The 72,089-nt window shown below is 36.0% G+C and overlaps 2 protein-coding genes across 2 annotated transcripts; one reads left to right on the top strand and one right to left on the bottom strand.

The window, feature by feature from the left end:
- Positions 1-41,532: 41,532 nt before the first annotated feature.
- LOC141673525 (uncharacterized) lies at positions 41,533-43,419 on the top strand. Its single transcript, XM_074480276.1, has 2 exons — positions 41,533-42,089; positions 42,321-43,419. The coding sequence occupies exons 1-2, from the start codon at positions 41,533-41,535 to the stop codon at positions 43,417-43,419; spliced, it is 1,656 nt and encodes a 551-aa protein (XP_074336377.1).
- Positions 43,420-58,272: 14,853 nt separating this feature from the next.
- LOC141673688 (vesicle-associated protein 4-2-like) lies at positions 58,273-65,814 on the bottom strand. The gene is made up of 7 exons (XM_074480432.1): positions 65,380-65,814; positions 59,703-59,773; positions 59,458-59,539; positions 59,198-59,316; positions 58,981-59,058; positions 58,638-58,757; positions 58,273-58,544 (listed from the first exon to the last, which is right to left on the bottom strand). The coding sequence occupies exons 1-7, from the start codon at positions 65,630-65,632 to the stop codon at positions 58,485-58,487; spliced, it is 783 nt and encodes a 260-aa protein (XP_074336533.1). The 5' UTR covers positions 65,633-65,814; the 3' UTR covers positions 58,273-58,484.
- Positions 65,815-72,089: the final 6,275 nt, after the last annotated feature.

Genomic DNA, 72,089 nt, shown 5'->3' with positions numbered 1-72,089 from the left:
AATATGCTCAATGGAAATCATATCCTCAACAAGGAGGTGTTGCTCCACCTTATAGTACTGATTTCGAGGAGCTAAAGCTGTTGTGCAAAAGTCAGGTTGTTTCTATCAAGACCTTGGAAAATCAAATCGGTCAAATAGCCAATGCTATGCTCAATCGTCAACCTGGCACACTTCCCAGCGATACTGAAGTGCCAGGAAGGAAGGAAGCTAAAGAGCAAGTCAAAGTTATTACCTTAAGGTCTGGAAAAGTTGCTGATGCTGAAAAAGCAAAAGATGAGGGATCTGAAGTTGAAGATGAAGAAGAGAAGCAAAAGGAAAAAGAGGTGGAACCAAGGAAGACTATTGTTGAATAGACTCTTCCTGAGGGTAATATATGGGAGAAACAGCTCTATCCTCCACCACCTTTTCCTAAGAGATTGCAAAAACAAAAGTTGGATAAGCAATTTGGTAAGTTTCTGGAGGTGTTCAAGAAACTTCACATCAACATACCTTTCGCTGAGGCTCTGGAGCAAATGCCTAGTTATGCGAAATTCATGAAAAATATTCTTTCAAGGAAGGTGAAACTGGATGACCTTGATACCATTGCTCTAACGAAAGAGTGCAGTGCTGTGCTGCAACAAAAATTACCTCCAAAGCTTAAAGATCCAGGTAGTTTCACCATTCATTGCACCATTGGTAAGTTGTCTTTTGACAAGTGCCTTTGCGATTTGAGAGCAAGCATCAATCTGATGCTGTTGTCTCTCTTCAAAAAGCTGAATTTGCCTGATCCAAAGCCCACCTACATGTCTCTACAATTGGCTGATCGTTCTATTACATACCCACGAGGTATCGTGGAAGACGTGTTCGTAAAGGTGGATAAGCTCTTCTTCCCTGCAGACTTTGTCATTCTTGATTTTGAGGAAGATAAGAAGATTCCCATAATCTTGGGAAGACCTTTCTTGGCTACAGGTCGTACCTTGATAGATGTGCAGTGAACTTACTATGAGGGTGCAGGATCAGGATGTGACATTCAATGTATTCAAGGCGATAAAATTCCCTACAGAAGACGAGGAGTGCTTAAAGGTGGATTTGATTGATTCTACGGTAACCTCAAAACTTGATCATGTGCTAATGTCTGATGCCTTAAAGAAAGCCTTAATGGTGGAATTTGACAGTAAAGATGAGGAAGGCAATGAGCAACTACAATATCTAAATGTTTCTCCTTGGAGGTGAAAGTTAGACATGCCATTTGAATCTCTTGGTAATACCGATATCAAGAATGCTGAGGGAAAGCTCAAACCATCTATTGAGGAAGCACCTACTTTGGAGCTTAAACCATTGCCTGAACACTTGAGGTATGCTTTTTTAGGTGATGCATCTACTTTGCCTGTTATTATTGCATCTGACCTTTCAGGTAGTGAGGAGGACAAGCTCTTGAGGATCTTGAGAGAATTCAAATCGACCATCGGATGGACTATAGCAGATATAAAAGGGATCAGCCCTTCGTACTATATGCATAAAATTCTGCTAGAAGAAGGTAGTAAGCCGACTATTGAGCAACATCGAAGACTTAATCCTATCATGAAAGAAGTGGTGAAGAAAGAAATTCTAAAGTGGCTGGATGTAGAAATTATATATCCTATTTCTTACAGTTCTTGGGTGAGCCCCGTGCAATGTGTACCTAAGAAATGAGGTATTACTGTGGTAGCAAATGAGAAGAATGAGCTCAACCCCACTCGAACAGTCACAGGATGGAGGGAATGCATGGATTACATAAAATTGAACAAAGCCACAAGAAAGGATCACTTCCCTCTTCCATTTATTGATCAGATGCTTGACAGGTTGGCTGTTCATGAGTATTATTATCTTCTGGATGGCTATTCGGGTTACAATCAGACTTGTATTGCACCAGAAGATCAAGAAAAGACTACTTTCACTTATCCATTTGGCACATTTGCTTTTCGCAGAGTTTCGTTTGGCTTATGTGGTGCACCTGCCACTTTTCAGAGATGCATGATGGTTATATTCTCTGATATGATTGGAAATGATGTCGAAGTGTTCATGTTAGGTCACACACACTGTAGAGGGGGTGAATACAGTGTATAATACAATCAAATCGAACTTTAATATCTTAAGTAACAGAAAATAAACTTTATTGAAATAATAAACTCTGTTACAGTATGGAACTGTTACCTCTCAGTGATGAACAAATATCACGAGAGCTACTAGGGTTACAATGAATAATCTTCTCGAATATGATAACACTTATAGTGTAAACCCTATGTCTGTGTTTATATACTACACAGTTACAAGATAATCGCTAATTGATATGGAATATAATTCTACTTCCTAAAATATATCAATCAGATATCTTTTCTTCCAAGTATTCCATTCTTCACGGAACTCCTTCTTCATGCATATCTCTTCTTATGTTTATCTTGATCTTCTTTCCTTTAATCAGCTATTGTCCTTATCTGATCGTCCTTCAGCACTTAAGTTCTGATATCTAACTTATGATGATTATCTCCTGATAATATAAGTACTGATATCCTTAAGTCCTGACTTCCAGTATAAGTACTGATCAACGGTTAAGTACTGATTTGTCCTGTTAAGTAAGATCTGAAATCTAAACATAAATTATATTAGCCATGACATTATCAAATATATCTAACAATCTCCCCCAACTTGTAAATTAGCATAATATACAAGTTTAACAGATATTTGATGATGTCAAAAACATTAAGTACAAATGCATGAGAATTAGACTAGATAACTACAACTTACAGTCCTTAAAAATTTACCAATATTCAACTTCTGATATCAACTTCAGTCTGTACAAATATCAGAATTTAAGCAGTTGTAGATCTTCGACTTGGCTTCATCATCTGATCTCTCTGATGTCAGGAGTTGTTCTGAGATAGTTCTTCAACAAACATTTCTCAGCATATCTGAGTTCATCAATCATTCTCTTTTTGGCATCTTTAAGCTCTGCAGTATCTTCACCAATTTGAAAGATTGCAGCTCTGAGATCATTGATCTTTGCTTTTCTTATATCCTGATCCAGTCTGATCAAATAAGCTTTATCAGACTCAAGATTGAATTCAACAGCCCTGTACCCCAGAAAGGTAGTTATAATCTTAGCAGTGTTGGGCTTCATTTCAACTATATCACCATTGTGATCTCTGTACTTTGGAACGTATGTGCTGTCAGACTTAACAGAATAAAGCCTTTTCTGTCTTTGAATTTGTTCTTTCAAATAGTTTGCAGCAGTTCCTGTTATTCTGTCATCCACTTGAAGTAAGAATAGTACATGCTCCAATTCTTCAAAATACTTCAATGGAATGGCATTTTGTCTTATATGATAAACCCTACCATCTGTCATGAAATACAACAAGATGTATTCTTTCAAGTAGGTATGGTAAACCATCTGTACAGATTCCAGTTGATTCAATCTCTCAGGAGTTGCTCCAATACCTGGTTCACTCAAGGAAGTTGGATCATTGGTAGTGTTATGTATTCTTCTTTCATCAGCACTTCCCAATCCAGTTTTATCTCTTGCTTCCTTTCCAGTAACTACTCTAGCTTCAAAACCACTTGCAGTAGTCTTCAAAGGTTGAGTCTGTTTTGCTTTAGTGAATCCTGGTAGGAGTGTCTTTGGTCTATCTTCTGATATCAAGTTAACTTGAGCTATGTCAGAGGTTACTTGCTTCTTCTGAATATCAGAACTTACAATTTCTTGACTCTGAACAACTTGAGCCATGTCAGAGGTTGTTTTAAGAATTTTTCTTGAAGTCAGAGCAAGATTATCCTTTTCATCAGTAATTTCTTCATCCTCTGGAGGCACATAAATCTTGATAGGTTCACCAACCTTTTCTTTACCCTTGGATCTTGGATCTATCTACGGTTGTGATATAGCAAATGTTGCTTCAGTATATGTCCTTTCTTTGATCACAATGCCTTTGAGTTTTCGAAGTGGCTTTTTACCAGAAGCTTCAGATTTAGATGTGACTTTCTCTGATTTAAGTCTGGCTTCTTCTTCCATTAAACTTTCCAAGTCCATTCCTGGATTTTCCTGAAGAAATAACTGTCTTGACATTTCCTCATCAAGATCTAAAAGTTCATCAGAACTTATCCTTTTACCAGCAGCAGAACTTATTCTTTTCCCAGTATCAGAACTTGTCCTGTGACTTGTGATTTCAGCTTTTCTTGATGTGAATCTTCTACCTTGACTATGACCTCTACCCATTCCAGGGTTTCCTCGATCATCTTTTTCATCATCCTTCCCTGTCAGTATCTTGTCAGTCTTGCATTTGGATTTAATTACTTTCTCCCCCTTTTTGGCATCAGCAGGTAGTAAAAGAGAGATAAGCAATTCCACTGAGGATTGGATTTCAGTCAGTTGTGATTGCTGAGAAGCTTGATTTTTCAGAATATCATCAATCTGAGCTTGTTGATGATCTTGAGTCTTCTCAATATAAGCAATCCTGTCAAAGGTAGGTTGGAAGAACTTTTTCTTATCAATTTTCCAAACTTGTTCCTGTTTGATAAATTCTTCCTGAATCTTGTGTAGCTCTGCATGAGTAGTTGAGTCAAGACCTTGTAGATGTTTAGTACTCAATGCAGTGACTCTAAGCTGGGTTTTGAAATCATCAGAATTTAACATTTCATCAGCTTTAGTCAAGTGCTTAGCAAGATGCTTTTCAGTTGGAACACATGAAACTGAGTTTCATTCCTTAGTCCACTCCTGTCCTGCAGGAGTTTCACTCCAAGGTACTGGTGCTTCTCCGGTAACAAACTTCTTAACCAGTTCAGACTTTAGAATAGTCTGTTGAGGAGCATGTCCTGAAGGACCTGCTGCATCAGCATCTGCAGTTGGAGAAGCATCACCAGTATCTCCAGCATTTGCAGCATCAGAACTTAAAGAATCAGTATCTTCTGATAAGACAACAATGTGAGTAGCAATGGAGGTTTCAGCATCCTCTAATTGCTGATCTGGTTCTAAGTTCTGATCAACAGCCAAATCCTGATGCTCACCTAAAGTCTGATCATTAGCATCATGATGCAGAGAAGGTGTTATTGATAACTCTGGAGTTTGAACAACATCAGTAACAGGTGTTGTTGAAGGATTAGTTGCAGGTGGAGCTTCTAAGAGAATTACTTCAGGCACAACCAAGTATTGAACATCAATATCAGCACTTGTGCCTGGATCAACAGGAGACACAGATGGTGTGTTAGCCTTTTCAGAAACAGCTTCCTGAGTGGAGTTGATGGAGAAGAAATGACTGGAGCAAATTCCTTGTCTTGTGAGATCAGAGATTCCTGATCCCCTTCCTTAGCTACTTCCTCTTCATCATCTGAAACTGGCCTGTGTGCCCTCTGTTTCTTGTATCTCTTTGTTGATTTGGATTCCTTTGGAGTGTCAGGAACTGTCATTCTTCTAAGCCTCTTGAGAAGCCTAGCTCCCCCAATTCCAGAATCCCTCTGAGAAGTCTCTTTCTCAGCTTCACTTATAACAGGTTCTGAAGAAGGAACCTGTTCCTCAGTATCAGATTCATCTCTCAAGGCAATCCTCCTTCTCTTTTGAGGTGTTTGAGGAACAGTCTTTGTCCTCTTTGGCTTGGAGGATGAAGGCTTCACAGTAGGTGCTGAGGATGAGGGTTGAACAATCTGTGAAGTGGAGAGATAGGATTTGAGATATGTCCTGAGGGTAGGTTGAGTAGAATGAATGGTAGGTGCTGAGGATGATGGTTTTTGGGTGTTTGTTGTTGGTTGGACATCAGAGTAAACAGATCTATAAGTATCAGGATCAGCATTTACTAGGATCTGTTTTACAGACTGAGGAATCTGTAATGGTCTAACCACTGATTTCTTAGTGTCAGCATTTACCAGGTCATTAAAGTAGCGTTTTGCAACTTTAAAAGGTGTGGTTGAGGAACTGACTAATTGAGGTTCATCAGTACAAAAAGTATAAATAAGTTGACAGAATCTAGCAAAATAGACAACATTCCTATCCTCTGTCATCCTATCCCCAATAAAACCAATTATACCAGTTGCAAAATCAAAATGAGTTTGATTGATAATAGCATACCCGATGTGCTGACTCAGAATTGGGATAGCATCAAAATTCGAACATTTGTTCCCAAAAGCTTTGGTGATGCAGTCAAAGAAGAAGCTCCATTCTCTTCTGATATGAGCCCGTTTCAACTGCCCAAGTTTTTCCAAACTCTTTTCATATCCCAAATTAGCCATTAACTCCTGAAGAGCTGATTCCTCTGGAATTGAAAAAGTACACTCTTCTGGGAGATGTAGAGCCCTGCGTATTGTACCAGGAGTAACTGCATAAGATGAATCACCCACTTCGAAAACAATACTGGGAGTGCCATGTTTACCACCATCATCAAAGTGCCCAGTCCGCCAAAATGTCAGAACTTGTTGGCTCGAAAAGAATGAAGGCTGGGTTAATGCATACCCAATCTCACTGTGTGCAAGAAGATCTTGCACAAAATGCAATTCAGATGGAGCTTCAGCATGATCAAGAATTACAGCATAGTTGTTTGGAACAAACTTAGCTCCATCAATGATTAAATCCTTAGGTGCCATGTGAAAAATTTAGATGAAAAAGTGTCTGTTAGGTGTTTGATAAAATGTCTGTATGAAAAACCAACGTGAGAAGATGAGAGAAAGTGAGAGTAAAAGCAAGTAGAGAGAAAAAAATATGAAGGAAATAAAAGATTAAAGAAATCCTCTCTCTGTCGTACTTATACTCTGAAAAAAATGTTACCGTTGGACACCTGTCAGACATGCAGTAATAACGGATAGTTACTGGGCTCGAGAAAACAGTAATTATTACTTACCCACTCGCCTGTTTTCAAGGAAAAAACCATTCCACTTACCCAGATATGCCATTAATTAAGGTGAAACAGTTTTAATTCAAAATTAAAGCCGTTCCCACTTATGGAATTATTTTTCACTGCAACATTAATATTCTGAAAATAAGTCAAGTGAAAACGACCAAGATAAATCATATGAATAAGTACTGATAAAGGAAAGTTAGAACTTAAATTTAAACAGAATTTATATGGTCATCAGAATATCAATCAGGATTTATCAATGCATTACAAAATATCTTAGAGACAAAATCTTGAAACAAAAACAAATTTCATTAATATATCAAGTGAATACATTCATGAAATTGAGATTACATCAGAATTTATACAAGATTTCCCTAAGCTGCTAAACCTAACATCAACAGCCTTAGTCCTAGCTAAGAAGCCTGACAAAGCTGATGATGAAGAAAAATAGGAAGAAGACAAGATTAAATCATTTCTTCTTCCTATTCTCGACAAACAGAATGGCGAGTCGGATGATTCGCTCTTGCTGGTGGAGAGCTTTTAGCCTTTCCTCCTCCAATCGCTCCAGATGGCGATGGTAATCCATATAGAAGAACAGGAGGTGGGTCAGTACCTCCTGTGGGACAGAGTCCCATATCTCCTCAGGAATGGCCGTGACGTGCCATTCCTGCTGCCATCTCCATAGGAAACACTTGGGCCAGCTTTCTCCACAAAGTCTGATAGCAGGGCCTTATTTCCAGTCATATGTCCTGAACATCCACTGTCCAGAACTAGAATATTTTTCCTGTTGCCCTGCAATCACAAAGACCACTAATTATTAGTTTTAAGGACCCAGACTTGATTGGATCCTTTGGTCTTATTAAGTTTGTTAACATTTGCAGCGGATTTAGCATCAGAGTTTATGTTAACATTTTTCTTTTCAGAACTTACATTATCAGACTTTGAATCAGAATTTACACTAGAAGGAACAATGGAAACTTTCTTCAAAGAAGGTTTTATTTGATAATAATCATAGTACAAACTATGATATTCCTTACAAGTATAAATGGAATGCCATAAACTACCACAATGAAAACAAGGATTTTGTGGTTTATATCTAACAGACTGACTCTTAACTCCTGATTTTGAAGGTAAGGAGTTAATATTCTTATTCTTCCTGCAAAAAGAAGCCAGATGATTAGAACTTCCACAGTTATGACATGTTTTCCTAGGAGCATCAGGAACAGGTTTATAATTATTGCTTTTATTCACACCTTCCTTTCCATTCCTATTTTTCCTAGGTGATTTTACCTTGTTTGCATTCTTAACATCTTTCAGCTTATACTTAAGCTGCTTCTTTGTCATTAAGCCTATGTTTACTTCAGCTGTCTTTTCCTGTTTTAGTTTGTCAGAAGTTAATTCCTCTTTAACTTCTGATTTCTCATTTTCAGACTTTACAGTTACAAACTTAACAGGTTTTAACTTTGGCTTTTGCTTAACAACAGGCTTAATTTCTTCAGTTCCTTTATCGTTCTTATCCTCTCCATAACCTAAGCCCTCTTTCCAGTTTCCACTACTTAGCAAATTTTGAGTTGTTTTGCCAGAATTAGTCCAAGTTCTGATAATCTCTCTTTCCTTTTCTAACTCAGTTTTTAGAGATTCATTCATTTTTAGCACTTCATCCCTAACATAGAAAGCATCATCTCTATCCTTCTGAGTTTGATGAAACATGACTAACTCTTTTTCTAAGAAATCATTTCTTTTCTTAAAAGTAAGATTTTCAGAAGTTAATCTTTCACATGTTAAAGTTTGATCTCTATAACTAACAAACATGGTTTTAAGATATCTTCTCAACTCATTAATATCATCAGTATGAAAAGCATAAGTAGTCTGAGGTACCTTTGTTTCAGCAGCTTCAGAACTGCTCTCAGCACTTTCTTTATCAGCATTTACCATTAATGCATAGTTCTCCTCACTTTTAGAGTCTGAGGTGTCTGTCCAGCTTTTCTGCTTTGTGACAAGAGCCTTGCCTTTGTCACCCTTTAGCTTTTTGCAATCAGGAGATATGTGGCCTTTCTCACCACAGTTATAGCATTTAACATTGGTATAATCTCCTCTGTCAGACTTTCCTCCTCTACCTTCAGATCTTCTGAAATTCTTCTTATCAGAACTTATGCCTTTCCTGGAAAACTTCTTTCCCTTCCTGAACTTCCTGTATGCAATCTTTGTGATTCCTTTCACCATAAGAGCACACAGCTTCATCATCTCCTCATCAGCATCAGTCTCAGGCAAGCTTTCAGAATCTGAGTCATCATCACTTTCAGAACTTGATGACTCAGTATCAGACTTTATAACAAGAGCTTTACCCTTGTCTTTCCTTGAGGAAGCTGCTTTGGGGATTCTTCTTCAGCCTTAAGAGCAACTGTTCTTGACTTTCCTCCTTTCCTCTTGCTTCTTTGTTCCATCTCAAGTTCATGAGTCTTGAGCATTCCATAGATTTCATCAAGAGTTGTTTCATCAAGATTGTAGTTGTCTCTTATTGTTGTTGCCTTCAAATCCCAGCATTCAGGAAGAGCTAACAGGAATTCAAGGTTTGAATCTTTAAGATCATACTCTTTATCAACCAATGACAAATCATTCAAAAGTTTGACAAATCTATCATATAAATCATTCAATGACTCATTATTCTTTGAGTCAAAGTGTTCATACTCTTGAGTGAGTATTGTCTTCCTGTTCTTCTTAATTGTGTCAGTTCCCTGACACCTTGTTTCCAGAGCATCCTATATCTCCTTAGCAGTCTTGCAGTTGATTACCCTGTTTGACATTACATTATCAATGGCACTATGCAGTAAGTGTCGTACCTTAGCATCCTTAGCAATTGATGTTATATCTTCAGCAGTATAATCACTCTTTTCCTTTGGTACAGTCTTTGCTGCTTCACCTACAACTGCAACAGCAAGCTTGGTTGGTTTGTGAGGCCCTTCCTTGATTCTATCAAGATATTCTGGATCTGTTGCTTCCAGGAACATGGTCATCCTTACCTTCCATATGGGATATTCAGATGGTCTCAGTATGGGAACTCTGATGGTCTCATACCAACTCTGAATTTGTGTCTTTGGTGGTTCCTCAGTTTTGGTAGGCTTAGTTGGAGTTTCTGTGTCAGACATGATTGTGTTTGGATCTTTAACTGTATGTGTGTTAACAGATAGGCTCTGATACCACTTGTTAGGTCACACACACTGTAGAGGGGGTGAATACAGTGTATAATACAATCAAATCGAACTTTAATATCTTAAGTAACAGAAAACAAACTTTATTGAAACAATAAACTCTGTTACAGTATGGAACTGTTACCTCTCAGTGATGAACAAATATCACGAGAGCTACTAGGGTTACAATGAATAATCTTCTCGAATATGATAACACTTATAGTGTAAACCCTATGTCTGTGTTTATATACTACACAGTTACAAGATAATCGCTAATTGATATGGAATATAATTCTGCTTCCTAAAATATATCAATCAGATATCTTTTCTTCCAAGTATTCCATTCTGCACGGAACTCCTTCTTCATGCATATCTCTTCTTATATTTATCTTGATCTTCTTTCCTTTAATCAGCTACTGTCCTTATCTAATCGTCCTTCAGCACTTAAGTTTTGATATCTAACTTCTGATGATTATCTCCTGATAATATAAGTACTGATATCCTTAAGTCCTGACTTCCAGTATAAGTACTGATCAACGGTTAAGTACTGATTTGTCCTGTTAAGTAAGATCTGAAATCTAAACATAAATTATATTAGCCATGACATTATCAAATATATCTAACAGTTCATGGACGACTTCTCCGTCTTTGGACATTCGTTTAATGAATGTTTGAATAATCTTCGTTCGGTGTTCAAAAGGTGTGTGGAAATTAATTTGGTGCTCAATTGGGAAAAATGTCACTTCATGGTGCAGCAAGGCATCATTGTTGGGCATAAAGTCTCTAGCAAGGGCCTTGAGGTTGATAAGGCCAAGGTGGGGGTCATTGAAAATCTTCCACCACCTATTTCTGTGAAAGGAATCCGTAGTTTCCTTGGTCATGCGGGTTTTTATCGGCGTTTCATCAAGGACTTCTCTAAGATATCTAAGCCGTTGTGCAACTTGCTCGAGAAAGATGTGCCTTTCAAATTTGATGATGAATGCTTGGAAGCATTCGAGACTCTCAAAAAGAGTTGAATAACTGCACCAGTTTAACGGCACCTGATTGGACAGAACCTTTTGAGATGATGTGCGATGCAAGTGATTATGCAGTGGGAGCAGTTCTTGGACAGCGCAAGAATAATATCTTTCATGTGGTCTACTATGCTAGTAAGATGCTTAATGGAGCTCAATTGAACTACACCACTACTGAGAAGGAGCTCTTAGCTATAGTTTTTGGTTTCAAAAAATTTCGATCTTATCTACTTGGGACAAAGGTGAGAGTATTCACTGATCACGCTGCCATTCGCTATCTGGTCTCAAAGAAGGATTCGAAGCCTAGACGTATTCATTGGGTGCTCTTACTACAGGAATTTGAGTTTGAGATCAAGGATCGAAAAGGTACTGACAATCAAGTAGCTGACCATCTCTCTAGATTGGAGAATCCCGATTCTACTTCACATGATAAGACATTGATAAACGAATCTTTTCCGGATGAGCAGTTGTTCGGAGTTCAAGAGGAAGAACCATGGTTCGCAGACATTGTGAATTATCTTGTCAGTAATATAATGCCTCCTAATATGAATACAACTCAAAAGAAGAAGTTTCCGCATGAGGTGAAGTGGTATATGTGGGATGAACCATATTTGTTTAGACAAGGAGCTGACCAGATCATCAGGAGATGTATCCCATTCTGTGAGACGGAGGGGATCTTACGAGACTGCCATTCCACAGTTTATGGTGGACATTATGGTGGTGAAAAGACAGCAGCTCGTATTCTGCAAGTAGGTTTTTTCTGGCCTACGTTGTTTAAGGATGCTCATCAGTTCATTTTAAGGTGTGATTATTTCCAAAGAGTTGGGAATCTTACTAGAAAGGATGAGATGCCTTTAAATGTGATGCTTAAAGTTGAGGTCTTTGATGTTTGGGAAATCAATTTCATGGGACCATTTATCTCGTCCTGCAATAATCAGTACATCTTGCTGGCAGTCGATTATGTCTCGAAATGGGTAGAAGTCAAGGCTCTACCGATAAATGATGCAAAGGTAGTGTTGAATTTTCTTCATAAGCAGATATTCACAAGGTTTGGAACGCCATGAGTGATTATAAGTGATGAGGGGTCACATTTCTGCAACCGTAAATTCACTTCTATGATGCAGCGCTATAATGTGAATCATCGTATTGCTACTGCCTATCATCCGCAAATTAATGGTCAAGCTGAAATGTCTAATAGAGAGATCAAGCACATTCTAGAGAAAGTTGTTTGTCCGTCAAGGAAAGATTGGTCTTTGAAGCTCGATGAAGCTGTTTGGGCTTATAGAACAACATACAAGACTCCACTTGGGATGTCCTCGTTTCAACTTGTCTATGGTAAGGGATGTCATTTACGTGCGGAGCTTGAGCATAAGACTTATTGGGCCTTAAAGAAGTTAAACCTTGATCTAGATGCAGCTGGGAAGAAGCGAATGCTTCAGTTAAATGAACTTGATGAATTTCGACTGCAAGCGTACGAGAACAACAAAATGTACAAGGAAAAAGTGAAAAGGTGGCACGACAGGAAGTTATCTCTTAAGTCATTTGTGCCGGGGCAACAAGTTCTTTTATTCAACTCTCGTCTCTGACTTTTTCCTGGAAAGTTGAAATCAAGGTGGTCTGGACCATTTATCGTCAAAACTGTGTTTCCATATGGAGCGGTGGAGATTTTTGAGAACGATCCAGGCCAAGCATTCAAGGTTAATGGTCAGAGATTGAAGCATTATTATGGGGACACGGCAAACCGAGAAGTGGTTAGTATCGTTTTATTGTCAACTTGATCGAGCTATTTTACGTCAAGCTAATGACATAAAGAAACGCTTCTTGGGAGGCAACCCAAGATTTGAGAATATAGGAACCCTTAGAAGTTGGTACTCTATCCAAAAAAAATCAGAAAAAAATGGGCAGAAAAAAAATTTCCAGAGATCTCTCGGGCGCCCGCCTGGAAAGCCCGGGCGGCCACCTGGAAGCTGGGGCGCCTGCCTGGAAAGCCTGGGCGGCCGCCTGGAGCCCTACTTTTGGAAAAAAAATTCGGCCTTATAAAAAAAACAAAAAAACAAGAATTCCACCAGCCATAATCCAACTACCCACATTTTTCCTCCTACAAACTATCCACTACCCCACTCTTATTCTAATTCTAAACCTAAATCCTACCCTATATATACACACAACCCCTCCATATACACTCTCATATACTTTCAACTTAAAAACTCTCTCCTACACACAAAACACAAATCTCAAACACTTATTCTCAGTTTCAATGGCCCCAAAGAGATCTCGGACTATTGATAGCAGTAGCACCATTCCTACTGCTGATTCTTCGAGGGGTACTGCTGCGAGGCTCCGATTGGTAGATAGGGCTGCTGAGGAGGAGTATACTAGGCTTCTGACTAAGCCGATTCTGAAGGAGAGGGGATTTTTGCCATCGGGGAGGGATGGTGAGTTATTGCTTATGATTGCAGAGAAAGGGTGGATTTCTTTTTGTGAGTCGCCAGAGGCGGTCCCGATGAGTATGGTTCGCGAGTTTTATGCGAACGCAAAGGTTGACAAGAATGGGTATACTGTTGTGAGGGGGCTTACGGTTGATTACCAGCCCGAGGTGATTCACCGTGTTATTGGGCAGCGACAAAGGAAGCCCGAGGAGGAGAATTGGAATGAGAAGACCCCCGAGGATTTTGATTTGGATTTGATTGTTGCTTCTCTCTATCAGCCGGGCACGGTGTGGAAGTTTAAGATGGGATCTAATGAGTATCGTTCTTTTTTGGCTGTTACGATGAACATGTATGCCCGTGCATGGAATGCCTTTATTTGTGCTAATATTTTGCCTTCTTCGTATGCACATGAGGTTACAGTTGAGAGAGCCAGGTTGTTATGGGGATCTTGAATGAGGAGTATTATGTGGACCTTGGTGAGTTCATCTACCAAGGGATTTTGAAGTTTTTAAGGGGGAGGACGTAAAGAAACATCCCTTATGCCTCTACTGTCATAAAGTTGTGCAGGGCAGTTGGAGTCCACTGGCCTTCTTATGAGCAGCTGCAGATGCCGGCCGCTCCTATTGATTCATCGAAGCGGAATGCAATGCAGGAATAGACTTGTGGAGAGCCCGAGGAGCATGGTTTGGGATATCGTCTTCCAGGAGGACGTCCAGCAGCTGGTGCTACGATGGCTAGGCCCAGTCAGGCTCATGACGAGGCAGGTTCTTTTAGAGCCCAGGGTAGTGCTGGTTCAGGGATGACTGATGCCCAGTATAGGAGGCTATCGAGGAGGATGGATGCGATATACGAGTCGCAGAGTAGGTTTGCTCAGGAGCTCACCCTAGCACTTGGGACTGCTTTCAGAGGCCTTGGAGCTGACATCCAGTGGCCCGTTTTTGGTGAGAACTCTGCTTATCCGCCTCCTGACACTCCACCTTCTGAGGGTGATGTGATGATTTCTCTGAGTAGGTATACCCTGTGTTCCTTTCTACTACCTTCACTGGGGATAATAAATATTTTAAGTTTGAGGGTGGTAGTTAAGGAGCATATTTGTGTGTGTGTCATGTAGTTGCATATTTATGATAGTTTAGTTCATATAGTTGCATATTTTTGCCATATAGTTTTTTTTTATTATTTTTATAGCTTTATTTATCATGTCATTTAGCTCATGCATATACCATGATCCCTTTTATATTGCTTTACCGATTGATATGTGATATTGATGCGAGTGTAGTGATAGCGGTAGAGTGATGTTGAATCTTGTTAGGTTGACATGCATGCTAGAAACACTTGTAATTTTACTAAGTCTTAGAGTATGCTTAAGGACTAGATTGTTGTCATGGTTTGATGGTTTTTAAGGTTAATCTATTGATTATGTTTAGAATTTATGATAGGCTCTTAATGATAAAAGGCATGAAAAAAAAATTGGAGTGGAAATTGGAATTCATTGCTAGTCGTGGCTAGGCATCAAATGGCTAGTAGCCGGCTCGTATTTTATGCGAGTAGTCTAGGGTTGAGCAAGATGGAGCGAAACACACTTGCTCGGAAATTTGAAAAAAAATCAGAAAAAAAGAAAAAGAAAAAGAAAAAAAAAAGAGAAAAAAAATATATATGGTTTAATGCATAATTGATCACGAGTGAGCTCTTTGGTATCCGAGTTATTAAGTTCTTAGGGGACTTTGTGCCTAGTGACCTAAGGCTTTTATAGTCTGGGATCCGTTAACCTAACGCTTGTTAAATGGATGCCATTGCATAAGTCTTTTGTGGACCTCACTCATTGCACGATCAAATGAGAATTTGTTTATTGTGTTGAATAAATGCATGATTCCGTAATAATCTCCAGTGATCTTGAAGTGTTATAAGTCATTTTGTGTCCAGAATTTATTCTTCGTATAATCATGTGATTGCCTTGAGGATAATTGAGTTATGATAATTGATCTAGTTTCGAAGCGTATCTGTTAAGTATCCGCACACACCACGTTTCTAGTTGTATGTTAGCTTGCGTGATTTGATTGACCTTTAGTCGCCTAATTGCATTTGTTGAAATGTCATGCGTTGGTTGGTTCAGTCGTCGCAAAGGGTGATCGCTGCATTTCATGTAGTCTGCATTCATGCATGTTTTTTTATTTTATTTTTAAGTCTGTGACGCTTGAGGACAAGCATCGATTTAAGTTTGAGGGTGTGATAAATGACATTTTATACCACTTAGAATGTCTTATAATTGCTTGAATTGATGTTTTGGAATCAAGTATTTTGTGTATTTGATGCTCTTTCGAGTGTTTTTGCATTTCAGGGTGTAGCTTGCGTATGCAGGGAGATTTCATCAAAATAAACCTAGGGATGTACTTGGGATCAGTCTCGGGGGAATGTGCGAAAAATTCAGCAAAATCAGAAGCAGAAAAACATTTTTTCTAGAAGCCTGCCAGGCGCCCGCCTGGGATCTGGGGCGGTCGCCTGGGACCTGGGGCGCCCGCCTGGGAAGCTGGGGCGGCCGCCCGGAGTCGGGAATTTTAATTCTGATTTTTATTAAGTCGTGTTCTACTGGACTTCTGAGATGGCTGATTCTTGTGGACTTCTATATAAGTAATCTTCAGAGACGTTTCACAACACGAAGTATTCATCAAGCAAGAAGCAAGGAGAGAAGAAAAGAAGACCGTTTTAGCACACCGCAAAGAAGAAGAGGAAACATATGTTAATTTGTGATTCTTTTATTCGTTGTAACAGTGGATGCTAGTTTTCTTTACTTTGAAACTATTTACTCTTGTGACATACTCTGGTTTTAATAAATAGTTAGTTGGTTTATATTGTCGTGTTATTATCATGTTTTCATATGAACCCATTGTGATGATGAGTTCTATCATGGGCTAATCGTGATCATGGGGTCGTAGCGGATTTACTATGGATTTCGTTAGTTAATTGTTTAATACCTTGGTATGTGATGATTGTATGATATCTAGTATAGGTTGTGCTTATTCGTCTTATATGCGTCGCGAACATATAAGATCGCTTATTAATCTCTTGTGAAGCGACAGTGAATCTTGAGATTTAGAACTTGCCATGCTAGCATAGGTTCATATATTGTATGCATGATTAGTGGGTAACTCTAATCGTTTTACTTGTCCTGTGTAATCATAATGAATAACTTGCACTTAAATCGTTATGTTGTCAAATTCTGTAGACATATAGGGTCTCAACATAATTGATGCCTATGCAACTTCTATCTTAATTGTGGATGTTTGGTAGAATGGTACTAGTACAACGAAAGTTGGCTTTTATCAGTTTTGTGTTGTTCGATTAATATCATCATTGTTACATGCTAAGGGTAATAACAATGACTATTGAAGGAAGTAGTAATGAAGTTATGATCTCATGTGTGTTTAATATTGTTAATTCAAGTAATAATTTAAGTGTTTTATTCTCATAGTTAATTGTAGTTAATAATTAGTTAATCAACCTTAAGTCTTATTATCTTGACATTGAGAAGTAATCATATATTGGTGAGTGAGTGTTAATTAAATATAATTAGTCTGAGTCTCTTTGGGAACGCACTAGAAATCATTCTATATTACTTGTGAATGCGTATACTTGCGTGAATTATTAGCGCGTGTTTTGTGCCTAACACACAGAAAATGGAAATTCTATCCACTTGTAGACCATAGTCCAACAATTGATTTTTCATCCACAAAATCTGTGCACAACAACTACCAGCAGTAATATATTCAGCTTCAGCTATAGAAGTAGAAACTAAATTTTGCTTTTTAATGAACCAAGACACAAGCTTGTTCCCCAAAAATTGACAGGTTCCTGTTGTACTTTTTCTTTCTATTCTATAACTTGCATAATCTGCATCTGGATAACCACTTAGATCAAAACCAGAATCTCTAGGGTACCAAATGCCAAGTTTTGGTGTTCCCTTGAGATATCTGAAAATTCTCTTAATAGCTACTAAGTGAGATTCTCTAGGATCAGCCTGAAATCTAGCACAAAGACAAGTAGCAAACATTATATCTAGCCTACTAGCTGTTAAGTACAGAAGTGAACCAACCATGCCCCTATAGCTTGAAATATCCACAGACTTTTCAGTAGTGTTTAATTAAAGCTTAGTTGCAGTGGCCATGGGAGTTTTTGCAGATGTGCAATCCATTAGATCAAACTTCTTTAAAAGATCATGAATGTATTTAGTTTGACTAATGAATATTCCATCACTAACTTTCTTAACTTGTAAACCAAGAAAGTAAGTTAGTTCTCCCATCATGCTCATTTCATACTGACTTGCATCAATTTGGAAAACTTTTGGCAAAGTTTTTCATCTGTAGAGCCAAAAATAATATCATCTACATAAATTTGAACAAGTATACTAGAGTCATTAACATTTCTAAAGAATACAGTTTTATCAACAGTACCTCTTGTGAAGTGGTTTTCCAAAAGAAACTTTGATAAAGTGTCATACCAGGCTCTAGGTGCTTGCTTCAGTTCATAAAGTGCTTTCAAAAGATAGTAGACATGATTTGGGAAATTTGGATCTTCAAAACCAGGTGGCTGACTAATATAGACTTCCTCCTCCAAATCTCCATTCAGAAAAGCACTTTTAACATCCATTTGATAGAGCTTGAAATTGGCATGAGCTGTATAAGCTAAGAAAATTCTGATGGCTTCAAGTCTTGCAAGAGGAGCAAAAGTTTCATCAAAATCTATTCCTTCTTGTTGACAATAGACCTTAGCAACCAATCTAGCTTTGTTCCTTACTATATGCCATTTTCATCCATCTTGTTTCCTGAATACCCATTTGGTGTCAATTGGATTCTTTCCTTTGGGCTTGGGTACCAGTTTCCATACTTTATTCCTTTCATTCCTTTTAAATTGGTTTAGCTCCTCCTGCATAGCTAAAATCCAATCAGGATCCAACAAAGCTTCTTATACCTTCTTTGGTTCTTCCTTAGATAGGAAGCTGCTATATAGATATTCTTCTTGAGTTGCTCTCCTTGTTTGAACTCTAGAAGATGCATCACCAATGATGAGCTCAAAAGGGTGATCTTTAGTCCACTTTCTTTGTTGAGGTAGATTAGCTCGAGATGAAGAAGCCTCATTATTGTCTTGATGTGTGAATGAGTTTTGATTAATAGAAACTCCCCCTGAGTTTGTGAATCTTTGATTTGAAAAAGGGGAGCTTTCTATAAGTGATCTATTCTGACTTTCTGCTTCTCTTAATGACCCAACGGATGGTGCACTTTGTGTTCCGACGGATGAAGCTGATTGTCTCCCGACAGATGAAGCATTTTGCAACTCAACAGATGTTGAATTATGTGCTTCATTAGTTGTATATTTTTTTGCATTATCCTTATACACTGTTTCTTGATCACTTTCATCATCACTGTCATCACTAACCATCTCCACATTATCAACTTGAGACTTTCATGGAAATCTCCATCTTGCAGTCCTTCAATCTTTTTATCATCAAACACAATATGTATTGATTCCATAACAATGTTGGTTCCTTAGATTTTAGACCCTATATGCCTTTCCCACAGCAAATCCAACAAAAATTCCTTCATCTGTTTTAGCATCAAACTTCCCATATTGATCAGTTTGATTCCTCAAGATAAAACATTTGCAGCCAAAGACATGAATAAAATTCAGATTTGGTTTCTTGTTCTTGAATAATTGGTAGGGTGTCATACATTTTTCTTGATTAATCAAAGAAATATTCTGAGTGTAGCAGGCAGTATTCACAACTTCAGCCCAAAAATATGTTGGTAACTTTGATTCTTCAAGCATTGTCCTTGCAGCTTCAATAAGATATCTGTTCTTTCATTCCACTACTCCATTTTGTTGTGGAGTTCTTGCTGCATAAAACTCATGCATTATCCCATTCTCTTCACAGAATGATCTCATCACAGAATTCTTGAACTCAGTTCCATTGTCACTCCTGATTCTCCTTACTTTAAAATCCGGATGATTGTTGACTTGCCTTATGTGATTGATGATGATTTCACTAGCCTCATCTTTAGACTTTAGGAAACATTTCCAAGAGAACTTTGAGAAATCATCCACAATTACTAGGCAAAATATTTTCCTTGAAATGGACAACACATTGACTGGTCCAAATAAATCCATATGTAGCAATTGCAAAGGTTCTTCAATTGTTGAATCAAGCTTCATTCTGAATAATGCTTTAATCTGTTTTCCCTTTTGGCAGGCATCACACAATCCATCCTTAGAAAACTCCACTTGAGGAATTCCTCTTACCAGTTCTTTCTTGACAAGCTCATTCATGGTCTTGAAGTTTAGATGGGACAACTTCTTGTGCCATAGCCAACTTTCATCTTGACTTGCTTTACTGAGAAGACAAGTGACAGATTCTACATTAGATGAGTTGAAGTCAGCTAGATACACATTTCATTTTCTCACTCCAGTGAGAACCACTTTGTTGCTTCTTTTGTTTGTCACAACACATGCTTCTGAATTGAAGGTTACCGAATTGCCCTTATCACAAAGTTGGCTGATACTAAACAAATTGTGCTTGAGACCATCCACTAGGGCAACCTTTTCAATGATGACATTGTCTTTTGAAATCAAGCCATATCCCACAGTATAACCCTTGTTGTCATCTCCAAAAGTAATATTTGGGCCAGCTCTCTCCTTGAACTCTGTGAGCAGGGTAGAATCTCCAGTCATGTGCCTTGAACAACCACTATCCAGGTACCAAAGATTTTTTCTGTTGCCCTGCACACAACAAAACCAAATCAAGTTGATTTTGGTACCCAAGTTTCCTTGGTTCCTGCCTTGTTAGCTTTCTTTTTTAGTTTCTTAGGTTTGATCTCACTTGACTTGGGAATTTCTGATTCATCCTTAGTCATTTGAGTTGGATCTTTGAAACCAGTCATTAAAACAGAATTATCATGCACATTTTGATTAGCAAGAAAAGGCATGCTGTTTGCAAACATGTTATTCTAGTAGGGTATGCTAAATGGCATTTGTGGCATACTAAATGCAGCATAATAAGGATTAGGTACAAACAGCATATTAGCAAATTGTGCATTCATATTTTGAGCAGACATGGCATTCATGGGCATGGAAGGCATGGCATTCATGTTGGGAAAAGAAGAGGGTACAGATATTGGAGTAGGCATGGCAAGTTTGCAATTAACAGACAAATGATTAACACTACCACACTTAACATAAATTTTTCTTGGAGCATACTTATCAGGTGTGTAGTTGTTATGTTTGTTAATCCCTACTTTCCCATTTCTATTGTTTTTCTTTTTAGTTTCTATTTTAACCTCAATCGTTTCTAATCTGTCATTCAATTGCTTTATGGATAGATGACCGGCATTCACTTTCTTCTCCTTATTCACTTGACTTGATTCTCCTAAAACAAAGTTTTTGGAAACTGATCCATATTTTTCATTCAACTTGGGAAGCTTGGCTTTGCTCACAGGTTTGCTTACAGCCGACGGATGTGGCTCTTTGTCACTCGACGGATAATCCTTTTAATTATCTGATGGATGATTCTCATCATCCGTCGAGTCCATATCTGTTAGCAATCCTTCAACCAAATTGGATTCCAGCTTCTCCTTACTCTTTTTCCAGGATGCATCACAAAAGGACTCAATACCTTGAACTTTAGTTATTTGAGCATGGTCATCTCTGGATGATTTCCATGCTTTAATCACTTCATGTTCTCGTTCAATCTGCTTCTTTAAAATCTCTTCTTTCTTCAAGGACTCAGTTAATTCATCCTTAGCAATCTTACACTCAATTCTCAATTTTTCAAATTCAATAAACTGAGACTCTAGCAAATTATTCCTCTCACTTAAAAACAAATTGTTTTCTTTAATTTTAGCATTTTCCTTAGTGGGGGACTTAAGTGTAACACCCAAGTGATATAATTTTGTAGACATGTCATTGATTGCATCATTACACTTAGCTTTAGATAAATGTGCTAGGTTAGTGGTGATTACCTGATTACTTGAAGAACTTGTTTCTGTTTTATCAGACTTGGCCATCAGGGCTAGATTTACATAGCTTACATCTCATCTTCATCCAATCCTTCAGTTGCCCAGTCATTTTCCTGTGTAATGAAATCCATTTCCTTTTGTTTGAGCAACTCAAAATATTTATGTTTGTAATCAACAGACTCAAACTTCTTTTCGCTGGAATCTGACTTTCTACACTCACTGGAAAAATGCCCTGCCAAGCATGTTTCTACTTGGCTTGGCTGCTCCAAAGTTCTTTTTGAACTTGAGCTTGGAAAATTTTCTGGAAAGGAATGCTAAATACTCATCAACATCATCCATGTCATCTTGGCTCAAATGATCTTCATTTTTAGCTACCAGCCCTTAGCTCTTATTCTCACAGACCTTTGAAGTAGACTCAACAGCTTCTACCTTCATATCTTTCTTCTTCTCTAACTCAGCAACCAGTGCTATGGACCCTCATTTCTTCCTTCCTTTCTCCATCCTCTCATCTTGCTATATTTCAAGCTCATAAATCTTCAGGATGCCATACAGTCTCTCCTAGGTAAACTCCTTGTAATTCTGAGAATTTCTCAATGAGATTATCATTGGTTTCCACTCCTTTGGAAGAGATCTAAGGAACTTGAGGTTAGAGTCTTTTATCTGATACACTCTTCCATGTAACTTCAGGGCATTTAGTAGTTTTTGAAATCTACTAAAAATATCAGTGAGAGACTCACTATCTTCACAATGGAAGTGCTCATATTGCTAAATTAGTAGTTGTATCTTATTCTCCCTTACTTGCTGAGTACCATCACAAATAATCTGGATAGTATCCCAAACCTCCTTGGTTGTTTTGCAGTTAATGATGTTATCAAACATGTCACCATCAACTCCATTGAACAATATATTCATGGCCTTCTTGTCTTTCCTGACTTGTTCAATATCAGAATCTGACCATTCATGCCTAGGCTTGGGAACAGATGGTTCATTGCCAGCTGCAGCTCTCGTTGGTACATGAGGTCCTTTCTCTATGCAATCCACATAGGCCTCATCTTGAGAAAGAAGATGTAGATGCATTTTCACCTTCCAGTGGTGATAATTGTCTTTGTCCAGAAAAGGAATTTTAACTCCAACATCCTTCTTGTTCATCTTGCTGTTTGTTGTGATCTTTACACTCTTTGTACTTCAAGAGCTTGCTCTGATACCAATTGTTATTCCCTAACAATACAACAAGAATTACAGAAGGGGGTTGAATATAATTATGGCCTCTTTTTGAGATTTATAAAAATGTTCTAACTCAATATATATAAGTGTTTTGATTTGCAAAGTGCGGAATAAAGAATTAAGTAAATCAAACACAAAGTAATAAAAATACAAGTCTTTAAATCTTTCTGGTGGATTTGAATGTATCCACTATATATATATATATATATATATATCAATTTGAGAACTCTGTGAAACTCAAATTGGCTCACAGCTGCTTTACAAGTTGAACAAACAAACTACAGATAAATTCTTGATAAGTACAGCTTTTTCTATTTCTCTTCTAAATGTGTTTGCTTAGTTAGTTATTCTACTAGCTATACTTGGTTTATATATCACCAAGTTTACATGGTAATAAGACAGGATAATAAAACAAAACATATCAAGTCTAACTCCATGTTGCTTCATTACTCTATTCCAGCATCTTTGAAAATCTGCATAACTTGCATAGAAATGGTAATGCTTCTTTGTTCTCAATTTCCTGCTAAACAGGCTGCCACATTCCTTTTGCAAACACCCAACGCATATGACTGTGTTGTCACTGTCAACAGGTATTTGAATTGATCATCCGTCGGGTATATGCTTTTTATCCATCGGGTAGCTTGTTGATCATCCGTCGGGTAGCTTTGTTGATCATCCGTCGGGTATCTATTGGACACTTGACTCCATTTCACTTATGCAAAATTACAAGACATTTCATATTTATAATTAATTAACCTATTCCGCATATCTACTAGCAGTCAACATGACTCATAAGCTCCTACAGAATCTACACAAAGTTGTTTGTAGAAATGTGCTACAATACTTATTATTACATAAGCTACTCACTCGATGGATGTCAAATCATCATCCGTCGGGACTATATTGATTCATCCGTCAGGACTCAATTTGAACATCCGTCGAGTGCTACAAAATTCATTAAGTAAATTTACTAAGGTGTTTTGTATGATTTATCATCAAGTTCACAACATATTTCTAACATTATTGTTGAGTTATACGTATAGGTTCAATCTTGCTCAATAAAGAGTTTGCTCTCTCCTTGAAAAGATAGAAAGAAGAGATCACATGGACTAACTTGATGTTGGACATCTCTGTGCAGGAGTAGCACAAGTCCAAACAAGGACATATGATGCCTTCTAAACTTGGGAGCTCGAAGGTGAAGGTAGTGACTTTAGGACAAAAAGGAAATCTGTCTCAAAGAAGGATAACACTAAAACTGACAAGAACAAGGCTAAGAAACCAAAGACAAACAAACCATGTTGGTCTTCTGGACAAGTTGGTCATTGGAGCAAGGATTATTATTTAAAGAAAGCTAAGAAAGCTGTAGGGGTAGCTCAAGCAAATACGGTGCTTGGACTTGGAACCACGAGTGGGCTTGTAGCTAACATGATTGTGAGGTTGTTGCCTCTGAAAACAATGATGGGTATGTTACTTACAACCCTGTACTACTTTCCACTTATTATCACATAAGTAGTTGATTGATATTGGAGCTAATGTGAATATTTATGTTGATATTACTCTCTTTGTATCTTATCAACAGAGTCATGGAGTGACATTAATGATGCGGAATGTTAGTGTTGCACAAGTGGTCGAAATAAGAAACGTGAACATGAAGTTTGCTTCTAGGCGGATTCTATCTCTCACTAGAGTGCATCATGTTACCTCAATTCGTAGAAATATAATAAGTGGAAGCTGTTTAGTTAGAAATGGCTTTGAACTTTCTTTGAAATATAATAAGGTAGTGATTACTCACACCGGTACATTTTTTTGGCAAGGGTTACTTGTCTGATGGTTTGTTTTTAATAAATGTTGAACCTGTTTTGGGTAATTTTATTAATGATAGTGTTGCACCTTCTGTTAATTGTGTTGAATCATTTAATTTGTGGCACTTACGATTTGATCATTTAAATTTTGGTGCTCTAAAGAATATGATAAATGTAGAGTTGATTCCAAAGTATTTCATTGATAAGAAATCTAAATTTTAAATTTGTGTAACTCTTAAACAAACAAGGAAGTATTTTTATAATGTTTTTAGGGATTCAAACTTGTTAGATATAGTTCACTCGGACATATATGAATTTGGTGGTGTTTTGACTAAGGATCACTAGATATTTCATTACCTTTATAGATGATTGTAGTAGATATTGTTATGTTTATTTGCTTAAGCATAAAGATGAAATAATAAATAAATTCATTATGTTTCAAAGTGAAGTTGAAACACAAACTAGCGAGTACTAAACATTTGAGGTCCGATAGAGGTGGTGAGTATACGAGTACCTTGTTTAATGAATTTTGCGCAAGCAATGGTATAGTTTCCGAGGTAACTCCATCATACACACATGAGTCTAATGGGGTGGCGGAGTGAAAGAACATAACTTTTAAAGATATGATTATCAGTATGCTAATTAATTTTACCTGCCTAAGTACATGTGGGGAGAGGCTCTGAATATGGCTTGCCATATTCTGAATAAGATCCCTCTGAAATATATGGAAAAGACACCTTATGAAATATGGAGAAAATGTAAGACAAGTTTGAGTTATCTTCAAGTATGGGGGTGCCTTACTAAGGTGCTTGTCCCCAGACATGAGAGAAAGAAATTTGGTTCGAAAACTGGTAATTGAATCTCTCTTTGCTATGTTGAAACCACAACTGCTATGAGATTTTTAGTATTAAAATATGATATAGATGGTATTTTGGCGAAAATGATAGTTGAGTTTCATGATGAACTTTCTTTGAGGAAGTATTTCCTATGAATACTAGTATACCTTTGGGTAATACCGAGGGTGATCTCACTCACATATCGAGTTCTATTCTTGATCATGTAGAAAAGATGACAAATATGGGGGTGGATCTTGGTAGTAGCTCTACTCCTAACCAAGTAAAGGAATCTAAAAGGAGTAAGTGTGCTAAGGTAGTCAAGGACTTTAGAAGTGATTTTATCACATACAATATCGACGATGAACCCTTTAAATTTTCGTCAAGTCATGTATTCTTCGGAGTCAATGCATTGGAAAGGTGCTGTGAAGAGTGAAATTGACTCAATTGTTTCTAACAAAATATGGGAGTTAGTTAATGTAATATCTCGTATTTTTTGAAATTATAATAATAAAAGAGTAACATAATTAAAAAGATTAAAATTAGATATATATTAGGTTTTAAAATTAAATTAGATTAATAGACCTAAAATTTGGATCATAATTTAAAATATATAATTTGTACGTCAAGAAATAGGGTTTTGTATCGGTATAAATACATCATATTCGTCTTCCTCATTTTAATTGTCAAAATTCGTAGAGCTTTTTCACATAAAAAACAGCAGTCTTGTAAAATTCGTAGAAAATTCATCGTAAGTCGGGATTCGTTGGTTTTGAACTTTTCAGAAAGATCTTTTCATTCTCTAAACTTTTGTGCTTCGTGTTTTTCAATAAAACATCATTTAGAGGTTAAAAAGGCTAACATCAGATCTGGGCATAATTGTTTTTATGGAAATATTCGAGATTTGAGTATTGCAATTATTGATGAGTTACTATTGATTGAATATGGGTTCTGATGTGAATTATCTGTTTGTGTGATTGAGGTAAGTGACTATCTTTTGCTACGTATTAATGTGTAACGTTTGTTTGATTATGTGCGCCTAATTTTTTAATAAGTAATTTTCAGTTGCTATGTATTATTTGTTTGTCTGCGTGTTCTGCACGTGACTATTCGTTGCTCTGTATTATTGTGTAACGTATATCATGATGTTTTATTACATGTGTTCAGTTACATATTTTAATTATAGTAAGTATGATGTCGATGTGTGATTAATAAGATGATAATTTTCAGAAATCTTCAGTCACTTGGGAAGTGTGGCATAAAGTATAAGATGCCGGTCACTTGCAAAGTATGGCATAAGGTATTTAGGACTGTGGAACTTAAGAAAAGAACTTGATTTTAAGACTTGTTGACTATGTGAATTATAGTAGATGAGTGCATCTCTTTGATATATCGTGTGCATCTTTGGCATAATTGTTATTGAATATGTGCATGATTTGATATGATATGTATGTGTTATATATCCAAATTACGTTTTCGAAAAGATAAAAATAATATTTTGAGCTATTGGATGGTAGTTGCGTGATGGGCTTCCCAGGTCATCCTTTTAATATTTCAGGTTCGACGTAATATTCAAGTTGGATAACATCGGAGTTCGAGGACTTAAAATTGGAGTAAATTGACTTTTAAAATTCCACTAGCTACGCTTTTGTAATAGACACCTTTGTAATAGAGTTTTGGATTAATTATTGTATTTTGTATTAGTTTCGGTTTAGATTTAATAGTCCGTAAATGTCGACTGTTACAATTGGTATCAAGAGCAGGTTGTCCTTATATTTCGTGTGGGAATAGTACATTCCCTAGGATGTGTTCCTGTAGACCATAGTTTAAGTTTGACTTTCGGTAGATTATTGGATAGACGAACATGTCAGAGTGTAGGATTATTATGAATTTAGGGACCAAATATTTTTTAAGGAGGGTAGTATATAATATCCCATAAATTTTGAAATAATAATAACAAAAAAATAATAGAATTGAAAGGATTAAAATTAGATAGGAATTAGGTTTTAAAATTAAATTAGACTAATGGGTCTAAAATTTGAATCAGACTTTAAAACAGATAACTTGTAGGTTAAGAAATAGGGTTTTTGTATCGTTATAAATACATCTTATTCATCTTCCTCGTTTTAATTGTCAAAATTCGTCGGGATTTTTAACATAAAAATTAGCAGTCTTGTAAAATTCGTAGAAAATTTATCGTAAGTTGGAATTCGTTGATTTTGGAATTTTTGGAAAGATCTTTTTGTTCTCTACAATTTTTGTGTTTCGTGTTTTTTAAGAAAATATCATTTAGAGGGTCAAAAAATCTAAAAACAGATCTGGTCAGAATTGAAATTGTGGAAATATTCGAGATTTGAGTTTGCAATTATTGATGAGCTACTATCAATAAAATATATGTTCAAACGGTAAGTGACTCTTCGTTGCTCCGTATTAACGTGTAACGTTTCTTTGATTACGTGTTCCTAATTATTTAATAAGTAATTTATCGTTGCTCTGTATTATTTGTTTGTCTGCGTGTTCTGTACGTGACTATTTATTCCTCCGTATTATTATGTAACGTATATCATGTTGTTTGATTACATGTGTTCAATTACATATTTTAATTATTATAAGTATGGTGTTGATGTGTGATTAATAAGATGATAATTTTCAGAAATCTTCGGTATAAATTGTCGGTCACTGCAAAATGTGGCATAATGTGTGATTTAGTAATGTGTGATTTAGGACCGTGGGACAAAGAATTTGATTTTAAGACTTGTTGAATATGGGAATTATAGTAGATGAATGCATCTCTTTGATATATCGTGTGCATCTCTGACATAATTGTTACTGAATATATGTGTGATTTAATGTGATATTTATGTGTTATATGTCCAAATTGTGTTTTCAAAAAGATCAAAATATTATTTTGAGCCGTTGGACGGTAGTTGCTTGCTGGCTTCGCAACTCATCCCTTTAATATTTCTGTTTCAGCGTAATATTGAAGTTAGATAACATCAGAGTACGAGGATTTAAAATTGGAGTAGATTGACTTTTGGACTTCCGCTAGCTGCGCTTTTGTAATATACACCTTTCTAATAGAGTTTCTGATAATTATTGTATTTTGTATTAGGTTCGGTTTAGATTTAATAGTCCGAAAGTGCGTGTTGTTACAGTTGATCTCCCTCTTAGGTGTTCTACTATAGTATGTAAGTGGATTTTCTAGAGGAAGTTAAACCTTGATGGCTCAATAAATAAGTACAAGGCTAGGCCAGTTGCTAAAGGCTTTAGGAAAATGGAAGGCATTGACTATTTTGTTATTTGAAACCAATATTGAGATTATTAACGAGACAAAGAGTTTCTTGAAGAGTCACTCTGAAATGAAGGATATGAGTGTGGCTAGTGTGATTCTTGAGATCAAGTTGACACAGTCAACTGATGGAATAACGTTTTCACAGTCTCATTATCTAAAGAAATCTATACTTGAGAAATACAGTTATTCAAATTGTAGAATCGCCAGTACACCATATGATTCAAAAGTTGCTCTTGTCAAAAGTAGTTCAGGGATTATTGTGTCTCAGTTAAGGTATTCTTAGATTATTGGGATTTTGTAATATCTTGCTAATGTGACTTAACCATATATTACTTATTATGTGTCTAAGTTAGCTAGATATACAAGATGTTCAAATAAGACTCATTGGGAGGCATTGGATAGAGTTCTTAGATAACTTAAGTGAACCATTTCCCTTGGTTTGCATTATCGGAGATTTTCGAGGGTACTCAAGGGGTACAGTGATGCAAGTTGGATAGCGAAGACATTTGGTTCCAATAAAGTGACTGAATAAGTGTTTACTCTTGCTGGTGTAGCAGTGTCCTGGAAGTCTTCTAGACAGACTTTTATTACTCAGTCTACCTTTGAGTCTGAGTTGCGTGCACTAGATGCCACGGGGACGGAGGCTGAATGGTTATATGGACCGATGTTTGTGTTACCTGTAGTAAGCAAACTGCTTTCTGCCATTTCTATTTTTTGTGATAGCCGTACAATTATCGACAAGATCAGAAGTGTGAAGTATAATGCTAAACGTAAGAGATAAATCAGAGACTCCTTATAGACTTCAATCTAACTTCGATGTGTCATTTTGTTTTAGCATTATACTTAACAATTCTGATCTTGTTGATAGCTGTATGGCTATCATAATGAACAGAAATGGCAGGAAGCGGTTTTCTTACTACAGGTAACATTTTCTTGAGTCCATGTAACCATTCAGCCTCCGACAACGTGGCATCAAGTGCACACAACTCAGCCTCAAAATTAGACCGAGTAATTAAAGTCCATCTAGAAGACTTCCAGGGCACTGCTCCACCCACAAGGGTAAACACATATCCAGTCACTCCATTGGAACCAGATTTCTTAGCTATCCAACTTGCATCAATGTACCCCTCGAGTACCCCCGGAAATCTCCGGTAATGCAAGCCAAGGGAAATAGTTCCCTTGAGATATTTAAGAACTCTATCCAGTGCCTCCCGATTAGTCTTATTTGGATAGTTTGTATATCTAGCTAACTTAGACACGGAATAAGAAATATCAGGTCTAGTCACATTAGCAAGATATTGTAAACTCCCAATAATCTGAGAATACCTTAAATGAGACACAAGAAATCCTAAACTGTTCTTGACTATGGCCATTTTTAAATCATATGGTGTACTAGCGATTCTACAAATTGAATAACCGTACTTCTCAAGTATAGATTTCTCTATATAATGAGACTGTGACAATGTTATTCCATCAGTTTACTGAGTCAAATTGATCCCAAGAATCACACTAGCCTCACCCATATCCTTCATTTCAAAGTGCCTCTTCAAGAAACTTTTGTCTCATTAATTATCTCAATATTGGTTCCAAACAACAGAATATCATATACATACAAGCACATAATCACACAATCATTACCTCTAACCTTATAGTAGACACATTTGTCACTTTCATTAACTAAAAACTCGAAGTCTAAAAGAGTTTTATCAAACTTTTTATGCCAGTCTATAGGAGTCTATTTAAGGCTATAGATGGACTTGAATAGTCTACATACTTGCCTCTCATTACCAGAGGCAACAAATCCCTCAGGCTGATCCATATAAATCTCTTCCTCAAGGTCAATGAAGAAAAGTTGTCTTTATATCCATTTGATGGATGATAAGACCATGTACAGAAGCCAATGCAATAAGCATTCTGATTGTTGTCATTCGGGAAACAGAAGAGTATGTATCAAAATAGTCAATGCCTTCCCTTTGCCTAAAGCCTTTAGCAACTAGCCTAGCCTTGTACTTATCTATTGAGCCATCAGAGTTTAGGTTCCTCTTGAAGATCCTTTTACATCCAATAGTAGAACACCCGGGAGGGAGATCAACTAACTCCTATATTTCGTTAGAAACAATTGAATCAAAATCACTCTTCAAAGCGCCTTTCCAATGCCTTGACTTTGAAGAATCCATGGCTTGACCAAAAGTTAAAGGCTCATCCTTGACATTGTAAGTTATGAAATCACTTCCAAAGTCCTTGAATACCTTTACACACTTACTCCTTCTAGGTTCCTCTACTTCATTAGGAGTAGAGCTACTACTAGGATCCGCCTTCACATTTGTCATCTTTTCCAATGATTAGGATTAGAACTAGATGTGTGAGTGAGATCATCCTCAGAATTACCCAACGGTATACCAATTTTCACTGGGAACACGTCCTCAAAGAAATTTGCATCATGAAACTCAACTATCGTACTCAAAGAAATCACTTCCAAAGTCCTTGAATACCTTTACACACTTACTCCTTCTAGGTTCCTCTACTTCATTAGGAGTAGAGCTACTACTAGGATCCGCCTCCATATTTGTCATATTTTCCAATGATTAGGAATAGAACTATATGTGTGAGTGAGATTATCCTCAGAATTACCCAACGGTATACCAATTTTCATAGGGAACACGTCCTCAAAGAAATTTGCATCATGAAACTCAACTATCGTATTCACCACAATACCATCTATGTCAGATTTTAAAACTAAAAATCTAATAGCAGTTGTGGTTTTATGATAGCCCAGAAAGATACAATCAAAAGTTTTTGGACCTAGTTTCTTTCTCTTGTGTTCAGGGACAAGCACCTTAGCAAGGCATCCCCACACACGAAGATAACTCAAACTTGTCTTACACTTTCTCCATAATTCATAAGGTGTCTTGTACATATGTTTCAGAGGGACTCTATTCAAAATATGGCAAGCCGTATTCAGAGCCTCTCCCCACATGTACTTAGGCAACCCAGAATTAATCAGCATATTATTAATCATATCTTTAAAAGTTCTGTTCTTTCACTCTGCCACCCCATTAGACTCAGGTGTGTATGGTGGAGTAACCTCATGAACTATACCATTATTTGCGCAAAATTCATTGAACAAGGTACTCGTATACTCACCACATCTATCATATCTCAAACATTTAAGTACTTTTTCAGTTTGTGTTTCAGCTTCATTTTTATACATAATGAATTTATCTAGTATTTCATCCTTATATTTAAGCAAATAAATGTAATAATATCTACTACAATCATCTATAAAGGTAATGAAATATCTACAATGATTCTTAGTCAACATACACCAAATTCACATATGTCCGAGTGAACTAAACCTAACAAGTCTGAATCTTTAATAAAATTATGAAAAGGTTTTCTTGTTTGTTTAGCAGTTACACACACTTGACACTTAGATTTCTTATCAATGGCATACTTTGGAATCAACTCTAAATTCATCATATTCTTTAGAGCACCAAAATTTAAATGACCAAGTTGTAAGTGTCACAAATCAGATAATTCTACACAGTTAATAGAAGGTGCAACACTCATTAATAAAACCACCAGAAATGGGTTCAACATTTATTAAAAACAAACCATTAGACAAATAACCCTTGTCAAAAAATGTACCAGTATGTGTAATAACTACTTTATTACATTTTAAAGAAAGATCAAAGCCATTCTTAACTAAACAACTTCCACTTATTATATTTCTACGAATAGAGGGAACATGATGCACTCTAGTGAGAGATAGAATCCGCCCAAAAGCAAACTTCAGGTCCACGTTTCCTATTCCAAGCACTTGTGCAGCACTAGCATTCCCCATCGTCACTGTCACTCTATGACTCTATTGATAAGATACAAATAAACTAATATCAGCATAAATATGCACATTAGCTCCAGTATCAATCAACCACTCATGTGATAGATAAGTGAAAAGTAGTACATGGTTGTAGGTAACATACCCATCATCGGTTCCAGAGGCAACAACCTCACCAATGACTATGTTAGCTACAGGCCCACTCGTGGTTCCAAGTCCAAACACAGTATTTGCTTGAGCTACCTCTCCATCTTTCTTAACTTTCTTAATAGGACAGTCCTTACTCCAATGACCAACCTGTCCACAAGACCAACATGGTTTATTTGCCTTGTTCTTGTCAGGTTTAGTGTTAGCCTTCTTAGTGACTACCTTTCTTTTCTGTCCTACAGCCACTACATTTACCTTCAAGCTCCCAGGTTCAGCAGGCATCACATGTCCTTGTTTGGACTTGTGCTGCTCCTGCATAGAGATGACCAACATCGAGTTAGTCCAAGTGATATCTCATTTCTATCTTTTCAGGAAAAGAGCAAACTCTTCCCAAGACTTAGGGAGCTTTTTAATTATAAACATCACTCGAAACTTCTCAGGCAAGATCATACCGGACTTACCCAAAGCATGAACCAACATCTCAAACTCATGAACCTGTTCAGTCATGGATTTTCCATCCACCATCTTGAAATCAAGAAACCTAGCCACAGACTACTTCTCAAGTCCTTGAGAATCGGTATTATGGGTTTGGTCCACCTCATCCCATAAGACCTCAACAGTATAAGCATATGATGAACCAAAATGGTTACCCTAGCCATCCCATCTTTCTCAGCCCATAAAGCATAAGCCTTAACAGATTCAGCCTTCTTTTGATCCAACACAGGAGGATCATACTACACCACTGGCCATAGACCCTTAACCGTTAACCAGAGTTTCATCTTTTTCTGCCAACGAGAAAAGGAAATTCCACTACTGAATTTGTCAAGCATACCCGATAAATCAATTGGCTGGGAAAAGCGGTACGTAGTCCAATCAATGAAAAAAGTACCGCCAGAACCAGAACCAGTTTTATCAGTCTTAGGAACATCTTCAATCTCGTTAACCATCTTGCTAATTACACAATACAACAAATAATCTTTTCAAGATTGTTGGGTATTGTTCTACACTACGCGCAACAATGGGACAATTATATAATCAAGTATAGCAAGAACATGCAGTTAAACCAAACAACGAAATAAAACACGAAGGCAAAATAATAAAATAAATTAGTAACTGAATTGACAAAGATCCAAGTAGAACACTTAGATCTCACAGAAGCTTTATCAAGTCTAAAAGAACTATGAACAGCTGAGGCGCCTAGCCTTCGAGAAGTCTAGACTGTTCTTGAAGAGATTATTGCCCCATTTACGCTGTGTTGGGTTGCAGCAATATCACTTCTAGGATACAACAGCTCGGAGTATTTCGTCCACATATACGTAGCACTCAATAGCGACCTGTACCTCAGTTTACCTAGAAAACCTATGCTTTATTATGTATATTATGGAGGAGAGAAAAAGAGATATGTAGCAGCTAGGTTTTCCCGATTCTGTGTTTTCAGTATCAGTCTCTCTATTTCATACGTTTTATTTAGTATATATATGAATATATAACCCAAAATATAATTAAATATATTAAATTAATTAAAATAAATATTCAGACTTAAATTACATTTAATGACTATTTCCAGAAACGTAACAGCCAGCCCATCAGGATTTGCACTCAGCAAATCCTGATCCAGGCACGTCAGGATCAATCCATCAACGGATAATCCACACTAAACATCAACGGAATCCACACTCAACTTCAGCGGATAAACCCATCGACGAATAATCCATACTAAACTTCAACGGATAAATCCACATTGTACTTTAACGGATATCCATCAACGAATACTGGGTTTTGTGCATCAACGGATGTTACTTAACAAATCGTTACTGTTATTCAATATTCATCATAAAATAATATAATAAGTCAGTAAATATTTTAATTAAACATTAAGTAAAATTCCTCTTTACTTAATCAATGTGGGACATAACCCACAAACTCATTTCAAGCTACCAACTTCACCTCAAATTTTATATAGATTACACTAAGAAAATGATTTAGACCCACGCATGAAAGTTTAAGTTCTCGTGACAATTAGAAGGAACAAGCTTCAACAATTAGTTTTAGAAAATAGTAACAACCTTCAACAATTAGTTTTAGAAAATAGTAACAACCTTCAACAATTAGTTTTAGAAAATTACATTAAGACCATGTTTAAAACATTTCTTAAACTTCCCATTTTCTAACGGTAAAACGGTCAATTCACTTCGCTATCCATTTTCTAACCGTCAATTCACTTCGTTTTGTAATCATGGTAAGAGAAGCTCTAACATTGCTGTTTTCTAAATATGTATGAACTAGCCATGACGTGATATACTCAATTTTCTATCTATCTTTAAAAATGTAATCAAAGAGAAATGGTATATCTATTCTACATAAATGTTCAGCGACTAAGCTAATCTCTCTTCATTTTTATGTTTCTATTTTGTTGTCATTGATTATCTAATTTCACTTATTACTACTTTTTAATATCAATTTATTTCTTCTCGTATTCTGTTTGTGATCAATTTTTTTCCAAAATTTATCTTTAACTAAGTCACCATCATTTGTCGGATGGCATACGAAGAGCTCTCATATTTTATCCATGCACGTAAATAGCAAATACAAGACATAGATAATTACAAATGTTGTGCATCATCCATAGTCTACAATTCTCAAGGTTACAATGAAGAAGCAAACTTCAGGATGCATTATTTGAACATTCATTTATTAGGTAATAAAAACAAGACAACGAAATACAATCATGTGTAGTTTCCAAACTAGGTCTAGCTAGGACCTTGCTTGCCGACACTTTATTCCAGGACGTTCGAAATTGCAGTTCAGGAGGATATAATAATTGATAAGATTTCAAGCGGTTCCACCAATACAAACCCATTGCCCCACGAACAATGCAGCGCAATTGACATTAGGATTGATACAATTGAAATCATGAGTTGAGAGTTTGAAATTCCGAGCGATGTCAAAACAAGTGTCTCCTTCCCTCACTCCAAACACTGTGTTACATATTGGTCCTGCAGGTTTCAGAACTGCTCACCAAATAGAACATGACAACGTTATCAAATTAGTTCTCGAAAGAGATTCATGAAATCAAATATGTAAAGAGAACTGTAGATTCTTTTTGTTTACGACAACAAATTTCAGGCAAAGAAAATGTAACAAGGTAAACTTACAGTAGTGACGTGGTTTGCTCTGTGCAACTGTGATAATAAGAAAAAGAGTGAGTACCAAGATTAACATAGCAGCTCTGCGGTTGTTGTTTAGCTTGGCCATTTCAAATTACTTTGTGTGTGGTAATGTAATTTAAATTTTCTGGTTATGTAGTGACTTGTGCAGAGACTTCCTTTTATACTAAACTTTCTTTAGTAACAAGAACATTTTCGACAAATTATGAAGCATTGTTACGTGAAATCTGATTAGCTAGCTGTTTTTTTTACTCGTATCCAAGGGAAAAAGTTAAGTAAAACTCTAGCTTAATTAATATTATGCGGCTTTAACAATGACATGATTAATCGGAGCCGATTTTAAATATTTAATAGGTAACCATAATCCCCATGCAGGTAACGTGTTAAAATATACATTAATTAATATACTTTATTTATAAGTGAAATCTTCCAAGATGAATACTTTCAATAATACTTAGTAATATTAATTTATATTTTGTTAACTCATCTTCAAATCGTGTTTGTCTAGAGTTTAAATATAAAATGTTAGTTATCTCCATTCGACCAACAACTTTGAATTTACTGTTCTATAAAATTTGAGTCGATAAAAATTACCTATAATTTGAATATAAAATATTTAATAATAATTATTATTTATTTAATCATAATTTAGATAATTATGATGTTTAAATCTCATATCGACTCGTATTCGTACGGTTTATTAATTCGTAATACTAATTTATTTATTTGTTTTTTCCATGCATTATATTCATTAATTATAGTATTGTTTTACGATCTTTTCTAGAACTTGGAAGCTTATGATTTGTCTGAATCGACTAATTGCAACGCTTCGAGGGCTTAAAATTGTACTTGAGGTTCAGTTCTTAGTTAGTGGGATCCAAATATTGCGAAGTCCTAAGGATGAAAATTTAAAATTAGTAACATATGTAGTTCTGGAGTTACTTATATCGATCAAAATCACATAATTTTTGTCAGTGTTCTTTTTACTAATTTATGTTTCTTTTTACACATGTATGTTGTCTTGACTCTTCGTCTCTTATTGTTCTTATTATCTACGTAGTTCTCAGCGTCTCACATTGTTTATTTCACAACAGATAATCATATTAAAGATTCTATAAGCATGGTTCGACAAGGATGTACTAATAAATTTATCAAAATAACATTCATCGTGGTTAAATTTATAGGCATGCAGAAGCGGAATGAATAAAATTTTAAAAATCAGAACTAAATCTAACTTAGATAAAAACATCTACGTACTGAGTGACATTTTAGGACGAAATATGAATAAATATAAAGAAATTCAATTATTTTTCTGTTCGGCACTAAATTTTTAACACGGTTTAGTCTTCTCCTATCATAGTTAAGAGAACTTGACGCATATTTGATCTTATAAATTATTTACTAGTTGAGCCCAAATTAAAAATAATAGTATCACATTATTAATTGTATAGAACTGAAATTCATAATTCTTGCAAAATACAGATCTAAATATAATATATAAAATATTGTTAAAATATGTAGTTAAAAAAGTCTAAGTTAAGTGTAACTCTAAAATTTTAACGTATAGTTCTAGTTATGCATGCACCTAATTATTTGATAATTTAATAGTAATTAATATAATTTGATAATTATCTTATAATTAGCTTTTGCAATATAGTTTATTTAATATTACCTAGTTATCGAAAAAAATACTATTGGATGAACAATAACTAAAAAGAAAATAAAATTTACAAAAAATATAAGTCGTTTTATGTTAAAAATAAAGTTTATTGAGAATAGAAGTCGACTTATATCACGTAAGTATAAATTTGGTACTTTGATACTTTGCTACTTTTATCACCAAATTATACATTGTTTCGTTTATTAATAAAGAGTATAGGTAATGAAGAAAATTATTTTTTCAATCTATATATATGTATTATGAGAGAAAACGAGAAAACATTTATAACTAGAATGGTTTGCGAACAAACTCGAACTCGATTGTTAATGACTCAACCAAACAAAAGTTAATATCTATATATTTTAGTTATATGATAAAAAATTTAGAAAAAAATAAATGTATTTGTTTTGTTATTTTAACAATCATTCGGTGTTTTGACTCGTACTTGTAACTAGTATTTAGTCTCGTATAAATGTTTCGTTTTTTTAAAAAATATTTATAAATAATCAAACTGTACGGATGTTAAGATATTTATATTTTAATGATATGACAAAATTTTTATAAAAATATAAATGTATTTGATTTGTTATTTAAACAGTCAACCTGTGTTTTGACCGGTACCTGTAACTAATTTTTAGTCTCGTATTAATATTTCGATTTTTCTAGATATATTTATAAATGATCCAACCGTACAGATTTTAAAATATATATATATATATATTTTAGATATGACAAAAAATTTTGAAAAAAATAAATTAATTTTGTTTGTTATTTTGATAATCAACCAGTGGTTTGAACAGTACTTGTAGTTAGTGTTTAGTCTCATATTAATTTTTCAGTTTTTTTAAAAAAAATTTATAAATGATCCAACCGTACGGATGTTAAGATCTATATATTTTAGTGATATAGCAAAAAAAATTAAAAAAATAAATGTATTTAGTTTGTTATTTTAACAGTCAACCAGTGTTTTGACGTGTATTTGTAACTAGTGTTTAGTCTCATATTAATATTTTGATTTTTTAAAAAATATTTATAAATAATCCAACAGTACGAATGTTAATATCTATATATTTTAGTAATATGACAAAAAATTTAGAAATAAAAAATTATTTTATTTGTTATTTTGACAATCAACCAAGTTTTGAACATTACTTGTAAAGTGATTAGTCTCATATTAATATTTTAATTTTTTAAAAATATTTATGAATAATCCAAGTGTACGGATATTAAGATCTATACATTTTAGTGATATGACAATTTTTTTTAAAAAAATAAAAGTATTTGGTTTGTTATGTTAACAGTCAACCGATATTTTGACCAGAATTTTTCACTTCAGCTCGGCTCGATTCGGCTCGTTTTAATGGAGAAAGCTCGTGTTCGGCTTCTGTTCGGCTCGGTTCGACTCAGCTCGATTTTGTTCGATAAAGGCTCGTTTTCGGCTCGTTCGTTAACGAGTTCGAGCTAGAACACAATTTTATGTTCGTTAGAAAAGCTCGGCTCGACTCGGTTCTTCAGAAATAAAATTTAAAGACCGGTTCGGTTTGATCAAAACTCGGTCCAGCTCGGTTTATGACAGTTATAATTATAACGTAACTTTATGCTTGAATTGGTGAGTAATACACTGTATCATACTGATTATTATTACCCTTGTTTTTCTTTGTGTGGGATTGGTAAATTTTTAGTCGGGAAATTTGAAGTTAAGATTACGCGAGGGATGGTGTTTATGAGTTCGTAGTAGAAATTCTGCTCATATGACATATATATGGTACTATATATTTTCAGATAATCTTTTGCCACAAGTTCTACTTAGTTTACTGTTTGCCGCTCTATTGCACAAGGTACAGTATACTACAACTTATATTTTTTAAAACGAAACAAACAACTTTGTTTTGACTTAGATCGGAGAGCTTTTGTTACGAAAATCATATTTTTACTAGCTATTTGACGTGGCTAAAATATGTGCTTCCATATCACTCTATTTTTTGATTACATATGCTCTACGCAGAGAGTGATATACTCATTCATCTGTATGATTTGATCATATAATGTCAAAAGTGTCGTGTGTTATATTTTTTTTATTAGTTAAACTCAATTAATAATAATAGATCATACGTATTTACACAAATTATGTTAATTAAAATATTTTCATCTGTTTTTAATTATATGACGCTTAAATTTTTATACACACATGTACTTTGACCGGATATATATATATGGGAATTATCAAATACAAACTATAATTAAAATAGAAATTATGAATTAATGTAAGCCATTAGATCTATCTAATCTAATGGTCCCCCTTAAATAATATATATATATATATATATATTAATTTATTTATTTATTTATTTAAAATTTTCTTTATTTTTGAATAAAAGTAAACAATATATATTATAATTTATTTATTAAAAAATTATATTTGAACTACCCAATCAAATAACATTGAAATATGTGCAAAAAAATTAAAACGTGATACAATAAAAACAGAGAAAATATGTTATAATAACGTATATTATACGCTACGTTATTTATGAACATTTCTCTTTTTTTTTGCCACATATTTATGAACATTTCTTGATACTCAATTTATGATTAATAATGTATAATTGACGCTACGTTATTTATGAACATTTCTTGATACTCAATTTGTGATTATTAATCTATACTCTTTGTTAATAAGTGAAACCATATATAATTTGGTGCTAAAAGTACCAAAGTACCAAATTTTGGTACTGATATGGATAGAAAATAAATCTTAAAGACACATTAAATGTCGCATTAATTACACTTGGGCTTCTTGTCCAAAAAGTCCAACACAGACTTGTCTGGTCCAACCTTAATAGCAGGCCTGTCTGGTCTGAAGTTTCGTAACAGGCCCATGACGGCCCAAACAGTCAAGGCCTACCAGCGAAGGTCGTCCAAGTCCACGAACACGAGCTGGTCACGGACTAGGCCCAATACGGCTAGAAGAGCAGAGACATGTGTTCTAAATAGACTCAAAATCCTACACAGAAGGTTCTGGAACTCCCTCCTCAATAGGACTCCTAATCACCATCTAAGTTGGAGACTTGTCCACCAAGTCTCCCAACAGAAGTTTAACCCTAGACTCAACTCTATATAAAGGGCTTTACCCCTCAACTTAGAACTACGTTTTTGGCTTGATTCTCTACAACACAGAGATACGTAGGGATCTTGCAAGGATCGTTAGTTCGGAACTCAAGAGCAGCCATTAAAGCATGAAGTTCACCAACCCTAGCACTAAATACTAAAGTACTCAGGTTTTTATTCCACAACATTTGGCGCCGTCTGTGGGAAACTTACAACAATCATGGTGAACATACGGAGCAGAAAACTAGTGGGACAGACACTCCTGTCACATCGCGAACAATCGCATCAGTGGTGAACATACCACCGCACTCAACTTATACCTCCACCCAAGGAGGAACCCTAGTAGGGGCAACTGAGGCTCAGCCACAAGGGATGAATCCCCCAGCTCCTCAAGGGACGAATCCCCAACTTCAGCAGTTGCATGCACCTGTGAACTCTCCACCCCTTGGGTATGAGTACTCGACAACTGTGACTACTAACCCCCCTTACGGAATGCCTCTATACCCCGAAGTTGGAGGGATTGGACATTCTGGTAGGAGTGAAGCACAAGGGTGGATGCCCCAATATATACGTGACTTGACTCCTATTCCAGAGGATCAAGAATTCTCTGGACCTTATACTGAAAGAGACTCCAAGTCATCGGATGATGATGTTGCTCCAAGAAGGAGGTGTGCTGACAAAGAGCCGATGGCTGACACTGAACAATGCCCCAGGAGCACTCAAGGGATGAATGCCCAAGATGTTCAAGAGAGCATCAGGGCTCATGAAGCAGAGATCCAAAGGCTGAAGCGAGACCTGGAGACACATCTGTCCCCAAGACCCCACTCGCTCTAAGGCAGAGAAATCATCCTCCAATCATAGACCTGGATGGTCCAATACCAAGAAGGGCAGTTGCCCCAAGGGCTGATCCAAGTGATCTTATACCCCTAGGAGATCCTGATGATCCAAACCCACCATTCACTGATGAGATAATGAATGCTCACATCTCAAGGAAGTTCAAGATGCCAACCATCAAAGCATACGATGGTACTGGCGAACCCGCTAATAATGTTAGAACGTTATCTAACGCCCTGTTGTTACAGCCCGTGAACGACGCTATTAAGTGTCGGGCATTCCCTAAAACCCTATCAGGCATGGCTCAAAGGTGGTACAACCGTCTTCCCCCAAACTCTATTGGAACCTTTAAGGACTTGAGTCAAGTTTTTATTAAGCAGTTCATAAGTGTCAGAGTGTACGAGAAGAGTTCAGCATCTCTCATGGGTATATTCCAAGGAGCAAAGGAGTCATTGAGAGAGTATCTGAATCGATTTACGAAGGAGGCTTTGAAGGTCCCTGATCTTGATGATAAAGTAGCTATGATAGCCCTGCAGCAAGGGACTAGAGACGAGTTCTTTAAGATGTCCTTGACTAAGCGCCCTCCCGAAAGCATGCTGCAACTCCAGGATAGAGCCGAGAAATATATTAAGGTGGAGGAGAGTATGAAGAAGATAGCTGTGAATAATGAATCTACTGGGAACAAGAAGCGGAAGACAGATCAGGAGTACGATGCCAAGGACAAGTATCCATGAATTGGAAAAAACTCTGACTCCTCTTCTTCTAAGAAGAATCAGCAACCAAGGTTCGCTAAATATGCAAGGTTGAATGCTCCAAGGAGCCAAATCCTTATGGAAATTGAAAAGGACAAAGACTTCAAATGGCCTAAGCCACCAAGGGGAGATCCCGAAAAAAGAGATAAGAGTTGATACTGTAGATTTCACAAAGATGTTGGTCATGACACTGACAATTGTAGGCAACTCAAGGATGAGATTGAGTATCTGATCCGAAGGGGAAAGTTCGGACGTTCCCCCAAGAGTGAAGAAGCCGGAGGCCAAAAGAGAGATAATGATCGAAGAGATGACGATCGAAGGGGTAACGACAGAGATCGTAACCCGCAGCCCCGAGGGTCAGTAATCAATATAATCTCAGGAAGACCTACAGCAGCTGGTACTACAAGGAACTCCCGAAAAGCTTATGCAAGAGAAGTGATGAGCATAGTTGGGGAGCCATCTAAGCGTTCCAAGTCAGAGATGATGCTTGAATTTGGTGAACCATGCCTTGAAGGTTTGAAATTTCCTCAGGATGATCCTCTGGTTATCACTTCGATAATTGGAAATTGTCCTTTTATGAGGGTCCTAGTGGATAATGGAGCTTCCGTGGACATTCTGTTTCATGACACATTCATAAGGATGGGCTACAATGATTCTCAGCTAACTCCGTCTGACGCACCCATCTACGGGTTTAACCATATAGAATACAAAGTCGAAGGAGCAATACAACTTCCCGTAACTATCAGGGAAGAGCCCATGGAGGCCACGCAGATGTTAAACTTTCAGGTTGTCAAGGCAGCCTCTACTTACAATGCTATCATGGGTAGAACAGGGATCCATGCTTTTAAGACTGTGCCCTCAACCTACCATATGGTACTGAAGTTCCCAACTAGAAATGGTGTTGGAGAAGTAAGGGGAGATCAGAAGATGGCCCGTAGTTGCTATGTTGCAGCACTTAGGCCTGATGGAACATGGTGGCAGGTCCTCCCCATAGAAGACATGGATGTCCGAGAAAATGACGAACTGCGAGGGAAGCCAGCCGAGGACTTGGTCCCAATTCCTTTAGACCCCTTAGACCCGGAGAAGGTCACATACATTGAGGCATCTCTAGACAAGCCCTTGAAGGGCCGAATGACAAATTTCCTCCAAAAAAACAATGATATATTTGTTTGGACATCAGCTGATATGCCTGGGATTAACCCAACCCTTATAACTCATAGGTTGAACGTTGATCTAACTCGGAAGGCTGTAAAGAAAAATAAGAGAACTTATGCCCCTAATAGGCTGGAAGCCATTAAGTAGGAGATCGAGAAGCTTTTAGAAGCTGGATTTATTGAGGAAGTGTAATTCCCTGAATGGTTGGCCAACCCCGTAATGGTTAAGAAGGCCAATGGAAAGTGGATGATGTGCATTGACTTCACTGAATTGAATGATGCTTGTCTCAAGGACTGTTACCCCCTACCAAGGATTGATACCCTGAACGATGCCACTGTTGGACATGAGTTGCTAAGCTTCATGGATGGCTTCATTGGTTACAATCAGATTAGAATGCATAAGGATGACACGCCCAAGGTATCTTTCATAACTAACTTTGGTGTATTCTGTTATCGTGTTATGGCTTTTGGACTTAAGAATGCAGGAGCTACTTACCAAAACTGGTAAACAAGATATCTACCCATCTAATTAGGAAGACCATGGAGGTCTATATTTATGACATGTTAGTCAAAAGCCTAAGAAATGATCATATTAGTCACTTCAGAGAGGCATTTGAAGTGTTGAGGCGCCATAAGATGATGTTAAACCCAGGTAAGTGTGCTTTTGGCGTGGGGTCTGGAAAATTTTTGAGTCATATGGTCTCTAAGGGGGGAATAGAGGCCAACCCCGACAAGATCAAAGCCATCCTAGACATGGAGCCACCACGCTCCATCAAGGACGTTCACAAGCTGACGGGAAGAATCGTAGCTCTAGGGAGGTTCATCTCCAAGTCAGGAGACAAATGCTTGCCCTTTTTCAAAACCCTTAAGAAGGTGAAGAACTTTGAATGGACAGCTGAGAGCCAAGAGGCCTTTGAACAGCTGAAGAAGTACATGACTGAAGCCCCGTTGTTGGCCAAACCAAGTCCGGGCGACACTCTTTATCTGTACCTCGCGGTATCTGAACAAGTCGTGAGTGCAGTCCTCGTGAAGGAAGAGCAGAAGCTCCAGAAGCCTGTATATTATGTAAGCAAGGTGCTCCATGGAGCATAATTGATTTACCCCACCACGAAGAAGTTCGCGCTTTCTCTCATCACAACCTCGAGGAAGTTGAGACCATACTTCCAAGCTCACAAGATCGAAGTCCTGACGGACCAACCTTTGAGGAACATTCTTCACAACTCGAAGGCCAGTGGAAGGCTCATCAAGTGGGCGATTGAGTTAGGAGAATTTAATATCAAATACAAGCCTCGAATGACCATCAAGGCTTAGGCCTTAGCAGACTTCGTGGTCGAATACACCATTAACAACCAAGAAGTCGGGGGGCAAGAAATAGTAACCCCAAAAGGAGGAGAGAAGGAAAAGGATGAAGAAATAACCTTGAAAGAGTATTGGGTTCTCCATTTTGATGGAGCATCCAAAACAAAATCTAGTGTTGCAGGCCTAGTCTTGTAAAGCCCTGATGGGTTTATGATTGAATTTGCTTTGAAGTGGATTTTACTGACTACGAACAACGAAGCAGAATATGAAGTATTAATAGCTGGCTTAGGCTTGGCTAGAGCCGTGAGGGCCAAAAACCTGAAGGTATGCGGAGACTCAAGACTTGTAGTTGCTCAAATTAATGGGGAGTTTGAGGCCAAGGATGATACCATGGCCAAGTACCTGAGAGTCATAAAGGGAATACTGACTCGGTTCGATGAATGGTACGCAGAACATGTTCCGAGAGAGGAGAACACTACGACGGATGCATTGTCTCAGTTCGCCTCATCTGAAATCGAGAATTATCCGAGAACTATTTACTTCCAGGTCTTGAAGACCCTTACTGTTCATGTCATAAATCTGATAGTACCGGTTGGTATGGCAAGCTGTTGGATAGACCCAATCAAGACCCGCTTAGAAACTGGGTGACTCCCCGATGATGCCTAGGAGGCACGCAAGCTGTCGGTTAGAGCGTTAAGATACTCGTTGATTGAAGGCCTTCTTTACAAAAAGTCCTTTGTTATTCCGTACTTGAAGTGCTTAAGACCTCTTGAATCAGAGGAGGCACTTCAAGAATCCCATGAAGGGATTTGCGGACAACACCTGGGGGTAGGGCCATCGCTCACAAGATAACTCGATTGAGGTTCTACTGGCCAACTATGCTAGCCGATGTAAAGGCTTATGTGAAGAGATGCGACAGATGCCAGAGGCATGCTCCGATAGTACGACAGCCCCCAGAGAGGCTTACATCGATCAACACACCCATCCCTTTTGCAATGTGGGGAATGGACATACTTGGACCATTTCCTATGGCATCGGGACAGAGGAAGTTCATTGTGGTAGTCATAGACTACTTTATAATGTGGATTGAGGCTAAGGAACTAGCCAAGATAACCACCAAGCAAATTTACCCAATTCTTCTGGGAGAATGTGATATGCCGATATGGAATCCCGCGCATCCTTGTCACGGATAATGGGAAACAATTTGAAAATACAGAGTTCAGAGAGTACTGCGACGATAACGGCATAGAACTTCGCTTCACCTCGGTTGCACATCCTTAGGCAAACGGGCAAGTGGAAGTTGCTAACAGAATCATCTTTGATGGACTTAAGAAGAGGGTTGAACGCTCAAGAAACACTTGGGTGGATGAGTTGCTGCCTATACTATGGGCATATCGTACCACCTGTAAAGTGACAACTGAAGCTACCCCATTCATGCTGGCTTACAGAGCCGAGGTAGTGGTGCCCCTTGAAATCACACATGGATCCCCTAGGATCGAAGATTATGAATCGGAAACCAATGAAGAAGGCATGAGGCTCACTCTCGATCCCATTGACGAGGTCAGAGATGAGGCCAACGCCCGTAATGTAGAGCATCAACGAAGAGCCTCCCTCTATTTTAATAAAAGGGTTAAAGAAAGGTTCTTTTACCAAGGAGGCTTGATCTTAGGAAAGATTGAGGATTCAGGAGTTGAAGAGAAAGAAAAGATAACCCCTAACCTAACTGGGAAAGGCCGTATAAGGTCAAGAAAACATGAGGACGAGGATTCTACAAGTCAGAAACCCTGAGCGGTGACAAAGTGCCTCATACCTGGCGCGTTTCGAAGTTGAAGGTTTAATATGTTTAGGACATGAAAGACATGTTCCTAGTACTTAGTAGTAAATGGAGAAATAAAGTCAACCAGTGTACGAGCATCCTATGAATAAAATTCCCGAAGGACCAAACTACCGAAAATAAAAGACGAATATGAAATCAAACTACAAATGCAGGAGATCCTGAAGGATCAGAAATCAAGTCATGATGAATAATTAGGTTACACACCGAAGATGTTCAAGTCCATGAAGGACCACAAATAGATAAAAGCCACACACGGCAAACAAAGCCATGCAAGGCCTAAACACTAAAGGACAATCTATAGTCCAAAATCAGATGATTGGCCAATAATGGAAACCTCAGAAACAAACCAAAGGCTAGGAAAGCCCTGCAAATTTACCATATCCGGGTAAGAGCTATGAACAGAGCCAATGGACATATTAACAGAGCACACCCCATCATCATGGGTGTCCATCATCTTGAATAAGTCTTCCGACTGTTGATAAATGCTAAGAGAGCTCTAGAATCCCAGTCCTGAAACTTTCTCTCAAGTTTCTTCATCAATGCCTCCAAGGCCATGTGTTCACTCCTTCATTTTGCACTCTTAGTGAAAGAAGCTGTGAAGTAGGCGTTGGCCTAATAAGAAAAAGATATTAGAAAGCTAACTTCACGAAATGTATATGGTCAACTAAAGTCTACATTACAAACTCCAGCCTACCAAAAAAGGCTGATCAGCCTCAAGAGAAAGCCTTTGACCAACTGGAGATCCCTCGGAAAGGGCTCCAGCAGACCGGCCTCCAAGGGATGCCTTAAGCCAGCCAAGCTCCTCCTTTAATTTGAAGTATTGAAAGTTCTAAAAAGAAGAGATGTACCAAATACAAGTCATGAGCCCCGCACATTCCCGCCTCAGGAAGCTGTTCGCCTAATTGGAACAAATTTAACCAATGGAAAATAGGAGGGGTTAGGCCAACTTTAACAAGCTTCCTTTGAATTATAAGGACCCGTCAAGAACACGAACATGATAGTTTATGTTCGAGGCCCATCGAGACATGTTGTCCAAAAAAGCAAAAATATTTCCCCTTGACCGGCCAGAGGAGGCCGAGTAACCATCCATGAAGATCTTTGACCGTCTAAAGGGTCCTTAGATGAGGTCCCTACCCGGCAAGGCACTACCTCGAATAAAAAAGAGAGAAGTCTAATCCACAAATTGATATTGAGAAGATTGAAGTTCAAGAACTTCCATGAAATATGATCTTGAAGGGCCAAGAAGCTCTAGACATTAAGGTTACGGCCGACCAGGGCCTCAAGGGCTTGGTCTCTATGTCCGACCAAGAGTCCTTGAAGCTGACTCCTCCATATAGAGGGGTTAGGCCGACTAGGAAGTCCTCGAAGGAACGTCTACAGACGTTCAAAACTAATAGGGATGGCCCCTAAGAGAAGGTTCCAAGAAAACCATGAACTAGAGCCAAGGGATGCTCCTGGTGAAGATAAGAACTTCCACGAAAACAAGTTCCGTAAAGAACAGAACGTTCACGAGAACAAGTTTGATGAAGAGTAAGACGCTCATGAAGGTGAGATTCTGGCCTACCAAGAGTCACTGACCCCTAGTCCTCCACAAGGAAGGATTAGGCCGACTAGAACCCTCACGGAGGGAAATAAGTTTCGTGAAGAGTAGAACATTCACGAGAACAAGTACATAACGTACACTAGAAAAAGGGCCAAATATCTAAAAAGAGCAGAATTGGTCGACCAGGCCACATGAAGGCCTTATAGCCGACAGGAACCCATGTAGGGTTGATCCAGACCCTCCTAAAGGTTTTCTGGTGGAACTCCTATGAAATTCCTTGAGAATTCTTGAAAAATTAGGCGGCCAACGAGAACAAGTTTCATGAAGACTAGAACGTCCATGAGAACAAGTTTCGCAAAGGCTAAAGAGTTCATGAGAACAAATTTCGTGAAGACTAGGACATCCACGAAAACAAGTTTCATGAAGAATAGAACGTTCACTAGAAAATGATCAGAAAAGCCTAGCTGAGGCTAAACACAAGTCGTTAGTCTTAATTAAGGGACGATTATATTAATCACCATGATAAGCAAAACTAGTGAAGATTAAGACAAGATTAGCTTTTTAGCTGAACTCACGAATACGAGAACAGAGCGTTCTCCTCCTAATAGATCAAACTATCCTGCAGGAGACTCTCAAGGTCCATTAAGACCACTCCCGGCCGACCATCCCACACATGGGGGGCACATGGCCGACCAGAAGTATCCCTTACATGCGCGGAAGTTCCGGCCGACCGACCAATAAATGGAGGCCTTTTGGCCTACCAGGAGCCTCCGCATCAGAGCCATGACAGCCACAACTTTCATGCGGGGAAACTCCGGCCGACCAAGCAATAAATGGAGTCTTTTGGCCTACTAGGAGCCTCCGTATCAGAGCCATGACGGCCACAACTTCCATGCGGGGAAGCTCTGGCCGACCAGGAAACAAATGGAGGCCTTTTGGCCTATCAGGAGCCTCCGTATCAGAGCCATGACGACCACAACTTCCATGCGGGGAAGCTCCGGCCGACCAGGCAACAAATGAAGGCCTTTTGGCCTACCAGGAGCCTCCGTATCAGATCCATGACGGCCACAACTTCCATGCGGGGAAGCTTCGGCCGCCAAGGAAATAAATGGAGGCCTTTTGGCCTACCAGGAGCCTCCGTATCAGAGCCATGACGGCCACAACTTCCATGCGGGGAAGCTCTGGCCGACCAGGCAACAAGTTGAGGCCTTTTGGCCTACCAGGAGCCTCCGTGTCAGAGCCGTGACGGCCACAACTTCCATGCGGGGAAGCCCTGGCCGACCAGCCCACAAGTTGGGGCTAGAGCCGGCCAAACGGTAGGGCCGAGCGTGCCGGGCCGAATTTCCGGCGGTCCAGTTCATGAATCAGGTAGATCGTGAACGGCCCGTGAAGATGGACGTGTCATGCAGTGCCGTGCCGATTTGACTGAATATGAACCCGTAATCGGCTCGCAAATTAGGCGACTCCGGCGGTCCGACGAATTCTGGCAGTTAAAGGCGGGCCACAAATTAGGCGAAGTAATGAATAACCAGTTAACGAATTAGGCGAATAACCAGTTAACGAATTTGGTAACTTTTTGTTTTTTTTAATTCTTCTGGAGAACCAGGGCGTGCAAACGTCGGAGAGCTGCTACAACTCTTATCGATTTTTCGTGGTTCTGGTAAGGTGCAGGATGGAAGAAGAGGAGGGGAGAGGGGGTTTGATTATATAGCACGGTTTTCGAGGTTTTTACTTTGAGAATTGGTGACTAGACACCTGTGAGATGTGTTATAAATGTATTATTATTAATTGTTTTGTATGTGGATGTGGTGCAATTGCATGTATGAAGTGTATTTGAATTGGATTATAAAATTTGTAATAGGAAGTTAGCGTGGACACTCGCGGGTCGAACGGTTAACCGCGTGCCGAGCGGGCTGTGCGTGACTGTTAATCGCTGGCGAATAAAGCAAGTCGGGTCGGTTCGGTTACGGGCCGGTTCCGATTTTATAATATTGGATTCGTGTTCGGTTCGTTAAAATATACGGTTTGAAAGAATTATGAACCGGCACGTGGTGAGCCGAATTATACAAATTTTTTCCGAGCCGAAGAGCGATCGGGCCGAGCCAAATCGTTCGTTTGGCCGGTTCTAGTTGGGGCCTTTTGGCCTACCAGGAGCCTCCGTGTCAGAGCCGTGACGGCCACAACTTACATGCGGGGAGCCCTGGCCGACCAGCCCACAAGTTGGGGCCTTTTGGCCTACTAGGAGCCTCTGTAGCAGAGCCCTGATACCACAACTTGCCTTCGTAGTGGCCTTGGCCTACCAGCCAAGAAATTGAGGCCTTTCAGCCTATCAGAAACTTCTGTAGGATAGCTATGAGGCCTTCAAAAGTTATTCTGGAGACCCTCTTGAGAGGTCCTTAGGAAATTTCTTAAAAACGATAACTCTCAGCAGAACCTAGTTTCGTGAAGACTAGAACGTTTACGAGAACGAGTTGGTTGAAGTGTATAACATCCAATAAGAGAATTTTGGAGTCTAATGAAGTATAAGACTTCCTATAAGGGAAAGTTCAGTAGAACACAGAGTGTTCAGCAAGAACGAGTACAGAACGTCCACCGGGATGAGTACAGAACGTTCGCTGAAACAGTCATAGCAGAGCCCTGAGGAACTCAAAGGCAACCATGAAATTAATTCCATGGACAACCAAGAGCAACAAGGACATAAAAAGGTATGTAGAAACCTTGAACTCCTAGTGAGAAGCTCAAAAAAAAGAAAAAAAGGTGAGGGGCAGGAACCCCTGGGTAACCACCTCCAGGCCAACCAATAAGTGGCCGACCAGGAGGTGGCCGACCAGGAGGGTCTCCTCCAAACATGCCTAGCAGCCCACAATTGGGGGCATGAGGCCGAGCAGAGCCTCTTGCCCCAGGAGGTTCTGCTCAACCCCGACGACCACCCTTCGAAAATTTTGAAAAATTTCGAAAAAAATGGAAACAAATCAGAAAAAAATTAAAAAATTTTAAATTTTCAGGATTTTAAGATTAAGCTCAGATTAGGGCCGATTAGTGAAATTAAGCCCCGATTAGGGCTGATTAATGTATATTAGGTGTAATTAACCTAAATTAGGGATAGTTAGTGATTTGTATGATGAAATTAGCCCAGATTAGGGTTGTTTAACCCATTCGCTCTTATAATTAGTGTGAATTAAGGATAATTAGTGTCTTATGCATATTGATTAGTCCTAATTATCCCCGATTAGGGCATGTTAGCCTCGATTAAGGCCAATTAGTGCATTGTAGCTTAAAATTAGGCTCTTTTAAGCCTAATTAGCAACTTGTACATGGAAATTAGCCCCGATTAGGGTCAATTAGCCCCGATTAGGGCCAGTTAACAGCTTTCACTCAATAATTAACCTTGACGAAGGTTAAGGGGTGATAAACGCTCGCTTTATAGTCCCGATTAGGACCATTTAGTGTTGAATACCATTCAAATAACCCCTACGAGGGCTTTAAGTGTGTATGCTCACACTAATAAGCCGTTGTAAACATGTAGGTCGCTCCATACTTTACGCTAACGAGGCGATACCCATGAAGGGCCGATACCCATGAAGGGCCGATACCCGAGAAGGGCCAAAAGTACCCCGAGTCGCGAATAGACCATTATAATTTCCACGAAAACTCGAGCAGTATTCACGGAATTTATGGGGCAAATGATATGGATAGAAAATATATCCTAAAGACACATTAAATGTCGCATTAATTACACTTGGGCTTCTTGTCCGAAAAGTCCAACACAGACATGTCTGGTCCAAGCTTCATAACAGGCATGTCTGGTCTGAAGCTTCGTAACAGACCCATGACGGCCCAAACAATAAAGGCCTACCACCGGAGGTCGTCCAAGTCCACGAACACGAGCTGGTCATGGACCATGCCCAATACGGCTGGAAGAGCAGAGACATGTGTTCTAAACGGACTCAAAGTCCTACACAGAAGGTTCTGGAACTCCTTCCTCAATAGAAATCCTAATCACCATCTAAGTTGGAGACTTGTCCACCAAGTATCCCAACAGAAGTCTAACCCTAGACTCAGCTCTATATGAAGGGCTCTACCCCTTAATCTAGAACTACGTTTTTGGCTTGATTCTCTACAACACAGAGATACGTAGGCATCTTGCAAGGATCGATAGTCCCGAACGCAAGAGCAGCCATTAAAACTCGAATCTCACCAACCTTAGCATTAAATACTAAAGTACTCAGGTTTTTATTCCACAACAGGTACTTACCTGACATAAGTTGACTTCTATTTTCTATCAACTTTGTTTTTAAAACAACTCGACTTCTATTCTTTGTAAATTTTATTTTCTTTTTAGTTAGTGTTCATCCAATCATCTATTTACTTCATAAAATAAAAAATATTTTTTAAACAATTTGTAAATTATATTAAAAATTTATTAAGTTACGTTAAATTAAGTAAAATAACTTATATTTATTTTTAATTTTAGAAAAACTACAAACTATTAACACGAATTGATTTATATTCTCTGTAAACTTTATTTATTTATAAATTATATTAATAAATTTATTAAGTTACGTTAAATTAAGTAAAATAACATATATTTTACTTTTATTTTGAAAAACTACTAACTACAAAGTAAACTATTAATACGAATTGACGTTTATTCTCTGTGAACTTTATTTTATGTAGTATTATTTTAAAAATAATTAAATAATAGCAAATGACTTTAGTAACATTTATTAACTTATAAAATGATAATTATTGATTTAACGATCGTATTTGTTACTATCCATCACAACATTTATATACTTTAAATTAAAAATATATATTTTAACAGTAACAAATTTATGGCCTGTATTTAGATTATATTTATTAATATCAAATTAAGTTTAATAACATCTATTTACTTTTAATTTGTAAATTAGTTTTTATCGATAATTATGTAATATTAAATAAACTATATTGAAAAGGCTAATTATAAGATAATTATCAAATTATATTAATTAATATTAAATTATCTAAAGAACATATATTTGGTGCATAAGATAGAGATACAATTCGTTTCACAAAAATAAAGCTAATATGTTAGATTTTTTATATCAAGTAAAACAATGCAAAACTAGAATTATAGTGGAAAATTTCATAACTGATTCGATTCTTTTTAATTACATAACTATTTTTTACAAATACCAATTTAATATTTGATATTAATATATTAACTTTAATTCGTGTTTCGCACAGATTATGAATAATTCTCCACAAATATTAATTCGATATTTTTAGTTTCGGTCCCGTGTTTCGCACGGGTTATCAACTATCTATACTAATAAGCGAAACCATTTTTAGGTCCCAAATCTTGGTACTCACTAGAAAATTATACAACTGTATTTAAAATTTTATGTAATAAAATCTCAACTGACAAAAATTAATTTTACTCTCTGTAAATTTTATTTTCCTTAAATTTTTATTTGTTGCTGAACATCCAAGCATCAATTTACTTTAAAATAATCGTATTAGTAAGTTAACATGTCAGATTTATATAAGTAAATAATTAGACGCATTCATAACTAGAACTATACTGTGAAATTTTAGAGTTACACTTAACTTCAATTCTTTAAACTACATATTTTACAAGTATTTTATATATTATATTTAGATCTGTATTTTGCGCGGATTATAACTTTCAGTTTTATACAAATAATAATGTGATACTTTTATTTTTAATTTCGGGCACGTGTGCCGACCAGTACTATTTGAAACTGTATTATGAACGTGCATTCCAAAATCCATCACCATGCATATTGAAATCGGTGCTAAAATTAGTTTCTCGTCCATTTTGGAACCGAATAATGAAAAGACGCGTGCACACTTTTAAAAAATAAACAATAACTCATGCAAGAAAATACTGAAGACAAAATGAGAGCAAAGATAGTGAATCCATTAACCGGAACCGGAAGGATTACAAGTAACTAAGAAAATTTCGGATGCCCATTTTTGACATCCAGTTTACTTAAGTAGCACAACAAGAAGAGGAAATATAACATGTAGAAGCTTTTAAGCAAGGTCTAAGACCTTATTTCACTGCACTTTATTTGATATTCCTGAATTCAGTTCAGTGAGGATATTTAAGCTTCTTAAGCGGTTCCATCGATACAAATCCATTGTCCCACGAACAATGCAGAGCAGTTGACATTAGGATTGATAGAATCGAACTCTGGAGTTGTGAGTTTGAAATTCTGAGCAATGTCGAAACAAGTGTCTCCTTTCCTCACTCCAAACACTGTATCACATGTTACAATTGCTTTGGGTTTTGCAGCACCTGTTCATTACAAAAGATAATATCAAAATTATAATCATAACACAGAATAATAAGATGAAACATGGCAGATAACATTTTTTTGCATTAACATCTTTGCACGCGAGCAGAGTTTTAAGCAAGGGAAAATCAAAAGGTGAACTTACTGGAAACATGTCTGCTCTCAGAAATGGCGATGATAAGGAAAAGAGAGAGTACGAGAACCAACAAGGCAGCTCTGGTGTTGTTTAGCTTCGCCATGCCAAATTGCTTAGGGGAAGTTAGCTTAATTCAAAATATCTTTTTGATTACAATACTTCCACGTATGGCTTCCTTTTATACTGAATTCTTTAACTAATGAGACTAACAGTAACAGGTACATGCCAACAACTGCGACAAAAAGCATTGTTACCTGAGATTTATTCGGTTGTTCCTTTCCACCCCAGAGGATAAGTTAACCAAAAACTCTTGATTCTCCGCGAATTTAACAATGAGATGGATGGAGCCATGGAACGGATTCAAATATTTAATACATTTGTGCCCATGTCCAAACAACAATCCAATAGTATTATATATGTACATAACTGCGGCTGCATATGATTTAGAAGCATATGAATCTGTACTTATGATACAATGTGTGTTGAATTCGTTAAGAAATAAGCTGATTGTTTGTCTGAATCGACCATTGACTGCAATGTTAATGAGAGTTTGAGGGCTTACAACTGATAGTAGTTGGGGCTCAGTCCAAGTGGGATCCGAATCTCGTAAGATCCTAAGCTGACAACATATGCCAAAAAATGGATCAAATCACATAAATTTAGCCTCTTTGTCGGATTGTAATTTATATTTCTTTGTCTTTTTTATGCCTGTTTATATGCTGTCGTTTCTCATTGCTAACTCCGCACTGATGTACATCAGTACATGTTAGAATTTACAACACTATTTAAAATCTCAAGTTTAACTTTGCAGCATTTCTGACTTAAAGTGTAATTGGACCAAGGTTTAGAGTATGAAAGTGCGTCAATATATATAGCTATAAATCTTGATCTTGGGCCTTGGCCATTACTGTACTTGCCTGGACCTTGAATCAGAATACAGTAACATTTACACGAATAAGAGTCTGTATGCACAAACCAGTTCATAAACAATATAATGCTGTAGGTTGTAATCAAGTCTGTCAGTGAGCCAGTTTCCGATTTTTTGCGTGAGCCTGTATCCTTATATCACAATTAACTTGCTTTGCCAGATGTCTAGCCGAGTTTTGAAATGAAATCTCAGCCGTTTACCAACCGAGATTAGTCGTTCGCAAACCAGACTTGACAATGTAAACAATTGTTCTGCACAAGTGGAAAGAGTGCACACCAATTTTCTGCACATATTTTACATTTTTTTAGAGATAAATGTACTTTGCACCCTCGAACAAAGTTAAAAAAATAATTTTGTACCAGAACTTTCGGAAATACAACTTGCACCCCTCAACTTCAACTTACTAATTCAGTATGCACCCTTTTGCAGATTATAATTAAAATAATAAGGGGTAAAAATGGAACTTTATTTTAAAATGTAAATAAATTTTAGTTAGAATTTCAAAAATAAGTTAAAATATTTATAAAAATAATTTCTTGTATATTAAATATTAATATTGATCAGAATATATTCATTAAATGCACTTCAAAATCATACGACGTCAAATACTTTAAAATGAAATAATTACATTAAATTAAATATATATAAAATATTTATAAAAAAAATTATTTTGAATTTAATTTTGGTAGAATTATATAATTTTTGGCATTAATAATATTACTAAAATTCAAAACTCAACTATATAATATTATTCAAAAAATTTAAAGATATTATTTTATAGCTATAATAATAAATTCAATTTTTAATATAATCAGAAAAATAAAAAAAAAATTAGTTTAGTTAATATTTTACTGAAATTTCCATTCTACCCCTTACTTTTTTAATAATAATCGTCGAAGGAGTGCTTTCTGAATTGGCAGGTTGAAGTTGAGGGGTGCAAACTGAGTTTCCAATACTATTGATACACATTTGTTTTTGAAACAAAATAAGAAGGTGCAAAGTGCAATTTTCTCTTTTTTGTATTAAATTGTTAGGTAATTTATCATGCGTGCTAAATAACCGTTCTCGCGCTAAAAGTTATTCTGGCAGGTGGCTCCTAATATAATCAATCATGCAGGTGGCTCCTGAAGATGAACTGCAATTAAATATCCAAAAAAATTAATCATCTGTTAATTATTGTCGTCCACACTCACATGGAAATGAGTTCAGAAGTAAACTTAGTTTAACTTGTGTTAACGTTCTAAACTTTTATTAACCAGTACATGATACATTGAAGAACATCAATATGGATGAATCACTGGCTTACTGGATATCCATCATTTATGAACAGAATAAACCAATTAGGTAACTAAAAACAAAATTGTTGGAATCAGGTAAATTAGCGCATAGCTGAAACAATGAATTGCCAGGCCTTCTCTTCATTATTGATGCAGTAAGTAAATGTAACTTCACTCCAGGATGAGAAATCTTCTTAAGAACTTCCTTCAACGCAAATCCACTGACCAACAAACAATGCAGCGCAGTTGACATTAGGGTTTATGGATTCAAATTCACCACTTGTCAAACCAAAACCTTGAGCAATACTAAAGCATGTGTCGCCACTATTTACTCCAAACACTAGATCGCAAATTAGAACTGCTGGCGCCTCTGCAATTCCTGTTAGAAAAAGACGATGACAATGAGATAAATACAGGTTAACCTTTATGCATGTAGTACAAACATATGCCATAGAACATCCACACGGACTTGCTCGTATTTAAACAGAGCATGTAATATATGATAGATATTAGGTTCTGAGAGTGTGGAACATTAATCTGTTACATTTTTCATTTGTATATCTGTGTGAAAACAGAGAACAGATGTGTAAATATTTACGACAGGATCTCGTTATCCAATTCTTACTGGGGGAAACTTGTCTGCTCTCAGCAACAGTCAAAATGAGGAGAAGAGAGCATATAATCAAAATGCACAAGGAACTCTTATTGTTGCTTGACTTAGCCATACTACAAATTCTCTATTGTTCTTTCACCAACACAGGGGTGAATTTAAAGAAGATTCAAATAGTTTTTCTTATAATTTGAGTTATAGCCAAAGCCCTTTTATTTATACTGAACTATCTGGAACAAGACTAACAAAAAGTGAAGCCCCCAAGACAGCATTGTTCTTTCCGATCTTCAAATGCCGTCTTTCTCACCTGTTCGACTATACCAACAAGATAGTGTATGCAATTAAAATATACAGAAGAAATTGATTAATTTGTTGAACAACTAGGTATGTATAAATTTTAATATTATTAAATGACAAACAAATTAATGGATGTCCTGAAGTAAATGCTTACTGCTAATTGGTCTGCTTTCAACAATAGTAAAGATGAGAAGAGCAAGGCACTTTACTAGTTGATTTGCTTAAATTGCGCATGTTACGGCATATCATTCTTAGAGTAAAGCAGACAAGCCGAATAAAATGAATACTTGCTTTCTGAACACAGAGGAGTCAAGTACTCATAAAACAATGGTGTTGCCTTGTTGGCACGATGGTACCATTTGGATCGTGGGATTTCAACCTAATTAATGAGAATGGAAATATAATTTTGGTACATGTCATTCTCATTAACCATTGTCAAAATTCCATGATTCAAACATGATAAACCCTCTCGATGGAAGTTTAATTTAACGACAAAGAAGTGAATCAGGAAATCACCATTTGACCTGTAGTTTGAAGTACATGCCATGGGAGAGCTTAATACCCAACCTTCAGTTGTTTTGCCCTGCAGGCGGCAGATTAACATTATTATATACAGTTCTATACCCCCAGTGTTTTCTTTTTATCAGAAACTTAACAATAATATTTAACCCTTACAAGCTCTAACATAAATTACCATCATATAGTAATTCTCAAAAGTTAATAGCTAACTAATAACCTGTACAGGTATATAATCTGAAAAGATAATGAATTAAATTACAAAAGAGGAAGCAATAAATTAAAATACATTATCAACAAGATTGGTTGGTGGACCAGAAAGATAATGAATTAAATTACAAAAGGAACTCCCGACATTAAAAAAAACCTTCACCATTAGCAAAGGTGGAAAAGTTACATTTCAATAAATATTACAACATAACAATACGCACCATTAAGTAACACCACAAGGTATGAGCAAGCATTTTACAATGAATCTACTCTCTCCACCTGCTGTCGAGCCAGATATCTTTCTCGTCTTTCTTTCTACAAAAGTAACAAATAGAAAACACTAAGGAAATAATTGGGCAATAAATTATTCAGGAAACATAACCAATTCAAATCTAATTAAAAACCCACCCATTCATCTATGACCAGTCCTTCACCGATAATCTTTGGACCTCTGTCTTCCGGAGGTTTTTTGCTAGCTTCAACAGCAGCGTCAGCCTCAGCAAGCTGACAGTTTAATTTCTCCAGCGCCTTGCGATAAGAGAAGGAACAGTTCATAAGTCAGCATGCTTTAAAGTTCTAACTTATGGTATAACTTTTAAGGAATGCTTACATAAATAAAAATGTGACACAATTGAAAGGCTTACAGGAAAATGCACAACTACCTTAAATAAGAAAATGCAGATACTAAATCCATGTAGAAGATAGAATGACGATTACTCTGTAATATAAGAAACATAATAAGCAAACTTACAGGGGTAGGATGTTCCACATCCAGAAACACGACCCGCAATATCTGCTCAACTGCAACTTGATTCTTTTGTTCATCAAACTGAAATGAAAAAAGCAAAAAGTTATCAGAGACAAAATTAAAAGATATGGTAGCAAAGGACAAGTGACTATAACTCCTCTACAGGCGACTACGGAGAAATTTCCAAAAACAAAACCATCAAAACAGGTACATGACGTACCAATTCAGGTACATAGTCCATTGGTCCTTGCACCTTCAGGCTCATGATCTTAAACTTCACCCTGGTCTTCTGATCCATTGGCTTTTCATTGTTCTCTGGATTCTCCACAAACTTAAATACTACAGTATCAAACAAAAGTTAAACTGAATGAACATAAAACTCATAGGACATGCAATCATCTAAATATTGCTACTTTTAATTTCTATGTAACTTTTACTATAATAGAAAAAATGGGTAACAACCAGCGAGTAAGAAATTACCAGTAGCTATAAGACTCTCGCCAGGGGCAAGAACTGCCCCTGGAGGACGCATGAAACAGCTCTTTGGCGAAGTTGTTTGGAACTATAGCACCAAAAAACAAATTTAGCAAGTTAACTGAGGATATCAAAAGTCACAAGTCAGATAAGGAAGCCATACTAAAGATTAACACATGTAGTAGCACAAAATTCCTAAACTAAGACAATGCATTATGGTTATGAAAGCAAATTACGAGCTTGTAACAAACCTTAAAAGCTACATAAGATTTGCTTGTATTCTTGATCCCAATAGCACTTCGAACTTGCTTGCCAGGTTCATCTGGAAAAATAATTATACATAAAACTTAAGCAATACTCAAAATTAATTCAAACAAATGCACAAGGAAAATGAGTCATTTTGAATTTAATTATAAAGGTCAATAGTTCAATAGGATAATAAATGCACAACATTAATTTATGTAGAATTCTTTTTTGTTTTCATGTGATAAAGAATGTTTATGCACTGAATCAGTACAGATAAGTGAGATATATGTCTGCCTACATACAGATTCTAATGTAGCATTGCACCAAGATTATCAGATTTCCCAAAAAAAATGTAAAAGACACTATAGAAGGTTTGTGTTTGCACTAAAAGAGAAACAATAATAGTGCAGCATTAGCAGAACAATATTTCACAGTTCAAAAGTGTGAACAATGAATAAATTTTATTTTTAACTTTACTGTAGAAACATTTCGGTAAGGTAGGGCATAAAGCATCAACAGTCATGGGGGAAAATCGAACTTAAAAATCTCTTGTTTCCTGTGCGGTCATGACAATTCTAGCCGCTGCATATAATCCATTACTCAATCAAAACTTAAATAAAATCTAAACATTGCAGCACACATCAATATGAACTTCGCGGAGTGGATAAGAAAGGAAGTGCCTTTAGGACATGAATTCTGTTACTTTAGCTCGAGTCAATTAATTTCTGTTCTTGGTTATAATATCAAGGTGATTTAACTTGCTCCAGATCATAGTAACCTAGATAATATATCATTCGGACATGGAGTTTGAGACATCCGAGTGTCAGACTCAAAATTCACAAAATTTAAGATGCGAATGTCATTTTTTTTTGTACATAAGCACAAGGACACGACAAAAGCTGTAATTAAGTAAATATAATAAATATAATTTTGTAGCCAAAATTAACAATAGAACTCAAAAAATACATATTTTTGTAGAGACTTTATGGATTAGGCGTCTTCTCTTGTCCTTCCCTTCTTCTCAAATTTTATATCATATCACAAGTTCACACATGATATGATGTTTAGTATTTAGGTCATTCCAAGTGTTCACATTGCATTCAAAGAATGTGACAAACCATAAGTCCCATGGCTTAGTTTTGGACAAGGGCATGGCAGCAAAGAAGTCAGAGTAGCACAGTTTATAGTGGCAAGGACTAGAAGAATATGGTAGTGTACTTGTGTTTCTAGGACCCTTTCATTAATGATGTACTAAGTTACCTGGACTCGGGTTGTCGGATACGGGTACGGATCCAAGTGTCGGACTCTTAGTTTTTAAAAAATTAGGATTCGTGGATATGAATCCAAAATTGGACACGGGTGCGGGGATTCGGCATATAACCTTCATATAAGCGAAATTATACCTACTTTTTATACATTACATTTGTAAATTCGTGTCTTCTACCACTTAAAGTAAACATGTACATAAAATATTAATAATATAAATCAAAAGAATAGCATGAAAATAGTAATCTATAGACATCCCTCTTTAGAATTAAGAGGATCAAGTTGTGAGGCCTTGTAAATTATTTTGAACTAGATTTATTAAAGTCAAAGTGTCGGTTTCCATCTAAAGGATCCAACACCGATCCCATCCCACACCCATGTCATGTCCGATGGACACACGTATGAGAGCAAAATTGAAGAAACCCGCTTCTAAATTTTTTCCAACAGTTCTTTAAGTGTTGTTCAGCAAAAACCTGTTGTTGTGTTCACAACGATCATGGTTGTCAGGCGAGTCGATGGACCTCAGGCTAGTCGACAAGTCGTAGACTAATCGAAAAAATAATAATATATTACTAAAATTATATATAATAACATATTATGTATTTGAGGTTTCTAACAGCCAACTTAATGTTGTATTTCAGAATTTTAGGATCCAAATACTTAAAGAGAATGCATGGGTAAGTGGAAAGAGATAACAACAAAGCAAAATACTTATGATTTTGTAAAATGCAAGTGACTATTAACAAGAAATGATGTATGATAGACAGATAGTGCCGCAATGAAACTTAAAACATCAACTGAAAACAATAATAAGTTTATTACTTCAAAAATCAACTAAAACAAAGCCCATAAAACGAAACATGGCATATATACATACAAATTTGTATGTATAGTTATAAAACATCAACTGAAAATTCATATGCATATACATACATAATTTGTATGCATAATAAGCTGATGGTGCTGGGCAGCGTCGTTTTTTAGTTATATTAGAAATTATGGTTCAAATATTGGGCTAAAATGAATGTGGGCCAGATTTGGGTCACTAAAATAAACCAGTTGGAGGCCCATAACGACCAGTCGAACCGACTAGCCGCCCAGTCGACGAGTCAGTCGACCAGTCGCCCGAAATATGCATTTTTCGCAAGTCGACATGTTCAGTCGACTGCCAGATTTCGACTACTCGACTAGTCGAGCGCCGTGACAACCATGACAACGATAATATCACACAACGATAATATCAAAGAGACCCTGAAGTCCATTCGGTTATTAGGGGTTCTATTCCCTACATGAGTGGTATAATTCCCTGCATATTATCAATTAACAATGGTTCATATCAATATTGATTAGCGCCTCGTATTTGGGTTGCAATCAGTCTTGATTTATCCAACAATTGGAAATCCCTTGAGGCAATGGGTGTTCTGCAGTTCATAGACCTAAGTTTATCCATTTATCTTTTCCATTTTATGATTCCATCTTTTTGGAAGTCTATCCTGCATCAACTAAACTAGTCTATGTATAAAAAATATAAAGAGAAAATAAGTAAGTTATACATTTAAGTGTTTAAGCAGTTTGCACTTGAAAACATAGCAACTAAGTAAATAGGCTATGCTGTGTTGACTCTGCTGTTTCTGCAATTCTGCCCTGTACCCAAGTAGGACCCGTGGAATGAGATTCATTCTATGTCAAATCTTTTCAATAGTTTAACCAGTTTAAAGACCACATATAATATGAAATGAAGATAATAAATGGAAAATAATACGGAAAAGTGACATATATATTGATGCAAGGATGTGTATTTATACCGGAAATCAAATACAGTAAATTAAATAAGAAAATCATTTGCAATTCGCAAAATCATTCAAAAAAAAGTAATTTGATTTGGGTATTATGTTCAATATTTCTATGGTGCTTATCGAATACAATCAGTTTTTAAACAATTAGACCGAGTCTTCGTAAACACAACATGTGATTACAAGTCGGTGACTATTATGTCCAAGTTTAACACTGTGTGCCAAGTTAGATAGCAGTTAATGATGTTTTTTTATTATATAACAATATAATTATAAGATGAAACTAATCTTTAAAAATATTTAAATTAAATTTATGATATTACAAAATTAATTAATAGATATATAATCTTTTATTAGATTAGCGTTTTATCTATTAGATTTTGGGAACAACGAGAGCGGCTCAATGAGAGTAAATATGTTTACAACAGTACATTAGGATATGTATATTCTATGCGACAATTTAATATTGATGTTATATTATGTATTTCAAAATACAAATTGAAAATTGAATTTTAATTAAAACAATTAGTGATAAATAAAATCTAGGAAGCACAAACTCTTTATTTTGGCTGTCGTATGAGAGTCCGACTCTCCGGACTCTCCGACTCGGCCCCGACTCGCCTGAATGCGCATCGGACTCGCTATGTGGAGAGTCGAACTCGCTATGTGGAGAGTTGGACTCCCCATTTGGCGAGTCGGCACGAGTCGGCACAAAAACAGGGTTTGACTCGCCACCAATCAACTCGGGGGCAGCAGGCCTCAGACTCGACCCAACTAGAAAGAACTTAGCCCAACTAGAAAAAGCCCGGCCCATATAAACTTTATCACGTGGAGGAAAGTGTTCTAGAAGTTGCAAACTTGTTTCTCGATGAACCAGAGATGGAGTCTATTCCTTTTAAACAAGCTGAATATAACGTTGACCGAGTTTTAATAATTTTCCACTGTTTTTGAAGAATTGAAGCTCATTACTTTTTTTTAACCTGAGATTTATGAATGAAAATGTGAAGTATTTCACTAGATGGTCCGGAGAGAACTCTCTTAGAATTTCGTAGAGAACCATTATATATTTATATAAATATATAGGTAGCACTCCATGGAGGGCTCCCTTATATAGAATTCTGTAGAGAACCATTATTTAAAAAATATAAAATATACAATTTATTTCATTTTTCATCATATAAAGTTACAAATTTTAATTACCAAGTTAAAAAATGAAGTTACATAATTTTTTATTTAAAAAATCATTAAAATTTAACGAAAAAGTTTAAAGTGGTTCTGTAGTAGAATCACAATTATCCAAAATTATTCCGCTTTAGAATCAAATTTAAAATCTTTTTTTCAAATTTTAAATGTTAAACCTTTTATTATATTCAAATATAGTTATTATTCTAGACTAGCATCGCATTTTATATTTTTTGAAATAAAATTTAACAATTTGTGATGAGATTTTACAATAGAATCAAGGGTTCTCCACAGTTCTCCATATAAAACGGTTCCCCCGGAGAAATGGCCAATATATATAATACACATATTTGTGTTAGATATATTATTAATATTTTATTTAAAAACACATTTAGAATATTAATATTATATCATGGAAAGGGGCTTACTCCGAAATCTTAAGGTTTTAAAAGAGATGATTGTTGGGTTCGACTCACTACTGCCACGTTCAACATTCTCACAATTTATTATATTATGGACACGAAAGGCAGACTAATGCACCAAAGATATCTATCAAAAAAATATGCCCCAAGCGCCCGTGATCCACCCTTCAACCCATAAATGGGCTTTCTAGTGAGGGGGAGGGTCAGAATATTACTCCATCTGTCCAATTCAATTCTACACATTTTCCTTTATTGGATGTCCTATTCAATTCTGTAAATTTCGAAACCTAACAAAAATAATAAAAAATTTATAATATACTTTCTTCCACCGCACTAACTTTATACATTAAATATTGATTGGTCACACCACTTAACTCATTTTCCTTACTTTTTTCTCACAACATTCACTTTTTCTTAACCTTTGTGCCCAAATGAAATGTATTATGGGACAGAGAGAATAAACCTTAGGGTTTTAGATGAGAAATATTATAAAGTCGTTGTGAAGTGCGGCTAGTAAACTAGTTTTTTATATTTTAAATAAAAAGTGAGGTCAGAGATTGTTGGACTTGCTCTAATATGCCATATGCGTTAGAATTTCATCATCACCCGACTTGCTCTAATATGCCAATATACGTTAGACTTCCATCAACCGACTTGCTCTAACATGCCATATACATTAAACTTTCAGCAACTAAACAATATGTTACAGTACGATTTATGATAGTCGATACAATCAAGTTCACTCAACAAATTCCTCCGCAAATTCTTTGAAAAGAAAACCATCAAAGTTTTATTCAGATAATTTAATCACAAAAATTTCCGTATCACATTAATATATAAAAAACACATTAATAAGCTTTTATAAACTAAATTAAACTTTAAAAAGCACACACCTTTAAACAAATATTTTAATAAAATGTAGTTCGAACCTGATAAATAAATAAAATTTTCTGGTATCAGGGCAAACCAATTAAATTATGCAAAAATGTACAAACAAGTGCTAGAGAAAAAGGACTTACAAGGAAAATAGAGTTTATTAGCAGGATCAAGACGCAAACGACGTCGTGTGGGAATCAAAGATCTGGCAACGGAAGACACAGAACTACTACTTGAGCTGCTTTGACCGTTAGCGCCGTCAACTACTCCGTTAATTTGACTTTGATGATAGTGAGACGTGTTCGAATTGGAATTAACGGAGTTGCGAAACGGGAGTTTGAAGAGGCCCCAGACTTTGCCGTCGGACGGTGAGTTTTCGTCGGTGATCGCCATCATCGGAGGGTTTTAAATCATCACAAAATGTTATGAACCGTTGAAACGACGTCGGATAGTAAGGGCTATGTGTGTTTAGGGGGGTTGTTTCGAAATGTAACGGGCTGGTGAATGATCAAAGGAGGCGGTGGCTAAGTTAATTTGGAGTTGACTTGTCCTTTCGTCTTACTTCTTTTATACAGCAGTGCCGCAGGTCGGGTTGAGGTTAGCGTGTTAAATAATCCTCTGTTAATTTCAGCCGATTTAATTTATTAAACAAACGCCCATTTAGGGTGGTTTGATTTACATTTTTCTGATATCAATTTAGATTTTGATCATTTTAAATTCATATGATATTTAGTTATGATATTTAATTTTCTAAAATCATATTTCAAACCTCTCAAGTATGAATTTGATTATGGGTTTTTGATATTATAACGGGGATATACACATGAAAAATAGATACGAGAATTATATTTATTTTTCATTTCTTATACAATTTTATGAAAATGTTTAATACAAAATTAAATAATAAATTAAAATAAAAAAAATAGAATTTAATTAATTTTTTGAATTAATAAGAATTAATAAATTAAATATATTCATTACTCCACTTAACCAAAAAAATGATATCAAGAATGATAATTCAATCCTACACCATCTTAACATGATTACTCATTTCAAGAACATAGTATTCCGCGAACCAAACGACCCCTTAATTTGGGATTTAAATTTTATTAAGCTTTCGTAAAAAAAAAAAAATTAAGCTGGGTCGGCTAAATTTTGAATTGCTTTGGGTTAATTTTAATCGTTAAAATATAAAAAATTATCATGTTCGCACATAATATGTTAAAATAAAAGAATGTAGACTTGGTGGGAAGTTTAAAGCACAATTTTTTGATTTGATATATATCTTACAATCATACTTATCTAGAGATTTTTTATCAAGTCACAACTAAATACTGTCAAGTGTATATAATTAAAGTAAGTTTTTTTTATAAGTTTAATTAAATAAAATTTTGATCATGCATGATTATATTTATATGTAACTTTCAAGCAAACTCGCATTCATAATATAATAATATTAAATATTAATCGTTTTTAAAAAGATTGAATACAAAAATTTAACTTAAAACATATAATAACAAGTAGCAGTACGGACAGACTACACGAATACCGTAACCTTATCCATTTAATTGGATTTTAAAATTTTTTAATCCTGTTAAAATTTAGTTTTAATTTTTTTCGTATTAGATTAGATTCGGTTTGATTTGGGTAGAGTCAGCTAGGCTGGTTTTTATAACCCATTGACATCCCTTATATTTTATGACTCTCTGGCGTGTAATTTGGTAAACAAATAATGAGTCGAATTATTTATTTTTTTTTGACTAATATGACTTATATGCCTTACAATTAAGTATTTATTCTAGCAAATCTCGGGATGAGCGAAAATCGAACCCAGAACCTGGGACGACAAGAGATAAGCCCTTAAATACTTGAGATATCTCATCGCGCTCATGAGTCGAATTATTTAATTCAATTATTATTTCAATCTTTTTAAAATAATAAAATAAACATTCAGTTAGTTAAATTTAAATAAAGTGTCATTTCAGCAAAAACATATTTTTTATAATCCACTGGAACTGAAGTTCAGACACTTGATAGTAAAAAAGTTACTAAATATAATAAGAAATCTAATTTAAAAAAATCAGAATGAAAAAGTACATCGTAAAAAATTTATTTGAAGGATTAATTGTACAAATCGATAATTTTTAAAATTGTTGACCATGGTTGTTAAAAATCCTTTAACTTTTTTTTTTTTGAAACAAAAAATCCTTTAACTTAAAAACTAAAATATAATTTACATGATAAGGAGTTTATAGAAAGAGGGGATGACAAATTAAAAACATTAAATATTAAATGAAAGTGAATAATTATTAAAAACTAATAATTCCCTCTCAACTGGAGGACAATTTTGAATAGAGGTTAAGAGAAATACCAGAAGTTTTAATTTCAGAATCGGGAGGTCCAAATTTCATTAGAGAAGTTCGAAAATATTAAGTCTACGCTCTATACTACTGGGAGACTTCATTTTGCTTAGATTTATACGGTGTTAGTTATTAAACTGATCACTTTTTTTCATTAATATAAAAATGATATGAAATAAGTCATTAAAATTAGTTAAGAGTAAATTTTGTTCGCTTTTCTCAATTTTAGATGACTAAAAAAATCAACTACATTTTGTTAGTTTTCCTCAATTTTTTAATAATTAATAACAAAAAAATTATTGTTGAGTTAAAATTGTTGGTTATGATATTTACGTGGTAAGATAACAGTGGGATTTAGTCATTTCAGTAAAATAATTACCTGTTTGATACTGTTTTCTGACCAACTTGATACACATTTTAACGACCAACTTGGTCATGTTAATCCTTGACCAAAAATATAGATTATCATATTCGATTAGCTCTTTTTATTAAATCATAATTTTACCTATCAAATTATATGTAACATCATTTAGATACTTCTATTTAGTTAAAAAAATTATAATTATTATTTTATTTTATTTTAACTAACGATTTTTGTCATGAGGTTTGTTATCACCCTCATTCACCCTTATAGATATTCTCATGTCTTTCGTAAACCCTATACGTTTATTGGTTAAGTGGAACAAGTTTTTTTTATCCCTATTTGTACCTCTCCGCTAGCATTACCTAAAAAAATAGCAATAAATTAATATTATCCAAATATGAAAAAAGCTAAGTAGCTTGCTTACTATAAAAAATGATAAACAAGTTTAAAATTAAATTTGTTTGCGATCAAATTTCGCAATCTATGAGCTGATTTCTATTTTTCAATTCAAACTCAATCTATGAGCTTGAACTAACTTAAACCGAGTTGTATGAAAGAATTCAGGCTCAACGTGCTTGGATCGAATTACAGCATTTGCAAACCAGATTCATCATGCATCTGACACATATTTATAGTTCATAACACTCTGACAAATCAGTGCTAACAAATTAAAATTTACAATATATACATAAAAACTGTACTACAGCACTGGACTAATAGTTTAAATTAACATATATATATATACCAGACTGCATGTCTATCAATCTCATTCTGTTTGTTTAATTCACATGGCCACCCATGAGACTGAAGAGAACACTAGTTAAGACTCCAACAACTCAAGTACATAACGATCCTCAAAGACTCCTCACCAGCAGGGTTTACTTTAGCATTACTTTCCTTCACATAAGATTGTTCCACACTGCCGCCATTACTTAACGAACTCAACGACTGCTTTGATGATGTAAAACCACAAGAACCAGTACTAGATGACTTGGGGGACGCTGATTCGCAATTTAATCCTCCTTGTGTTTTCATCTTCGCTAAAATTATAAAATGAGGGACCAATTCGAATGAACTTAAAGTTTGATTTCTGGTATGGCTATGATACAAAGGATGTAGAGATAATGAGGATAAGAGGGAGATGGTGGGGGTTTATATTGTAAGTGACATTTCAAAACTGGTGACTGAAACAAGTGGCTACCAGGAGGGAGAGTGAAGAAAACCAGGGGCTGTTTCTTTGCGTAGCTATCTTTGAACCAATGTTCTTTATTCATAAACAAACAAGATACATGCACAACCGGCTTTTTCCCTTCTTTTTTTCCTAAGTTCGTTTTTTTTTGTTTTTTGATCTTATTTGAAAATGATTAAAAATACAAAAATAAATCTATAAATCTATGGTATGTGACAATATCATAAGGTAATAAAGGGAACACATTACGGTTAGGTGTGATATATTCTAGAAATTTAAATGAAGTATTTGGCAGTATGAACCTATAAATATTGTAATTAACTAAATGTTTATACAGTCAATTAATATCAATATTTTACGTGGTTAACTATCATATAGATAATAGATTGCTTGAACTATCAAGTGAATCACTAAACATTTTGATCTCGTTTGCATCATCATTGAAAATAAAGCACATTCATTAAATTTTCAATTTTTGATAAATAAAAAATTGACAATTAAAATTTTATTAACAAGAATGTACCCATCTAACCTTTTTAACTGGACCAATCTTTCTTTTTAATTGAATTTAACCTTTATTTTTGTAAGTTTCTTTAATTATTATTTGACTTTTTATTAGTTATCATCGTATTATCATGTCTACTAGTTCGGATCAAGTAATTCATGTCACATAATTTAATAAAATATACTATATTTATTTTGACCCTTTCACAACAAATAATCAAAACTTTATAGCTGATCCCTTAATGAAGCAAGTGATCAAATTCATATTTTTAGTATTAACATATCGTCTTGTTTGACTTTCCTTATTTTTCGTAAATAAATAATCATCATACAAAATAAAATAAACCGTACCAGCACTATATCGTTGTGATTATATATCTATTCAATCATTTCTTGTAGCGTGATATCCATGGTTACAAATTATATTTTGCAATTTCGAAATCTTTTCATGTCAAAAAAATCGAAAACTTTTGATTTTTCAGAAAAAAAATATATTTTTTTAAATTAGTAATAAAAATATTACCACCACTTAGATAAATAATTGTTATCTAATTGAAAAGGAACGGATAATGTACTTTTTTGACGTTAAGTTAACTTAAATGGGCATAAGCTCATAACTACTTACGCCGTACTGTTTGGACGTCAGCTTACTAGTAACTAATTGATACGGGATAAGTCCATAAGTAAAAAGTATGTGACCCATTGCTTTTCTTTCTTCACTTATCCCTAATCTAACCCTAAGTGCCTCCTTCTCACTTCTCTCCAATCTATCCTCTCTGTTTATTTGGTACTCAAATCCCGTCCGATCTCTCTATACTTCTTACTTCAAATCTCATCAAGGTATCTCCCCTCTATTCTTTAGTCCTGTATGTGTGTGTAATTCTCAGTTTTGTTCAAAATAGCAAATTTGATTGTTTTAAGGTATGTATTTATAGTGTTAATAGTTTGTGTAGATGCAGGATGTTATTGGAGCTATTGATGGTACTCATATTAAATGTCGAGTAAAAATCACAGCGTACACCCTATTTTGATCAAAAGGGATACGCCACTTAAAATATTCTAGCAATATGTGATTTTAACATGTATTTTACTTTTACTTGGGCGGTGTAGGAAGGTGGAGTATACGATAGTCGTATTTTAAATGAGGCTACAACTGAAGGGAATCTGAATTTTCCACATCCAAATGGAAAAAAAAAATCTATATTGTAGATGCAGGTTATGCACACCAAAAAGGATACATGGCTCCGTACAAAGGATCAAGCATTAGATATCATCTTGCAGATTTTCGTTGGGGTGATGGCACCGAATGTGTTACCACGAAATTCTAATGAAAAATTTAATCATCTTTATTCTTCTTATAGAATGGTTATTGGGCGAACATTCGGGGTGTGGAAAGCTAGATTTGCTATTTTAGCAAATATGCCAATATATAAGATAGATATTTAAACTGATATCGTTTTGTACACAATGGCGATTCATAACTACATTAGAAAATCAAATTGTAATGACAGCGTATTTCGCACAGCCGAAAGAGAAAGTTACATTCCACCGAATTCTACTACAACAACTAATCAGAGTCGAGAGACCGGGATAAATGAAACTGACAATGACGGTGAATAAATTGCGCTGCATGATAGTATTGGTAGGAGCAGAGAAAAAATGTTGTAATCTCTCAATATATTTGTTTGGACATTGTAATAAGTAAATAAAAAAATCATTTTAATTTAATTTTATACTCAATAAATTATTATTAAAATTTTAAAAAATTACAACTTATAAGTTATTTTACCAAACGCCCCACTTTACTTATAAATTAAACATCCAAACATCAAAATTAATTTTTCTGTAAAAAACTACTCCTTTGTCCCTCCCATTTGTTTACACTTTCCTTTTTGGGATGTTCATTTCCAATTATTTACATTTTAAAAAATTTCAAAAATATTAAAGTTTTATAATATAAGAAATAGCTACAACTATTAATTATCTACACTATAACCACTTTATACATATAATATTAATCAGTCCCACAATTTTACTCACTTTTTTTAACTTTTTTCTATTACTTTATTATTTTTTTTAAATTTCATGTACAATACAAATGTAAACATTTGGGAGGAATAGAAGAAATATTTGTTAGATATATTTGATAATGTCATGGCTAATATGTTTTATGTTTAGATTTCAGATCTTATTTGAACAGAATAAATCAGTACTTAACTGATCAGTACTTATACTGGAAGTCAGAACTTAAGGGATATCAGTACTTATCAGGAGATAGATATCAGAACTTAAGTGCTGAAGGACGATCAGATAAGGACAGTAGCTGATTAAAGTTAAGAAGATCAAGATAAACATAAGAAGAGATATGCATGAAGAAAGAATTCCGTGAAGAATGGAATACTTGGAATAGAAGATATCTGATTGATATATTTTAGG

This window comes from Apium graveolens, chromosome 7 (assembly GCF_009905375.1).
Source record: "Apium graveolens cultivar Ventura chromosome 7, ASM990537v1, whole genome shotgun sequence".
NCBI lineage: Eukaryota > Viridiplantae > Streptophyta > Magnoliopsida > Apiales > Apiaceae > Apium > Apium graveolens.
Note: the sequence above shows the minus strand (reverse complement) of the source record. Positions and strands in the feature narration are given on the sequence as shown.

Coding starts and splice junctions, on each gene's coding strand:
- LOC141673688 (XM_074480432.1), bottom strand. CDS start 65,632: ATGATGGCGATCACCGACGAAAACTCACCGTCCGACGGCAAAGTCTGG. Junction 59,774..65,379: donor TAATAAACTCTATTTTCCTT/GTAAGTCCTTTT, acceptor TTATTTTTCCAG/ATGAACCTGGCAAGCAAGTT. Junction 58,758..58,980: donor ATGTGGAACATCCTACCCCT/GTAAGTTTGCTT, acceptor TCTTATCGCAAG/GCGCTGGAGAAATTAAACTG.
- LOC141673525 (XM_074480276.1), top strand. CDS start 41,533: ATGCCAACCATCAAAGCATACGATGGTACTGGCGAACCCGCTAATAAT. Junction 42,090..42,320: donor GAGTACGATGCCAAGGACAA/GTATCCATGAAT, acceptor TGACAATTGTAG/GCAACTCAAGGATGAGATTG.